Here is a 72,089-nt window from a genome sequence, read left to right on the forward strand (position 1 = left end):
AGCCTATAAACATTCGCCTATCAAACATTAAATATGCACAGTATAATGTGAACTGACGAAGTAAAATTTACCAAAAACGTGCAGTACTGCAGAGAACAACACAACCCCAAAGAGCCCAACCATTCTACATCAAGGAAAATTAGAACTGGCTCACCTTTAGCTCTCATTATAGTAAGCATGCAGGAAAAAGCAATGAAATGTTATTTTACTGAAAGTAATCAGTATAATACTAATTTTCGTTTGTTTGCTGAACTATATACAACTGAAATCTCACTAAAGGATACTACCGTTTAGCGCGTAATTATGCCCTGTTCCCACAAGATACGCATTAACCAGATTTCACCAGGTAAATTGGTGCACCATCGCACACTTCATGAGCTGGCTGTGTGCACGTTCCGTCCGGCAGGATGTCTCTTACGGTTTTTGCTTACCTCACCTTTATTAACTTTCAAATGCAGTAAATCACATTTAAATTAAATTGTGAAATATAATTTAACAATTTCATCTAATTTCATTAATTTGTTCCTTCTCTACATTCTGTGCCTTCATGTGTTAATTATCGTGCAGTCTAGTTAAACGGAAGAAGTGAATAAAAAATAGCACCAAAATACTACCATACCTCAATTTAAGCGCATATAAAGTACGAGCAATGCCTCCATCCTTAGTATTATTTCAGGGGAAGAAAATCTAAGGCGACAACATTAAATCGTGTAGTGATGCTCCGCTCGACTCGCACCACTGACCAATACAAATGATAATGCTACAATATAAGTACTGAACAGGGACACAGATGTGAGTACAAGTAATCACAAAGTGAATGCAGAGAGCTTTCTGGACGATATGTGAAAAGTTTACAAATGAATGTAATATTTAGCATCGTTACATTTGAGATGTTTTCCTTATGAACTAGTAAATTATCTTTCACATCACATACCTTGGCCGCATTCAGTATCGCGGATCTCTTTCTCCATGGCAACCACTGGGCTGTCAAGTGGGGGCTCTTCCACATGGGGCCACGGTGCGGAGTCTGAAACAAGCAAGTGATAACAAAGCACCCAATGAAACCAATTCTTTCCTGTATGCGCTATGCATTTACCTTTAGAGCAGCCAGGCTGTGATTCTTGCACAGACATGCAGGCCGATTCATTTTCTATGGAGGCACCTACTGGGAAAGTCTTCTCTAAAGCAAAAAAAGAAAAAGAATATATATAGCTCCCACGCACTGTGGGAATCGATGTAAGCAAAGCTTTCCGTGCTGTTTGCGTTCAGTGGCAATATTTGGCGGTGATGTTGACGGCCTACGACAGTCGTGATGCGATGTTAAATGTTACCTTACGTGCACCACTTGTGTTTGCCACCACTTGTTTGTGTTTGAACATGTTCAAACAGCGAGGCGTGTTTGCTCGAGGCATTGTTGTGCGCCATTGTTCGTATGCTGCAAGGAATTTAGCACTGCCATTCTTTACACGGGCGCATGGCATCGTGGCTGAAATGTTTATTTGCTCGACAGCCGCTTGCGTCTTGACGCTGCGGTACTGAGTGCAGCTTTGCGTCTGCACGCCTGCATCAGTTGTCATCATGTACAAACTTGCAGGGTGTTTATTTTTCAGAAATAGCAGAAACGTGCCGTTTCATTCTTAAACTAACATTTTTACAGTTTCTCCGCAACTGTTGCCATGTCTAATAGCGACGTCTCTTTTATTTAAGCGACCCCAAATGAAGCATGCTTTCTGGTGGCGGCTTTCCCTTCTTCCGCGATCATACTATGTATACAAGGCGCCACGAGCGAATATCAGCTATTATTCATCCGTTTGGTCAGGGCGTTGGCTTTACGAATTCTCTGTATTATCTTTCCATTGACTATCTCCCCTCTGGAAATTTGCACGAGAGTACAAAAGCGCTGCAACTTCTACAATGCTTATACCGCAGGCTAACGCGTAATTACAGCGCTTCAGAGGCAATTGTGTCGATGACCGAGGAGTTCCAGAGGACATTGTGACGACTAAAGAGCTCCAGAAGGCATTGTGGCGACGCCCGCGCCGCTCTTGCTGGAAAGGGCTCACAGACGCCACTCCCGCGTCCCTGCTATGTACACGTACAATGTAATTTCTCGTACATTGCGTACATTATACACATTACGTACTCAACCACTCCCCGACGCCGCGTGCAGGTCAGCGACAGCAGCAGCAGTGGAAAAGCCGAGGGAAGTGGCAAAAAAAGCTTCGCTTTAAAATATTCGATACACTAGGCAATCAAAAAAGCTTTGGCTAACATTCCACTTTATACTAACCATATTGCACTGAGGAGAGACTAGATGTGCAAGCTTCCACGGTTTCATCTGACACTGAGGCCTCGGACACAGTGCCTGGCACATTGCATTGCGCCTTTGCCTCGGCTGCATTTTTTCATTTCTGAAATTATAGACGCAACGAAAGAACATCATTAGTGTTCACAAAGCAATGCAGAGCGCATTGCAGAGCTCTAGGCGAAAAAAAAAAAAAAAAAAACGCGTACGTAAGCAAAATTCGTGCGAAAGCTATACAACATGTATTCTCCGGAACAACGCTGTATATTATTATATTATACATCATTGTGCGAAATTTGAATGCAAGTTGTAAGAGAAGGGGTGACGTTGCGGTAAAAAGAGAATTGTGTATTCTTCGCAGTTAGTCAACGCTAACCACCAATTCGCATGTTAAATTATTGGCTCGTTTGACTAAAGGAAAATAGAAAAAACACGTATTTTCACCCAAAACGCGAAGCACTAATAGCGATAGCAAAGCATTAGACCACAACTCCAACTAAGGTACGTAGTTTTACCTGCCGTAACAGTAATCATTAGCTTACTAATAACCATGGTGTCACGCGAGCACAGGCATAAATGAACATATCTCATTTGACGACCGCGAACAATCGCTATCAAGTTGGCTTGAAGAACGCAGAGGGGAGCGAACGTTTGTTTTGTTGCTCCCTTCAACGGTTCTCCGAACTTTTGAGATTACGCGACCTCCAGCACTACGCGCACCGAAAGAAAGCGGAAATGCAACCACGAGCCGCCTCGGCTTGCCCGACTTCTGCACCCACCGGAGATTACCTCCAGGCCAGGGCACGGGCAGTGACGCACCACCACAGCATGGCTAACGGAGGGTGCGCGAGGCGAGTTGTACAATACTGAACGATTTCTGTCAACTACATCAGCCCAAAGCACGGTGCCAGTACAAGAAACGTATTGTTGAGGTCATTTAGTTGCCCTGACAGAACTCATCCCGCCGACAATCTCAATATTTTAGAAATGTCTAATCTAATATTTGCACAAAATGACAACATGACAACATCGAATTTAGCTCACTGTAAATCGAAGAGCTTAAAGAAGCAAATATATCAACAATAACTTTTTTCAGAAACACTTACGAGCAGCGAGAGCATGCACTATGTCAAATGTTGAATTGCGAACTATAAAGAATTCACGTACTATCCACCTAAAAATAATTAAAAGCAAAAGTTCTGCTTACCGAGATCACATATTTTTCCGTGTGCATTTGGGACGTGGTCACAATAGTCACACCTCACCAGGTTGTCACTTTCCGACAGGCGCAGAATAGTGTATCGCTTGCACTCACAACCCGGCTCGTTGCAGCGACCGCGCAACACACCGAAAAGGTCTCTGCTGCACAAAGCCATGAGGGTGCAGCGGATGGCGCAAGTTCCCAGTAGAAGCGGTAATAACTACTGCAGGCTACAAGTGGTGGCAGCACACAATGGTGATCGGATGGTATCCAAACAAGTCAAATATAATGGCCGTCTCAGGACGACAACTACAACAACGACAGGACGACAGCGCGCTAACCACTCCCGCCGGCTCCGAGCCTCCCGCTCCCGCTTAAAATCTTCCCAGCATGCAACTCGAGCTATCTCGATTGGACCGAGGAGGAGAGATGATAGCACCGTGGATGGCCGCACTCCTGTGTGGCTGATGCCTGCTCGCTTCCGCCATGTTAGAAAGAGGCACTTAGAGGCACAAGAAAAATGAAAAAAAAAATGAAAACAAGTAATGAATTACAGAAATAAATGTCAGAGGTGCCAGTGATGTTATTGGTGTGATGGTGGAAGCATTTCGTGTTTGGACAGTGATAAAGATTTCATTTCTCAGTTGGCGGCTTCACACATTTAACGCTCTTTTCATCTGTCTATGTTTCCCAAAAAGACAACGGAGCGGACGGCGCTCGCTTTTATGTGAGTGTAGCGGCATCCTGTTGATTTCACTGAACGTTTGGCGCGTCTTGTGTCTGCTGTAACTTAAATTTGCGATCGTTGTAGTGTCAATCTTCGGCACAGCTTAATATGCCCAAAGAACGCTGGCAGTGGAATCAGTTGCTACAAGTTTTATTAGAAAACATCCTAAGTGCAATGCAGAATGGTTCGCCGACATGTAGGTTGTTGTCTATTTCAAAGCAGTTACGCCGGTCGCCTAGCGCGTACCGCATACCCAGCTCCCTCGCCGCGCGTTTATACTTATGTTCGCACGCTGCCTAGCTGGTACCGCGTGTCGGCATGGTTTTCTTAGGCACGCGCTTCTTGCACACTAACTATTAACCTCATCTTAAGCGCTTATGGTTGAGACATGGAAAATTTTTGGTTGACAGCATCAAGGCAGTGCAGGGAATGAAACGAACCCGGTTAAAGGCAGAAAATGTATGCAGACAACTGAAAGGTTCTGTACAGGGACATTTTAGCAGACAAGTTGAATTATATTGATATGTGATAGAACCATCCAATGTTTTCAACAACCTTTTACTGAAAGACCCAACGCGTTCGTGTGCTTTTCTTCTACTGTTCTTTCTCGCCTCGTACATGAAATTTGTTTAAAAAATATTCATTTTTCTAAAGAAACTCGCCCGCTTTTGTTTCTCATGTTGAAATACCGATGTTCCATGCCTGTCTCATGGTGGCCAGAATGCGTGCGAGAGCAGGGGGCTTCCGTCACGTTCGACCGCTGGGTTTCGGCAGCCAGTGCACGCCACATCATTCGATGACACAGTCTTCGTTGCTGATATTTCAAATATGGCTGTGCGCCAAGTATGGAGGGTCGTCAAAGAACAGCACGCAGATGAACTTGCAAGTGCGATCGTGCTAGATTTAGTTTTTGGTTTTAAATTGTGAAAAATGTAACTGCTTGGCTGACAGAAATTAAGACCGAATACAGCCCGAACTGCCGAAGTCCTACGTGTGTAATAACCAGATCATAAATGCAGAACACAAACACATTAGGATACATTTATCAGCAAACGTCCAATCCATGATGTAGGTCTCCTCACTGATGCGCTGCAGTGTTCTTTAGAGGTTAAAATCTGAAGGTTACAAGGCGCTTTGAGCTGAATTAACCTTTAAATCCGTCAATTTTTACTCTTGTAACCTATAGATATATATATACGTAACAACATTTAATTAAAACATCAACATATTTCGCATGTAACCTTTATTTTATAAGTTACTCGTGATTACAAGTTACCATAAAAGGTACCGTGCTAAGAGTGTATATTTAAATATGGCTGACACCCTGAATATTATTACATTAAACGCACAGTGGTTTCGAAGCCCTATAAAGCAAGCCGAAAGTCTTCATTGAACGAGCAGAACCATCGCAGCTGCTTCTCCGCCTTTATCGTAGCCTTCCCTCGTGTTGGGCGCGGGGTGTCGGCGTTTGAAGTTTTGCGGGCAGTGCGTCACAAAGGCTAGAGGGGCTTCTTGCAACTGCGATCTCCTGTGAGGGGATCTTTCCCGCAGGTTGCGCACTTGGGGTCGCAGTCGTGACTGGGAACGGGGTCCCGCATGCCACAGGTTCGGCACACTGGAGTATCCGGTTGGGGCAAACGTCGGGTCTGTGGCCGATGTGGTAACAGATTTTGCACACGTGCGTGGTGTTTTTGTAGTTGGTATCAAGCGAGCTCGCCGCCCCGGTAGTAGACACAGCGCGGTACGAGTCCGCCGTAACAGGTGCTTACCGCTGTGTTGATGTCACCATGCATATGTGCATCTGTAGGACTTCAACTACTTCGGTACGCACCCTGAGATTTGCCTTGATCACTTCGCATGAGGTGTATGGTATGAGCCTTCGCTGTAGGAGCTACACTTTTTCAAAGACATGGTGAAGACTGGCGTTCACTAGGCTATGCGTCCAAAACGTTAACAGACACGTAACGCCGGTACGCGCAGATAGAGAAGGAGGCTCTGAGTATTGTGTTCGGGTGCGAAAAGTTCAACGAATTTGTCTTTGGCAGGCAGATAATAATCAAAACCGGTCACAGCTCCTTGATAGCCATTTCTAAAAAAGTGCTCGGCCATATACCACCAAGAATCCAAAGAGTTTTATTGCGCATACTAAAGTATTACTATCAATTGCAGCACATTTCAGGGAAGAAACTAATAGTAGCAGACATGCTTCTCGCATTCAGGGGCAAAAATCGCCAGAAGATTTTTCTGCAGACATTGAAATTCATGCTGTAAACACTTTGTTTGATCGAGTAAGTGCGAAAGCGATGGGAGAATCAACTGATGCCACCACTACGGACCGTGAATTGCAGATAGTGATAAGAAGCCTAGAAGATTTTCAGCCCATCGACGGTGAGCTTGAAAGATGCGCAAATGAGCTATCTGTTATCAGGGGCATACTGCTTAAAGGAACAAAAGTGGTGATTCTGACTTCAATGCGTAAAGAAATGTTGGAGCGCCTGCACCGCGGTCACTTGGGAATTGGAAAGTGCAAAGCACGAGCGCGACAGCTCATGTACTGGCCTAGAATGAATGACGATATAACTGCTATGATTGAGCGGTGCCCTTGCTGTCAAGTACTATCGGCCGAAAAAGTAAACGGACCACGGCTTAGGTGGCCGGAGCGGCTGCGGGGCCACACCGGGGCGCTGCTATCTCGCTGCGCGCGCTGACGGCGAGAGTGCCCCGGGTGACGCCAGACTTCGGCCTCACTCTCACGCGGAGCCTTGTCACGCTTGATAAATTTCTAGTGCACCGTTCGGTTGCTCTACTGCTGGTGGTCGCGACGAAGGAAACCGTGCATCGCCGGTAGTCCAACACATGGCGCTGTCGCACAGAGCCGGACGGCAGCCGGACAACAAACCGCGGCACTAAGAAGGAACGGAGACCCGTTCTGATTGTTGTTTTGTTTATATTCACCTTATCCTTTCTATTAGTGCATGTCGCCGGCGTCCACCGCTGCTCGATTTTAGGCGACATCGCACAAGTAGCCGCAATGGCTTGTACGGTGACGCGCGCTCTTTCACGCCGGCGCGATAGTCGCAGGCGGCAAGGTTTACTGCGGGCACGGCTTATATGTCGAGATCACTTTTCCGTCATTGTCTCCAGTACTACGTTTAATATTAACATCAGCGAGGCCTCTGAAAACTGCTTTAATTAGATATTAAAATGCGTATGCCATAATGAACCTTTACAAAAGTATGGCCAGGAAGAGATAATTGGGAAGACGAATAGGAATAACTATAGTTAGTCATGAAAATTTATTCATGGAAACATTCCGTGGCTTGAAGGGGTCCTCAGTGCGATGAAAAGTTGCCGTCGACCGCGATGACTTGGCTTACTCGCCTTGTTTCCTTCTTCGCGACCGCCAGTAGTAGAGCAACCGAACGGTGCACTAGAAATTTATCAAGCGTGACAAGGAACCGCGTGAGAGTGAGAGCGAAGTCTGGCGTCACCCGGGGCACTCTCGCCGTCAGCGCGCGGAGCGAGATAGCAGCGCCCCGGTGTGGCCCCGCAGCCGCTCCGGCCACGTAAGCGGTGGTCCGTTTACTTTTTTGGCCGATAGTACATGCGTACAAACAAGCCAACGAACCGTCGCTCCTACGGGATACACCCAGTCATTTTAGGACCGATTAGGAGCAGACCTGTTTAAATATGCCGGAAGACATTATATCGCTGTATATTATTCGTTACAAAAATAATGGGGCTTAACGTGCCAAAACCACTTTCTGATTATGAGGCACGCTGTCGGGGAGGACTCCGGAAATTTCGACCACCTGAAGTTCTTTCACGTGCACCTAAACCCGCCGTGGTTGCTCAGTGGCTATGGTGTTAGGCTGCTGAGCACGAGGTCGCGGGATCGAATCAAGGCCACGGCGGCCGCATTTCGATGGGAGCGAAATGCGAAAACACCCGTGTACTTAGATTTAGGTGCACGTTAAAGAACCCCAGGTGGTCGAAATTTCCGGAGTCCTCCGCTACGCCGTGCCTCATAATGAGAAAGTGGTTTTGGCACGTAAAACCCCATAATTTTTTTAAATCCAAGTACGCGGGTGTTTTCGCATTTCGCCCCCATCGAAATGCGGCCGCCGCGGCCGGGATTCGATCTCGCGACCTCGTACTCAGCAGCCGAACACCATAGTTACTGAGCAACAGCGGCGGGTTATGCGATTCGTACACAAATTTTCCGGACTTTGAGGGGCTTCAGGAAACAACAGCAAGAGCAGTGTTTAGTAAGTTATTCTGCATTTTTGCTCGATATGGCATACCCAAACAGCTCTGTACGGATGGAGGACCGCAGTTCACCGCGAGGGAATTCAAAGATTTTTCACCGATATTTTACTTTGTACATGTTATTTCCAGCACCCACTTTCCTAGATAAAATGGTCTCGCTGAGAAAGGAATCCAGGTCACCAAACGATTACTCAAGAAAGCGAGATGAACGAGCGACGTCTGGCTGGGACTACTAAACTACAGAACTTCACCACTCGAAGACAGCAGGTCACCAGCCTTTGCACACCACTCCCTGAATTTCGACTCTCTACCGAGTAGCTGCACGTCAAACGTAAACAGAACATGCAAAGAGGCCAGTGGTTACCACCACTTCTAGAAGGCGATATTGTTCGAATTAGGATTGATAGAAGCTGGCGCGTCGAAGCCAAGGTGCTTAAGCCAGCGCGCCTGCGCTCGTACTTCGTTCTCACAGAAGAGGGAAGATCGCTTCGAATAAACCGTTGAGACCTTAGGCGAACAGCGGAACCTTTCAACGAACAATGCAAGTGCCCCGTAGGTTCGCCATCGGAAAGCAGTGCAACGTTGTAGGATCGACATCAGAGAGCAATGCAACCTCTGTGACATCGCCATCGGAAAGTAGTGCAACGTCTGTGGGCACCCCGCCGGAAATAAGTGAAACTGCTCGGGGCTCGCCTCCCGAATCCAACAGCCCAGCGTGCACAAGGGAGGAAGCGATGCCAGCAACTCTACGGGTGCAGCCACAGTCTCCGGACGAGCAGGATGCCCCCCCCCCCCCCTTCCCTAACAGTCAGAGTCCCGTGGTGCGCAGTTCGAGCAGGGAGAGACGACCACCCTGCCGGCTGAACTACAACGAACAATTTCACCAAACCAATGGACTTTCTAAGTGGTTAATTTGTCAAATTGTCAATAACAATGTTTTGTGTTCTTGAAGAAAGAAAGCGCGTAACGTGTAGCAAGCTGGCAACGCTGTGCATGCCCCAACTGTATAAAAGCATGCCACTGATGAAAACAGCACTGGCTGCCGAGACACGGACGCATGTATGTAATCAGTACGATACAGATACCCTGAATATTATTACATTAGGCGCACAGGGATTTCAAAATCCTACAAGACAAACTGAAAGTCTTCACAAAGGTTGAACCCCAAGGATGACGTGTGGCGTAGTTACTTTGTTCACCATTGTCCGAGCTGAACCATCGCAGGCGCTTCTCCGCCTTTATCGTAATCTTCCCTCGGGTTGAGCGCTTGAAGTATTGCGGGGAATGCGCCGCAAAGGCTTGAACTGCTTCTTCCAACTGCGATCTCCTGTGAGGGGATCTTTCCCGCAGGTTGCGCACCGGGGGTCGCAGTCGTGAATGGGAGCGGGTCCCGCATGCCACAGGTTCGGCACACTGGAGTGTCCTGTTGGGGGAACTCGTCGGATCGGTGGCCGATGTGCTAACAGATTTTGCACACATGCGTGGTGTTTTTGTAATTGGTAGCAAGCGAGCTCGCAGCCCCGGTAGCAGGCGCAGCGTGGTACGAGTACGCCGTAACAGGTGATTAACGCTGTTTTGATGTCACCAAGCATGCGTGTCTGTAGGACTTCAACTCATTCAGTAAGCACCCTGAGATTTGCCTTGATCACTTCGGATGAGGTGTATGGTATGAGTACGTGTATCACGCCTCGAATGGCCCCCTCGCCAGTGGCTGCATAGGCGTTGGCCGCGTGTGGCCTGCCGTTGACCGTGAGACATGCAATGCGACTGATTTCCTCTGCAACCTCCTGGTGTAGTGTGGACTAAATATGTTCGAGCCAGGCTAGATGCGGAGCAGACACTGCTCGCCTTTGATCGAGTATCCACATGCTGCTGTAATCTATGGCATGCGGGAGTGGGAAAAAAACAAATAATGATATTGCGCCATTAGGTGGCGAAGAGAAAACCGATTTGTGAGCAGCGACAGTGGTACCTCGGGAAGCGTGGCTCGAAGCATCGCGAGCCGTGTCGTGTGCAATGCGCGACATTCGGCGTTCGAGGGCAGAGCTTCCTCCCCGGGCGTCCGGCCCATAGGAGCAATCGCCGCCCTCGTCGCTACGCCTGCACCCGAACCGCGACGCTCTCACCAGCTGAGAAACCACGTCGGCCGGTTCTCCCGCAGTACAGCTAGTCCAGGACGGCAGACTTTCCTGAGCCGTGCTGAGTGAACGTTCTGGAGTGCAGAACCATGGCTACCTCACCGACTGTGAAGGAGACATGGTGAGCTGCTGCTGTGTACTCCCGAGCACAACCTCGCCGTCGAAAACCGGGCACGCAGAGGCTCCATTCGTCGACCCTGGCACAGGGCCACCTGAGCTCTACGTGGTCAGAAGACAACGCCTGCCGCGCGACCGTGCTCTCCGACACCATTTCGACAACGTCTCCGACATTGTGACACCTGCTTCTGCATGAACTGTAGGCTGCATGCTTCCCTTTGACTAATTCGCATGTTTCCGCGCGGCCTCTGGAATGTACTTTGGAACCATCGCGTATGTGTACATCTTCTATGTGTTAAGTGTCCGTAATTAAAGTCTGACGTGCCTTTGCACTTATACGTATTGCATATATCTCTTTCTAGAGTGATCCCGAACCCAATACCATCACTGCCAATATCACAGCGTCGGCGAGCGTCGGGCTCGTGCGAGTTTTGATAAGAAGATCCCGGTGTGATCTCACTATGACCCTGAAGTTGTCTCTGTGTATAAGCGGAAGTCTGCAATACCTAGGCTTCCTGCGAGGGCGCTTCTGTGCCCTCCTATTAGAGAATGGTGTCTAGTTAAGGCCTCCGTGGTTATCCGCCGTCTTCGTCTTGCGTTCTCGAGCCTGGGCCTATGGCTAGCATACCGTCAGCACTATCTGCCAGTCCCCAGCCGGCTCCTGTTGCCCGGTGGTGTCGGCGTCCAGCGAAATCGAGAGATCATGCACGTCTGTCTCTCGGCAATCGATGCCATCGGCGTCGTATTGGGATTCTTCAGCGGAATAGCGCGAGCTCCCCGCTCCTCGAGCCGCAGCTGTAGCAGCGGTCATCAACCACTCGTGCACCAACCACGCGCCGGCTCCGCCGCTGCTGCCTATTCGGCGTTAGGCTTAGGGCGTGGTAGCTAGGGCACGTCGAGGTCCGTAAAATAGAGAATTTTGGGTTCTCACCCGCAAGATTGGTATCCAAAGGTTGCCGGAGATTTTTGCCTATCAGGTCAAGATCAAAAACGTCCGACGCACACGGAACAAACTGGCCAAAAGAAAAAGCGGGAACTTGTGGAGCTCCCTGTGAGTGCGCCTGCACTCGTCTGCGCACATAGCGGAGTCCTAGAAAGATGAGCAGCATTGATTCGTGGCTACCTTCGGTTTATTTGCCCAACACAGGGGCGCGATCAGAGATCGTTGTTCGAAACGCACGTTCAATTTGCGTTCAGTTTCCCCGCACGCGATTGTCCTAGGCCGTGCCGAGTCGACAGCCGCGCCCGGCTGCTGACGACTCGGCGAACTTTTTCCAGGGCTACAGCCCTCGTAAAACGTCGGTTCTCGGCGCACCAAAACATTGCGCACATAAGCCGAAGATAACCGCGAAGTTCTGCTTCTCACCTTTGTTTGTAGTCATATATATATATATATGTGTGTGTGTGTGTGTGGGTGTGTGTGTGTGTGTGTGTGTGTGTGTGTAACATATTTTTTATTATTAAAAGCGGTTGCGTGCGTTCCACAGTCACCTCACTCTACGACTGTCCACTCTATGACTGTCCTAGTATAGGTTACGGAGACTTCTTTTCTTTTCCTTTTTTTTTTTTGTCCATTTGACGTTATCATAAAGGCCATTCACGCTGCTACAGTGTTGTGAACACGCGCTCCGCCCTGTGAAACAACTCTCGGCCTTTATGGCGAGGCTCTTCTGTGGCCGAGGCGGTGGGGAGCTTTGAACAGTAAGGAGGGTCTACGTTAGAGGCGCGATGAAGGGGTCTAGTTGCTAATTTTCCATTGCACTAGTGCAACGGCGCCGAAGTAGAAACAAGCGATCAAAGCATAACTTTCATGGTCTAAGGTTTACTTCGCTTGTTCAGCGGAAGGCTGGGGATGAATAATCTTAAATGAGGTTACACTTTAAGGCCATGGCTGTGAGAGCAGCTCAGCAGCGGGCTTGCGCGAGCGCTTTGAACCTTTACGACAGCCTTTGAAAAGGTTCGTTTCCGTTTTTCTAGAATTGATTATTGCATGAAACTCTCTGTTAAAAGTGTGTCCTGGAGCGTTTCATGATATGCGATTCCACTGGTGGAATCCATTTGCCTGGAAAGCGAGCAGCGTGAAATATTTTCGCGGCCACAAGTACGTTATTTCGAACGTTGCAGTTTTCTTCGCATATGAATAAGCTATTGTACTGCGATCATCCATTCATATCAAGCGGCATTTTGCTTCGTAGAATTCCTTGTTCCTCTTATAAAGCCAAAGGAAAGCTGGTCGACGGAAAGCCGTGTTTGACCGAGCATGTGCTCCCTAGCCGACTGCCCTAGATAAAACTACACATCGCGCTTTTTTTTTTCTCTATTATGAGGAGTACTGCTTCTTCCCGGAATGTCGGCGTCGGTGGTTCAGTGGTAGAATACTCGCCTGCCACGCGGGTGGCCCGGGTTCGATTCCCGGCCGACGCAACATGCGTTTCTTTTTTTTCTGTCAGCATTTACTTTCAGACGCACGGAATAACAGAGTTAATCAGCACTTTTTTTCAGTTGTTATAATATATTTCGGCCAAGCACGCCACTCGATGTGGCATGCCATAATCACGTGGGGAACAAAGCTGTCGAATTGGGGTGCTCGCATTGGTGTAGAGAAGCGCGTGGTTGAATCGCAGCCCGGTATCATAAACGTCCAGGAGAGCGGTTGCGCGGTGCCTCAACCGGACGCCGGCAGCTAAATGCGGTGCGCACCGTGTTATCCCTCATACCACGTCAACGGCGTGCTTCTGGTAGATGGCGCCACCGTATGTCCTCTCCGCCAATGACCGTGTTGCCAATGAACGGCTTCAGGCTTCTCGTGGCCGATGGCGCACGACGGGTTGAATGAAAGCACAAAAGAACGGCTTTCTTGCTTTCTGGGTGAATTATTATTCGCCAGGGATTCTCCAGCCGATAGCGCCAGCACAACATCAGTGCCGGTGACAATTTACACACGGCCTTATTTTAGGCTGACGGTGCTCAGTGAGCACCATCATGTCGACGCCCGTGGGTGCTCCGATGAAGCGATACCCAATTGCACGTACTCCTTTTTTCGTTTATTTTCCCGTATAAGCAAATATGCGCTTACTACCTCAGTAGTATGTAATCCGTTTCGATAACCGTGCGACCTATAGGTCCATAATATTGTTTTCACCATCATTAAAAACATTTCTGTTGTTTTCACTATTTCTCATAACCATCGGTTTTTCTGCGTATGCAACAGACTGACAGCGCCCGGTGATGCAAAAGCAGCGAGAACAGTCAGAAATGTATACGCATGAAAGCCTGCCCACATAGATACGCTTATTATGTTAGCTTGGAAAGCATATTTAGCGCCAGCGAACAAGGACAGAAGGGAGACGGCACCACAATGCGCTACTGTAGTGTCGTCTCCCTTCTTTCCTTGTTCGCTGGCGCTCAATATGCTTTCCAAGTCAGTTTACCAACACGCCCCACAAATGGTTATGCTAGCTTATCGGTCACCGAGTTAGTCGTTCGGATAAAGATAAAATAGCAAAAACATTTAAAAATTTAGTTCGCTAATTGCCTTGGTTCCCTCAGCGCTTCAACAGAACTGCAGTGGGTCACAGATATTTCATTATTCTTTACATGCTCAGTGAAAAAAATGTAAGCTGAAACAAAACCTTTTTTATTCCTGCACTTGCAACAGCATAGGAAAATATGTTGACGCGGTGGACGTTCTTGCTTTCTTATAATGAATGCATGCATCATGCATGCATGAATGTCCACTGCGTTTACGCGTACGTATATGAGCCTGGACAAGTCTTCTGTTCCTGTTAATAACATGCGCATTACCGGATGCGAAATATTATTCAAGAAGTACGGCACTGCGGCAACATCCAAAGTTTACGAAGACACACTCAATCATTGCTAGCTCACTCACGCTCGTAACTGTTCGCATTGCATTCAAATCGGAGAATCTCTTTTTCAAAGCTGAGTGGCTTAATCTGTAAAATTACTCATTCACCTCTGACAGATAACCATTTGTTTGCTGAAAGGTACTGTCCGCACAACACGCCAAATAGCGTTACCACTTTTTGCAGGGGAACTGGACATTGCACGGTGTCGGCGCACTATTTCTTCAGGTTTACCACGCCCCACTTTGCTTCATATGACCAACGGGTTTTCCTATAAAATCAATAGAGTTAGCACAAACTCATTTCTTTCTTTCTTTTTTTTTGCAGTTCAGTGATTTCCTTGCCCTCAGAAAGCACTGGGCAGCACTAAGCAGGTATCGTCATAGTAGCCGGTAGTACGATCTCTTTAGGGCTCGGGAGACTAACCGCTGTGCATGATCTATAGTTTATCACAGAAGAATGAATGACGTCGGTATTTGTCATGTAATTCGGTGGATCTCATGCTTTAATGCCCCCCCTATTTCATACAAATATTGCGTGGAAGGCATCGAATAGCTGAACGTATTTACCACAGAATGGGTAGAGTGACACTCATCTGCGTCCAGTGACCACAGTAAACTAGCGCTTTCACCCAAAACATAGTACGTCGTATACTGGAAAAGCAAAGGTGCACAAATAATATGTCTTTGAGGTAACGTTATGATCCCAAGTTCTAGTTGTAATACATGAAGTAATCAATGTTCAAAAACAACAGCAATGCGACACGTGCAGAGTGAGAGTTCTTTTACCGCAATACTTGCGCAGTTTGCGCTGCGTTGCTAGTTATATGTATGCATGAAACAGAAAAACTAGGTAAGAAGCGCACAGTGTTTCCCTAGCCTGGCGCCGAGGGTGACGTGGAAGCCTGCAGGCCTTACACCGAAAACCGTGGTTCAGGAAGTCCTCCAAGTGCCCCCGCAAACGGACAGTCCTACGGTCAGCACACTGAGAAACCGTGTTAACACAGGACACGGCTGGTAATTCCCGAAACCTTTGCGGCGCACTTCTCAACGAAACCAGGACGCCGCAGAATTTTTTTACAATGTAGGCCAAATGTCAGCTTTTGTCACTATGATCAGCAATGCTTAGAAAGTAACCGCTCTCGTTGTACTGGCTCAACAACGCAGTACAGTTGCCAGGTTCTTTGAAGTCAACATATATGAAGATTTCGTATGTATGTCTCGTTCGTAGATCACACAGCCACAGAAATTTTTTTACTCTTCGAAGGCGTACGTTTTACCACTTTTTCTTCGCTTAAACAGCTGGTCTTCCTGAAAAAAAAAGAAAGTTCATTCCATCGACGTGAAGCTACTTCCTTCCTGTCCAATTTACGCGGCAGTCTTAAGTGATATACAAAATGAGATTGGTTAGCCACTACCAACTATGCCAGACACAGTGGCTCAGTGGCTACGACGCCGAACCAGCACGAGGTCGCAGGTTCGATACCTGGCCTTGGCGACCACATTCCGATGGGGGCGTAACACAAAAAAAAAAACATGGCAGTCACTTAGGCATCCTTGCATGATTTGAATGCGAAAGCATTGGGACTTGTCTAATTAGCTGGTTACGTCCATGATACGTGACGTCATACATTGTCAGACGTCCTTCACAACTCTACCTTAATCTACCTGGCTCTAATTTGTGCGAACCTTAATCCACCTTGCTCTAAATTGAACCAAGCTTAATGCGCTTTATTTCACCTTCATTCACTTCACCTTTTTTCACTTTACTCCACTTTAAGTCACCCTACTCTAACTTGTTCTAACGTTAATTCTGTATTTCTACTGACGTCACACAAGACGCTGATGACGTCACCGATGATGATGATCCTTGGTATCCCTCGTTGCCTACAACGCCGCCCTTTCTGTCTCAGGGGACATATATAGTGCTTTGAATTAAAACGCTCGTATTTCGTAATTTAGGCGCACGTCGAGGGAACCCAAGTGATAAAAATTAACGTGAAGTCCTTCTTTACGGCAGCCCAATGTTAACCCACTGTGCAAGCATCCACGTGGCGCAAGCCCACACCAGGCGCGGCGCGAATGCGCCATGCCGAGAGTCGGCGGTGCCTAAGTTATGCCAACGAGGAGCACTGCACTGCACGTGTGCCAGTGACGTCATGCTGAGGCGCTGACGGCGCTGAGTGACGTACATCGGGAGAGCCATGTCCTTCTTGGCATTACGAATTCGCTGTTATGCGCCAATGGTCCTTTTTAATATCAAGCGGCAATTTGCGTTGCAAAATCGCTTGTTACGCTACGCAAGCGCCCGGTTGGCGGGCAGCTGTACTCGAGCGAGCGCGGTGACCTACATACGGCTAGACATTGCGCAATTCTCCGCGCTATGTAAGGAAAAATGAACATACAGCGTATCGGCGTCGGTGGTTCAGTGGTAGAATACTCGCCTGCCACGCGGGTGGCCCGGGTTCGATTCCCGGCCGACGCAGTTTTTTTTTATAATTAGTTGATATTTACGGCTTGAAGTAAGCACTCGGCTTTCTTTCTGGCTGTCACGCGGCGGTTTGGCGAAGCTTGGAGCCTCAGTGCGCTCGTCCACGCCGGGAGAGGGAGCGTACCGAGATATCCTAACGTACACCGCTTGACAGCGCACCTAGCAAAAGCGTGAAACACGTATTTTTGGTGAACAGTTGTGACTACATTTAAGGTATTAACACGCACGGTCTGATCTCCGCACCCAACCAACCAAGAGGAACAGCCCAAAGAGATATTTGACGTCCCACTGCCCCACATCCACTACCGAAAATCATTAGTTGTGAGCTGGGCGCGGAAACTGATTTCCAGAGTAAATTAAAAAGACTAAATACTTTGATATCTGTGCTTTCAGAACTGCTGAAATATCATCAGGTCCTATATTAAGCGAACGAGGAATAAAAATGACATGCATAATTTAGTTGGAAGAGCGAATAGCCTTCTCGAAGGCCCGTTCGGCTGTTCTCTCGCATTTACAATCGTCGTCGATGGTTTATGTTCAACTTGTAGGCCACACGGAGGCTGCTGACTTAGCGGTGCTTCGCGACAACACTCCGCGCAGGCGTCGTGAGAAAGCGCTGCTTCAACGGTAAAAGAGAGGGACAAGAACAAATGAAATGCAGAGACATAAACCAGGACGGAGCCCGCTTGGCAATCCTGCACTGCTGCAATGGGGAGGTGATGATTGAGAGAAGAATAGAAGGTCCAGTGTTGAACCAGCCGACGTAGTGAATATTCTCAGTGCTGCATCATAGACGCCCGCGTGTGGCCGGTTCCCGTCTGAAATCACAACAGCGTATCTCATTTCTGGCACTCTGCAGCTGTGATATGCGAGACCATGGTTCCAAGATCTTGTCCAACGAGAAAAGTATACCGTCTAGCTGGTTTAGAGCGATGCGGAGGGCAAGCCTTCCCTTTACAAAGGACAGACAGTATATAGAACCGAAGGTGTTCAACAGTGTCTATGCGACCATATTTATTGCATTCAGTGCTATCAGTCATTTCACTCAATAATGAATTGGTTAATGCAATGCCTAGGCGTTATGCTACACTGCACGGCTTCTTTACTTCGTGGAAGACAGGGAAACAGGCGCAGTCGCATAGAAGGATCGAGTGAATGAAACCGATGGCGAGTTTATGATGTGAGGTGTGTGCCACTTCTGCAATACGGAGTCATGCGCGAGATTGTTTAGGTGCCTGGCAGCGTCACTTTTCAATAAAGGTATAGAAGCAAGGCTTGTTCCTTGATGTTTTCTATTAGATTCATCGGCGAGGCCGTTACCCTAGATACGGCAATGACCAGGCAACAACTTAAATACGATATTGTGTCATTTCGCGATCACGTGGTAGTGCGTTTCTCCTATTGGTGACAGGAGTTCACAGAACCCGCGACAAATAGCAGAGAGAAGACACTGTAAGTCGGCCTTCGAGTCACAGAATATTGCGCAACAATTGGCCTGTTGCTTAACATATTCAACGGCACCTCGCAGAGCAGTGAGCTCCCAACTCATCGATGTTGTGACATGATAAAACTTATATTTGATACTGATTCATCGTGAAGGGATAACCACTGCGCCGGTGCAACTGATATGAGTGCAATAACCATCCAGGTTTATGCGCCCTCTGTCAAAGTTGATAACCTCGCAACAATCCTGAGTTGCTTGCTACCAGGCAGAGACTGGCCGATCAGCCTTCTTTCTTATCCTTGGGACAGAAAAGTGCGCTTCAGGTTGTCGGAAGTGGCTATATAGCCACTAAGCCACTAAGTGGCTTAGTGGCTATATGGCGTTGTGGTATTAATTGCGAGGTCGCGGGTTCGACTACGGTGCATCTCATTATGTGATCGTCGCTTTGGGTATTTCAGCGGGTAAAACACGAGAATTTAACGTAATGGGAGGCACAATGACCGTTGACATCAACAGAGAATACCGCCAGTGGTCGTCGTTCTCGCAGACAAGCAAGATATGTCGAGGGCATTCTTGAAATTGTCTTGCGCTATTCTAACTGTTCCCGCTGTAGAAGGCCGAGCCAGACACGGAGTGCCTGTGCCTGCACGCCCGAGACTTGTGTAGACCAGTGTACACCAGTGTAGACCAGCATGAGAGGGCTATGGCGCACAATGTCGGCGAAGGCCTCTCGATACAGCTGTAACCTGAAGTTCACTGATGACGCTCATGTTTTATCGGTGATGAAGCTGAAGACGAAGACAATGCACGTGAGCTTCTTCATCAACGCACCAGTTATAACACCGCGAGATGAAGCGTCAGGCGGTGGGCCTTCGAAGTGAGCAAGAAACGCTGCGATCACACTGACGCAGGCTGAGACTCTCACCAACCACGGGGTACTAGAATGCCTTTTTGTGACTTGTTTCCTTGTTCATCCAATGCTCACCACCCTCAACTACTGCGGTCACACGGTTTTAGTTCAGGAATCAAATGGGTCTATTTTTATTTAGAAAGGAAAGCGTTTCTGGCTTCACAGAGAACAAAAATCCGCTATCCATTCAGCACTACTTGGAGGATGCGCATACGATGCGCTGCAGTTCCACAAGAACTACGGCATATTTATTAAATTACATAAAAGAGAAAAATTTGATAAAAATTGTATAAATATCCGTCGGATCGTTCTGAAAAAATATGTGGAATGAATACGCACGTGCTACATTTCTATATATTTTTATTTTTCTATCATACTTTCAATGATTTCAGCCGCACAAAAATGAGGGGTAGCAACATGGTCAAGCCTTTGCGGCTGCCACATTTTCGCCCGGTTATTGCTCTATAGAGATGATATACTAACTTTATGAAAAATAACAGGAGGAAACTGTTAACTCTGTCAGGAATATTTATTTTCTTACTGCAACAATAAACGCCAGTCTGACGGCAGGACAAGAACACTGCAGCTTTCAACCCGAATGTTTCCAAAGTGCTGAATCAAAACTAACAACAATCCATGGAAAATGCGCAAACGCGACCATCGCGTAGTAGTAAAGAGAGTATATTGTTGCGGTATGTCATTCGACAGGGATGCAACAATGAAAACGCGATTTTCGGTAGTTAGCTTAATTGATAGGGCCGTTTATTGTCGGGATTGCGGAATCCTAGCTGGTCTTAGGGGCGTCACATGCGCTTGGCGCCTGATTGCGTAAAATTTTCGAGCTCTTATAGACCTTATCGCTTAGCAACCTTGACTCCTTCGAGTCAACAGAGTTTCAGAATTTCAAAGGCTGTATACTTGATAGGCTTTCAAAAGTGCCCGCGTGTCCCAAGTATTAGTTTTTTTAGATCACTTCTGATAAAACGAGCACATCTTCACTGACCCTGCGATCGAAGGATCACTTTGATGGTGTACGGTTTAGTTTGCTTTCCTCCAGGATGGCTAGTTAAAAATAATCCTGAATGAGGCGCTACATTAAGTACGTGGCTGGGAGAGCAACGCTAGCTGTAACGGAATTACCCGAGTGTTGCGAGTCTCTAGTGTTTTATATTATTTTATAGAAAATGATAACCTTGTTTTCGCTTTCTATAGAACCAATTTTTCTTCAAAATTGGTTTTTCAAGCCGCATCAGCAAACGTATTATGAATTTCGAAGTAGCTGAAGCAATCTCTTTTTATGAGAAAGCAAGCCACGCGAGAAATTTTCGCGACCGCGTACGTTCTTTCGAACGTAGCAATCTTGCCTTGCGTTAAAGATACGCTATTGTGCTCCGACGACCTATTTTCATATCAAACTGCATTTTGCGCCGCAGGCGCCTTTGTCTCGCTTCCGAAACACGCATTCGACGGACAGTTGTGCCTGAACGAGCAAGCGCTCGGAGTGAAGTGACCTACATACACATCGCTCGGTTTTCTGCGCTAGGTAGGGTCGCGCTATTCTAATAGCAGCTCCCACTGGCGTCGGTGGTTCAGTGGTAGAATACTCGCCTGCCACGCGGGTGGCCCGGGTTCGATTCCCGGCCGACGCACATTTTTATTTTTTCAACATACCAGCCTTTCACTTACGGCCTAAAGTAGTCGAGTCAGCTTTCTTTCCAAGGCGCTTAGGCCAACCTTTCTAGGCGCATCAAATGGGCAACGCATCGGGCGAATGGCGTGCTCGCACTTGCGGAGAGAACCACGCGGTTGAAGCGCTGCTCGGCACCACGTCTGTTTCTTCTCAGGTGTTGCTCCGTGCTAATCTTTAGTACAGTAAACTGCCGCCAACACGAACCTGCTTAAGTCGAATTTCTGATTGAGAAACGCCATATGAACAATTGGTTGGTCTCCCAAACGCTAAACGCAAAATAAATCCGCTTAACACGAATTGGTTGTTCCGCTAAGCCGAAGTTCCGCGACCACCGCTGAGCCCTGGCACGTGACTCAGCAAAAGGCCCACATCGACTGACTTGGAGGAGGCTGCTCAGCTATATACTCCGCTTCATACGTAGCAGGCAACAATGCGAAGGCTAGAGAGTCATCTCTCACTACATTTATCTTGGTAGACCAGCGCATTCCTTCTACACGCGTAAATATTATAGAGGATAGGAGTGAAGCTGTTCGGTGTCAGCTGAAATCTCGAACGGCAAATCACTGTCAGTCTGCTCCTTTTACCGGCCACCAATTGGTTCAGCCAGAGAATTGTGTCATTTCACTGCCACAGCTACAAAAATCACATCCGATTACGTCATTGTAGGTGGGGATTTTAATCTACCTAATCTCAACTGGAATGAACAGCCGATAGCCTCTGGAAGCTCCCCTAGCTTCAAATCTGAAATAGCCGATTTCATGAACCTCCTTTCATTAAGACAAACTGTGCTGAAACTTACGCGAGGAAGTCATATCCTGGATCTTTTTTTCACAAATATGCCGGAAATTGTCCAGAACACTGAAATATTGGCAGGGATAAGTGATCATGACGTCGTGCTAAGCGAAATAAATATGAAACATGTAAGCGTTTACATTGAGAAGAGTCGGTGCATGTACAATTACGCCAAGGCTGATATCCAAGCAATCAATACTTCACTGGAAGCATATTTCGTTGTGTTCGAAGCACTTGCGGATGAGTATTCTGTGGAAAACCCATGGGTTCCATTTAAAGAAAAGATCTTTGAACTGTACAACCGGTCTTTTCCGTCGTGGGTATTGACTAGAAGGCGAAATCGAAGTAAGCCATGGTACACTAAAGAACTCGATGTTTTAGTGAAGCGTAGGCAAAGAATTTACCATTCATTCAAACGATACCCTTCTAAAGAGAACTTACGTAAACTAAAACTGGCAACGCGGGAAGTGAACAACGCTACAATCCAAACAAAATCAGCCTACTTTAAAACAATAGAAAGTAAGATAAAGCAAAGTCCGTAGGAACTTTGGAAGCATATAAAACGAAATAAAAAAGAACATTTCTATTCCCGCTTTGACCGATGGCGGTGTTACAATTTGCGACGCCACAGAAAAGGCCAAGTTGTTCAATCTTTATTTTCCATCAGTGTTCTCTGCCCCAACAGAATCTCGGAAAGATCTGAAATTGTTGAAACACGAATCCACACTCATGCCTAAAATAGTGATCGAAGCTTGGGCATTAAATTACTGCTTCGTGATTTAAATTGTGCAAAAGCTGTGGCCCCTGACTGTTTACCCAATTTTATGTTGGAGTCTTGCTCCCATATAGTGTCAATGTACTTGAAAATTATTTTTGAGAAGTCCTTGAGACACAGTTCACTTCCGGCTGATTGGAAAATGGCATCGGTTGCTCCTATACATAAAACTGGCCCGGGCAACGTTATTAATAGCTACCGTCCCATTTCACTAACTTCTGTGTGCAGTAAAGTTCTAGAGCATATTTTATATACTGCAGTAGTCCAACATATTACTATCGGGCCGCGACCGATAGTAATTCTTTATTTAACTCAAATCAGCATGGATTTAGACGAGGATTATCATGCGTCACACAACTAGTAGAGTTCACACATGTCTTAGCGGCAGCCCTGGACGACAAATCATCGGTCGACTGTATTTTTCTTGACTTTCAAAAAGCGTTTGACACCGTTTCACATTACCTGTTACTGCAAAAACTAACCAGTTTTAATAATAATCCCCAACTTATTGCGTGGATCGCCGAATATTTACGCGAGAGACGACAATATGTAGTCGTAAACGATGTGGGAGATATGGGGTTCTCCTCCGTACTCTCGGGACAAAGGAACGACAACACAGTAGTGCAAACAATCACAAGGGCATTTATTGCACTTTTCATAGATCAATGCCTGCTAGCCGAGTTGCTATCCGCAAAACATGCCGATGGGCGCGCGACAAATCTAGAACTCCGACTCACCGCGACCGGAAAAACGAGCGAATATGTTCGCCCCATGCTGGATCCCAACGCCTGGTCGTTCGCGTGTACGGTCACGCGAACGGTGTCCAAGGCGACCACGCGAGACGGTCTCGCAGAAGCATGGGTCGGCGCGGCACGGCACGTCCGTCCCGCTTGCTTCCCGAACCCCAAAGAGCCTGTCTCTCGGCGCCCGAGTAACCCCGCCGCGGCGCGACACTCGCGCCATCTCTCGCACCGCGCTTGTACCACTCCGACCACCGCGGGCGCCAGGCCACGCGAGCCGTGCGGGAAAACAGCATATCAGGGGATGCGTGAGAGTCGCGCATCCCCACAACGGCGAACAATCTGCAATAACTAATGTTACGTCAGGGGTACCTCAGGGATCAGTTCTGGGGCCCCTTCTCTTCCTACTTTATATCGATGACATTAATGAAAATGTACAGTTCCATATCAGGTCATTTGCAGATGACTGTATATTATACCCTAAAGTTACATCTGAAAGTGACTGCTTCGTAATTCAAAACGACTTATATGCCATACACGAGTGGTGTGAACGATGGGAAATGAAATTGAATCTCGAGAAAACGGTGTATGAGGTTCTCCAGAAAAAAAAAATCCTGGAAAATTTGAATACACGATAAACTGCTCTCCAGTAAAAATGGTGTGTGAATATAAATACCTAGGCGTTTACTTTTGCCCCTCTTTATCATGGAATCGGCATGTGGATATACCTAGGCAAAGCTTGTCGGAGCTTGGGATTTTTACGAGGAAATACACGTGCGTTTCCACAACAAACCCGGGAGTTGCTATGTAAATCATATGTAAGATCTGCACTCGAATACGCATGCTCTGTGTGGGACCCTTCATCAGTAACTAACAAAGAAAGACTAGAAAAAGTTCAGTCCATGGCGGCAAGATATGTACTAGATATAGCAATGTATGACAGGCAGTTTAGTGCAACTAAATCTAAGGCAATGCTAAACTGGCAATCTCTCCAGCACCGAAGAGCGTCGCTTCGACTGAAGCTTTTACACAGCATATATCACTCTCACACTCGAATTCCGCGTGACGTGTACATAAACCAGCCTTACTAACCATCAGCACGCAAAGATCATGAACAGAAGATAAGAGAATACAAATTTAATACATCGGCCTTTAGCAGCTCTTTTTTCCCAAGAACCATCAATCAGTGGAACCGACTTCCTTCCTCAGTTGTAAGAATTTCTTGTCCTAACAAGTTCTTTTCTGTATTAAAATCAATAGAATCTTTTGATCCCTAAGGCTTGATAAATATTCCGTGTACGTCTAGCAATCATCATGACCTATAATCAATCCCAGTAGAAAGTGACATTTTCTTTTAGTGCCTCTTTTTTCACCTTGTCGCACTGTATCTTAATCAACCGCATTGCTCTTTTTTTGCAACTTATTATTCGCGTTGTTTTTTTTTTCTTTTTGCTTTTTCATTATGAGTCTTTGTAACCATTGTGCTTTATGTACTTTATTTTTCTGATGTGTCACGTGACATATGCAACGTGCCTGTGTCCGACGTGGCTGCGTGCAACTTGGCTGTGTGCTTTTTTTGTCGGCGTTTAATAATGTGTTGTCGACTTACACAAATTTATGCAAACCTGCAATTTTTATGCTTGTTTTTTCATCTGTAACTCCCCCCCCCGCTGTAATGCCTGAATGGGCGCTGTGGGTACTAAATAAATAAATACTGGCATTCGCGACCAAAAAATAGTTCATCACATAAGAAAGAAATTGTGTAGGTATTCGCCATTTATTTTATAGTGAAATTGAGCCTCATACTAAGGTATATGTGAACTGGTGGCGAAGCTTCCGTAGAAGACCACATGTCAAGAAAATGGCGGCTCGTTGCAACCGTCGCCATCTACGTATCTGGGGGACAACTAACAGTAAGCAAAAAAATAAAAAGTGATGCCACAACCGGAAATGGCAATGACGTCAAGACCTTATGCTGCTTGGCGCGAATTTTCTTTTTTAATTTCTTTCGCGTCCGGCATTTTGACCGCTACGCCAACAGTTATTTTTCGTTTGAGGCTAAGGCGAGCTTGGGACTCACCTCATCTGTAGCTCCAGCGTGTCATTAAACTGTAGGAGGGGCGTATGTCTAAATGTGAACATAATTAGGCTGTTATTGACGGCAACAGCTCCAGTAGGTTCCTTAGGAAAGTGAGCCAATGCGATGGAAATAAATAACATTTCCACAGAGGTTTAAAACGCAATTTCACTTTTATTCATCTAGAATAATGCAACCGATATAATGGATCAAACAAAACATGTTTCAATGGATGAAAAGCACTATGGCCAGCACACAGCCGTAATGTTTAAAGGAACTTCTTGCTGGGCTATATGGTGCATTGTTTTGAAGAACCAAGTTGCGCATTCAAAAAAGAGAACAATAGGAAAAGGCGACGGAGACGGAAAGAGCGCAGTTCGTCTCCATCGCCTTTTCCTGCGGTTGTCTTTTTTGAATGCGCAACCTCGTTTATCAAAGTCGTAATGTGTAGCAACATATGAGAAACCTCTCCACAGAATCATTCGCAATTCCGCGCGACACCATCTATTCATATCCATGTATTCATTTATCAGACAAGACAACATTGCGCCACATTATCATGTAGAAAACATTCGAGTTACTAATTTTGCTCCTCGTCCGGCACTCAGGGCATGTGTTACGGAGAGTGAACGAACATAGCGCGACATTTGTTCGCGAAGCGTCCCGCAATTATCGTTACGACGAGACAAGCGTATCGGATGCCGCAACGTGAACTTACACGATAACAAAAAGCCTCCACTCACACCTTTCGCCAATTAATGCCGTGCGCTAGGTCACGCAATATTTGAAGTGAAGCGCACGCCACACTTTGAACAAACACACAAGGAAATAAAATAAACTGGTATGAAACCGCCGCGTTCAAATCAGCAATGCCATACCGCACGACATATTAGCTGGTTTGCAGTCTTGCCAAGTCTTTTGCCAGAATCACGGGTTCATAGAAGTCAGCAAGAGTGAATTAATGAATTGTGAAATAGAAAAGAAATTTACATTTGTTGTTTTAGTACAACAAAAACACTTGAAACGGAATATTTACTCGTATGACAGTATACTGATAAAAAATTTTTCGAACATTTTTTTTCACACAGGTTTTTCTAGTTTCAGTGCTTGTTCCGCCCCTGACCTAGTCGCGTTTCAATCGTGTACCACTAACTGATATCTCTGGCCGTAGGTTTTGGCACGCTTTTCGTTTCAAGCTTCGCGACCTATTAGATGGACCTTGCTGATACTTTTATGTGCGACGTAATTATTTCATGAAGATATCCAATAGCTGAACCATCGAACGGACCGAGTGACACGTATCAGCAACACGCGCTACCAGCGCTAAAAATTTTTACGACCGCATGCAGTACATTGTTTCGAATGCTGCAGTCTCGCATTGCAGCACGAATTTGTTATTGTACTCCAGTGGTTCATATTCTGATCAAGTCCTCGGTGCGCTTCTGAGCGCCCGGTCGACGGACAGAGTGCTTGAGCGACCGAGCGCTCGCGAGCAGACTGACCCAGATAAAGCTACGCATTGCGCAATTCTCCTTGCTCTATTTTAAGCAGTGCTGCGTCGGTGTGCAACGTCGGCGTCGGTGGTTCAGTGGTAGAATACTCGCCTGCCACGCGGGTGGCCCGGGTTCGATTCCCGGCCGACGCATATGTCTCTTTTTCCAGCTCTGCGGCGTTTCCAAGACGACAAGCTCCTATTCCAGGACGACAAGCTCCTATGTACACGGCATTATCACGAATAGAATGCGCCCGATTTTCATACCTTTTGCCAGTCCTGCGGGGCTCCCGACAGTCTTCGCCCCATAGTGATTTCTTATTAAAGAACTCTTTTTTTTTTATTTTGTAATTTTCTTTTGCGCTGCTTGATGGAGTCAACGGCTGCTAAAAGTGTAAACTTTTTGAGAAGAAGCTTTGTGATCACATCTGCTCCTAAAGCATCTGCCCTTTTCTAAAGAGGATCTTTTGCGCTCTTGAGCTCAATCTTATAAGCGGTGCAATACTGGTGAGTATAGCTGAAGGTTGTCTTCGGATATGACAGCCAAGCCTTTTGTTGGATTTTACTGGGACGTCTTCCGAGATCTGAATGCGCTTTTAGGAAAATAAAAAAAACTGCATTGCCTCCATAAACTTACCTATATTCAGATCCTCAAAAGGCAGGGCCCGTAATGGACGAAGCAGTGAAGAAAGTTGGCAACCAAGTACGGAGTAATTGCAAGTACAATTGCTCAGCGCAGATTCATCGAAGACAACCGATGACAAGCGCAGGAGATCAGACAACTCGGGCGCAATTCTGGTTTTATCTTCCAAAACATCAAACCCTAAGTGCGTCAAAACCACCAAGTTTGTCTCAGGGCTGATCGTGCCTACGAGACATCCAACAAAGTTGTGGGAATTTCGCTTACTTGGCAGGGCTTATTTCCTGCTGACTGCTGCAAGCTTTCCTCGCGCCCTAGCTCATTCAGTAGTTTTCCAGCGCCCCTTGTGGATTTGTTGACATCTTCATCGCTTCTCTCGTTCCTCATCCTATAATTTGTTATTTCTCTGCATTTCTTTACCACGTCCCTCCTATCTCCTTCAGCAAGCGGGCGTTGTGCCATTTCCCTATGCAGGGGCCAGCCAGTCTCAGACTCCTTTATTTACGGTTCGCGCTTGCAATCACAATAGTAGCAGCACACACAAATTATGGCAACGCCGACTACTACAGGAACCTAATGGAACCTTCAGGATACTTGTTGGCGACCATTAGTACGGAAGTTTCTACTATCCGATGGGGCGCAAAATTGTGCCTTCCGTCTTCATCTTAACGCGTGCAGCATCCCAGGACAGTGACGGTGTGGCCAACGACCGCTATTAGTAACTATCAGACGAGCCACTGCTCCGGGTCGACTCGTTCACGCGTCTGTTGTGGATGAGGCCACGTGACCACAGCTTCCGATTTTCGGGGCGTAACGGGTAGTCCCGTTTTAAAACTGAAGCCGTGTGTTAAAGATTACATTTCTTTGCCTCGATCTGTCGCCCGCTTTGGTGGTCGGTGCATTTCCTCGGTGGTGGTTTTGCGTCCACTGCCGATACAAAGGCCCTCGCGCAACCACGTGGCGGGGTCCGTTCATAGCCGAACTCCGGCTCATTGAGGCGCGCGTGTGGTCGCGCGAAGGCTTTGCGGCGGGCACGTCTTCATTCCGGTTGAGCGCTGCGTTGGAGCGTTCGTCAGTGCTCTTCCTCATCCGCCACCCTTTCCACCGCGTAGCGACTGCAGGAGACGAGGAACGCAGCCGAATTCCGCGCCGGCGCCGCTGGAAACAACACACACATGACGAATCGGCTTTTACGAATAGCCAACTACGCTACCGCCAGAGATGGGCTGGTTAACATCTCCGTTCTGGAAAGAATTACGCAATGAAAAGACACAAGCGCTACCTATATATCCTCACTAGGACAGATATACGCCTTTAAGTTCTTTATTGCATTGTTAGCTCGAACAGATTTCTAGAAGCGTCCGGCTACCTACTGAGATGGACAATCTTCGGCGATGGTTTCTACACAACTTTTTCTTGTTTTCTTGGCACGTCTTTAGCATTGGTCGCGATAAAGTATAATGTAATCACTTAGTTTCTTTCCGCCCTGCCCCCCCCCCCCCCCCCCCCAGCGCCAAATAATAATAACGCCCTATATACGCCAAGCTGTTGGGCTGCAGAGCACGAGGTCGCGGGATCGAATCCCGGCCACAGCGGCCGCATTTCGATGGGGGCGAAATGCGAAAACACCCGTTTACTAGGATTTAGGTGCACGTTAAAAGACCCCCGGGGGTCGAAATTTCCGGAGTCCTCCACTACGGCGTGCCTCATAATCGAAAAGTGGTTTTGGAACGTAAAACCCCGTAGTGTTATTTTTTTTATACACGCCATGAATACACGGATTCTGGAGCTGCTGAAAGAAAGAGAAAGACACGAAATTTTGTCTGCGTACTCATTTATTATGGGCTTTGTATTGGAACGTACACCCAGATGAATGTCGAATATCCTTTGTTCGAAACTTTCAGATCCATGAGGTGCGCAGCCTTGTCGTTATCCACAGTCACCAATGCCTTTCCAATGTGCGCAGTCGAATTCTGCAAAATGACAGACATGTGAATTTCCGCATTTGATATATAATTCCATTCTATAAACCTAAATTGCGCTCCAAATAAAAGAAGTATAACTCCACGGAATTCTACTGGTGATTTACACTGTGCCCCCTTCAATCTCAAGAAGTGTTAACAAGGTATTTCAAAACCTGAAAACGAATATTTTCATTACAGATTTCGTCTCGCTCTTTTTGATGATACCTTTATGTTTCACAGATATCGTAGTACAAGTGGCTGTTGTCGACCAATAAGACGACACACATGTGCACGTGCATTGGGCTAAGCGTAGTAAAAACGATTGTGAGAGTTCGTAAGTAGTCCCATCTGTATCAAACCTCACTGAACAGTCCAAAACGTAAAGACCAACGTCTCCAATAGTTGCTAAAATCACCCACTCACACTTTCACACCGCTGCATTTCGGAGCTGCCATGAAGATAGCGGTAGATGCCGTCGATGACTCTTTAAGAGTGCTTTATAAATTTTAGCACATTCCGAGATTATAAAAGCCACTCTGTCGCTAAGACTAGCTTCGCGATCCCATCACGTTTTTCACAAGATGGGATAAGCCCGGACCTGAGATGGCAGAGGCGTTTTCTTTCAGATAAGCTGCGATAGCTTACCCTGGCTGTTTGCACACTCCGCAATGAAACACAAGGAGGCTTCTCCTACACAATCAGTAAGGTTGTTTTCACTACAATAGTGAATGTTTATGGTTGTTTCGTTTCTTCACTATACTAACATTCTGTGATTATCTGGCATCCTTAATGCACTTGACGTGACATTATTTTTTTTCTCTTTAATTTAGAAAGCTGGACAGAAATTCATGGTTTCAATTTCTCTACACTGACCGGTGGTCACCCGTGGAATCAGCGTCCCTATCCACGTCCATAGCCGCCTCCGTAACCACGGCCGAATCCTCCTCCGTAGCCGCGCCCTCCTCCGTAGCCGCGTCCTCCTCCGTAGCCGCGCCCTCCTCCGTAGCCGCGTCCTCCTCCGTAGCCGCGCCCATACTGCGCCTGGACGCACAGCAGGCCCACAACTAGGATGGCGATGAGCAGGAAGAATTTCATGGCGGCCTGGAACGTTGTCTCTGGTCCTTCTGGTCAGCGACTGCAGTTAAGCGCCAAACAACCGCTGGTCGCGTCCTTTTATAGGCGGCCGCGCCTTGGCCACGTGCCCTGCCCGCGTCGTCTTCCCCGCCCAAGGTCTGGCGAGGGGACCTCTGTGACATGCGGGCCTTTCCGCGTTGAAGTTAAACTGGTCTTCCTTAATATGTCACTGCGTTTCGCTCGATGTGCCCCATAAATGAGTTGACATTTGGTACCGCAGCGACGTCAATAAGACATTCATGAGTGCCACTTTGTCTTGTCAGAACGTGTAGTGTGCCGACGCAAGCGCACGTGGCAGCGCTACCACTTGGCAGCTGCCTCGTCCAAGGACGCGTTCGCCTTGTGTGCTGTCTCTCCTCCTTCACGCCTAGCTGTGCGGCCTCAATAGCTTCCCGGTGAAGAGCGAAGGGGCTGTTGTTCTCAATAGTTCTTTCTTTCTATTTGCGCTATTCTGGTAGATATTGCTGCTTTAATTAAAATGCGAAAATAATGATATTGCGTGCAACCTTGCCTCAACTGGTTCTGCAGATGGAGGGCGAGGCCTTGATGTGTTTTCAATCTATTTGCTTTATGTTATCGTCATTCTTATTTTTTCTTTCTTTGTCCTCTTCTGAAACGGAAACTCAAGAAAACATTTTTTTTTTCCGCATCACTAAACTACCCTGCTGCAACGCCATCAAAGTCACGCTTAGCGTATTAACAGCAGTGCTAAGCAGGGAACGAAAGACGCATGGCGACGCCGCCTTGAACTTCGCGCATCGCCTCACCGTCACGTCATGAGCATTCACCTAGCTAACTTAATTTTTTCATAACGATGGACCACATAGCACCGTAAATAAGCCCCAAATTGAACTTAGCGAGTTCCGAGAACATTTATGAGTGACACAGGCGCAAACATGAAAAAAATATAAACACTTTGCAATCTGTAACGTCACTCTCACGTGCTGGCGCTGTGGTTAAAATTAAAAAAAAAAAATTGAAGGCTAACTTTCACTTTGTCTTCCAAAAACCTAATATTGTGAAATTAGCCAGCATATATTTTAAAAGAATATCAGTGTACACTGATAGTGTTTCTATTCAGTGTCCCTAAGAGAAGGATTTAAGAGAGGGACTTCACAGACGAAAAGTGATTCATGAACGCGAATTTAACTTGGCGACCTGCTATGCGTGTACTCAAAAGTGCAAGGAATAATTTCAGATCGTTGTGCTATGCTCAGGCTTAGAGCTTGGAGAGAAGCGGAATGCGGGCAGTGTTGTTTTCACGGGCGACCCATGTCTTTGGAAGCAGGGATGCAAAGGGTGAGTGGAATGCCCGTGTATCTGCTCTGCGTCGAACCTTATCAAGATCCCTACGTATCTTGTAGAGACGTAATGATTATCTGCCCTGTTATAGTATTCTCGCGGCATGAGTGCTGCGATCAGTTACACGGTCGGATAAATAATCAAAGGTTATGGAGCATTGTGCAATCAGTGGATGGTCGGAGCAAAACTCGAACAGCCGCTGAAAATTGGCATCCAAATCTACAGCGCGTGTCACTGCCGATACTTGCACCAACTCATTTTTTCTGCAACCGGCCGACGATCCGGAGTGTCGAAAATGGCCTGAGGAAGAACGCAGCAGTGAAGCAATGGATGCTTCTTTCACCATCCAAGAACTTATGACAGCACTGAATGAGTCAAACAGTAAAACAGCACCGGGTCCAGATATGATTACGTACAAACAATTGCAGCAGCTCACAGAAGACCAACTAACACCAATTCTTCCCATCGTTAACCATGCTTGGGAAGATGGGACACTTCCTGCACACTGGAAACATTCCTCTGTAATACCACTCGCAAAACCGAACAAACCTCCAACAAGTGCCGGTAACCTCCGCCCCATATTATTACCCTCAGTTATCGGCAAGGTGATGGAACGAATGGTTAACCAACGCGTCACAGGGATCTTGGAAGATGGGGAATATTATCACTGGACCCAAATTGGCTTTAGGCCCCACCTTTCTACGCAGGACACACTTCGGCGCTTGCACTCCGATGTACTAAAGGACCCCTCACCATAATGGCCGAGCATTGCAGGCATAGACGTAAAGAAGGCCTTTGACTCAGTGCCCCATGACACTATACTGCAAGAACTGGCTGGACTACCGGTAGGCAGAAGGTTGTACAATTATTTATTTTTATTTATGCAATACTCTCAATCCCGTAAGGGATCTTAACAGAGAGGGCATTCAAAAAGTACATTGACATACAAACATGACAATGTAAAACGGTTTAGAAATACACATTAATACATAGAATAAACTTATACATCAGCAGGAGTAAAAATATATATAATGAGGTTCATGCTGCCGGATTTGGGTTGGACAGAATAATTGTGCCACAAAATGCAAAACAAAGGTAGTAACAAAGTGATACTGACAATAAGTAAAAATAATTACTGAGATGTAAGCAGATCGTTTTCAACAAGTGTGATAAAGGCAGTTAGTGATGAACTATTAACAGAGCTCACGCTCAAAGCGTTCCAATCGCGTATAGTCTGTGGAAAGAAAGAATACCTGAAAGTGTCAGTAGGGAAGGAATACTCGTTTAGTGTGTGTGGGGGATTATGAAGTGTTTTCCTCGTTTGAGATTTCGTTATGTATCGTCAGGTATCCATATTTAATTGATTGTTTATGAGTTGGTAAATGGTTTTAAGGCGTGCTAGTTTTGCTCTGTTTTGAAGAGTTAGCTTCGCGGCTTGTTTGAGTAGTTCTCTCGGTGAGTTTGTTAGCCTATGTTTGTTAAAAATGTATCTGAGCGCCTTTCTCTGAACACCTCCAAGTTTTTTAATCAGCTTGTTACTGAAAGGAAACGAAACGACATTTGCATACTCTAGTACCGGTCTGACAAATGTTTTGTATGCTAGTAGCTTTATATCAGATGGTGCTAGTCTAAGGCGTCTATTAATGAAAAATAACTGTTTTAGTGCGGTTGCCGTGACTTTATTAACGTGAGCATCCCATCTGAGGTCAGAGGTTAGTAATATTCCTAAGTATTTATATTCACAAACTGAAGCAAGAGGAATGCTGTTTAGTGTGTACTGAAAGAGTGACCTGTGTTTCTTCCTTGTTATAGATAATAGAGCAGATTTATCAACGTTAATTGTCATCTGCCAATCTTCACACCACTTCGTTAGTGCTTCTATGGCGTTATTTAAAGCTATATGGTCGATGACAGAGTTAATTTCCTGATATGGCGCGCAGTCATCGGCAAAAAGACTAATGTTAGAAATGTTAGCAGGAAGGTCGTTTATAAAAATTAGGAATAACACTGGGGCTAACACGATGTTATGTTCAAAGCTTTTGTTATGTTATATTATGCTGGAAGCTTTTGCAGAACAGAACGTTTTCTATAAAATAGGTTCATTTACAAGTGAGCCATATTCTAATAAATTCCTTAATTTCCATCCAATTTCCAATTTAAAGTCCTTAATTATTTTTAAACGTGCCAACGTGCGAATTTTTTTATCTAAGAGCATTCAGCGCTCCAAGTCAAGGTTCTTCTTCTATAGTAATTATAAGGGAAGTTTCTCTCCCAATTCCAACGAATGTTCAATAAAATCAGTCCAGTAGTTGTCTCATAAAAGCATTTCTGCGTTTTACAGGCGATTGAATAGGCGAAATCAGATATGGCCCCGAGCTATGACGCCCTCTCAATGCTATCGAGTAAATATTGTCAACCTCGAGGAAGTGCCGTATTTCGAACATAAGCGTCCTTCTTTATAATCGAAAATCCAGGAAGACTTACCAAGCGGCTGTGAGCGCCTTACAGGTCCTTTAAGAATTATTGCATCACAATTAGTCTTGCTTGAACTTAAAGCCGTTTGCTGCGGCCTAATGATAGCAGCTGGGGTAGCCATGCAAGACCACTCCTGAAAGCTTCGCATGACTTCGACCGGAATATTGCTGTCGTAAATTAGGTCGCGGCAGCTTTCGCACACTTTCGAGCCATTCAAAGGGACTAAAAATGAAGAAAATCTGCAAAATACTTCTGTTAATCGGAAGACCTGGCATGTACACGCGATTTTGAGTGGGAAGTTTGTGTCTCATTGAGCCCCCGTGAAACCGCGTAGACATTCTGTATATGCGTTGTTTCAGTAAGAATTGTTTATTTTACCATCCTGTGATCGAAGGACAAGAATGAGCCCGTGTTGCTTTAAATTGGTCTTACAACGTTTACTTACTTGTCATGAGTGGATACTCCTCTTGGGTAAGATTCCATCGCGGTTTCCTGAGCCAGAACTCTTAATTAGCCTAAATGCGTGTAGAAGATACCAATTCAGCAAGCGCGCAATAGCACGTAGATTTCTTTTTTGGTGATAGGCCTCCACCCATCAGCGACCTCGTTCCCAAATACAGTGCCGTCTACAATGCATGTCTCCAAGAGCTGTCTCGAATAGTTGCATATCAAACTAGGGCAAGAAAATTGATAAAAGGCATGAGAGGTCACATCATCCCTTTTCCTTGTACCCCGGCCATTCCCTCTTCCTTTTTAGTCACGCTATCTTTTTGATGTCTACTTGCTAATGGAATAACAAAATTATACCCGCAAGCCTGCGTGCCTGTGTTTTGTGAGAAAATATAGTCGTAATTCAAAAAGCGACATTTGAATTTTGCAATATGCTAGCATAACTTTGGTGCCAGAGTGCAAAAGGGCACATTAATTTGACTTTGCCTGGCGCGTTAAAATATCTTGAAGCACCCCTGTCACGAGAGCGCAGTGTGGCCTCAATGCATCGACGGGTGCCCTCCTCCACGTCCAGTTTCGACGAAGGATGTCGACGCGCTTTCGTCAAACAAAAGTGGTATAACCAAGGACGCTGTAAATGTGTTATCACGCTGCGTTATCGAAGTCAGACGTTGGACTTGTAACTGCTATGACCTCCCCATAGATCGTTTCATGGTCCGTCAGCTCAACAATGGAACATGGACGAAAAAAGAGAGAGACAGAGCGAGAGAGAGAGAGACTCGCAGGCTCGTCTTTAGGGGCGTAGCCAGGGGGGGGGGGGGTTATGGGGCTTCAGCCCCCCCCCCCCCCCCGAAATTTTTTTCGTGCGGTCATGCGCCGCCGACCAAAACAACTCCCAGCGCCGGAAATCATGCTCGAGGGGGAGGGGGTGAGCGGACGATGGTGGCTCAGTCTTGTGTGCGCAAGGGAGAAAAGTGGGGAGGAAGCGCGCCGCCTTCCGTCGCGCGCGATACATATTGGGAGTAGATGGAGGGGGGGTGCTGTGATCTGTGAATCTGTGGTTGCGCAACCTGTTTATTTGCCTTCTTTGACGCTTTATATATAGTGACTTTTTCTTAGGTACGTAGATTTATTGGAGACTTATACGTATATTTAAATATCTTGTTGCGAGGTTTTCTGTGTATGCGCAGTGAACTTTGTTTCCAGTGACAATTTTTTGCCCTTTATCAAGCTGTATCTTCCCATTTGTGCATTCCATTGTATCTTCGCATTTCTAACGTACGAAGGCGAGTCAAATGAAATTGAGACAACCCGCCCCGCGAAATATGGTTCGTTTCATTATTTTCGAGGCATGCGCGTAGCACATACGCATCTCATTTACAAGTGACATGCAGAGGTGAGGTTAAATGTTCTTTAATGCTCTCATACACTGGGTTGAACATGGTTGCGTGACATAATGGACACTCCAAAAGTTGAATAGCTTGGTGTCATGAGGTTTTTGACAAATGAAGATGTTTCCCAAAAAGAAATTATTCGCCGTATGGCTGCCGTATGCGTTGAACATTGCGTTTCATTGGCCACTGTGAAGCGTTGTAGCCAACTGTTCAAAGAAGGACATGAAAGTTACAAAGACGATCCATGGCCGGGCCAAAGCCACCGTGCAATCACCCCCAACACAATTGAAAAGGCCGTTGTTGCTCAGTGGCTATGGTGTTGGGCTGCTGAGCACGAGGTCGCGGGATCGAATCCTGGTTACGGCGGCTGCATTTCGATGGAGACGAAATGCGAAAACACCCGTGTACTGAGATTTAAGTGCACGTTAAAAAACCCCAGGTGGTAGAAATTTCCGGAGTCTCCACTACAGCATGCCTCATCAACAGAAAGTGGTTTTGGCACGTAAAACCCCATAATTTATATTTTTTTAAACAAATGCAAAGGCTGATTAGACAAGAACAGAGGATAAGCATCGATGAAGTGGCAGGGCGTGTGAACATCACTCACGGCTCGGGTCACACCATAATTCATGAACATCTCGCTTATCGACTCTTGGGTGCGCAATGGATGCCCAAGATATTGAACCATCGCCAGAAGACGGAGAAGCTCGGCGCTGCCTTGACTCCTCTAATCCGTTATCACGATGAGGGCGACGACTTTTTGTCTGCAATTGAGACCGGGGATGACTCATGGTGCCGCTTCTACTAGACTGAAACACTACGGGAAAGCTTACCGTGGAAACATTTGAATTCACCACTCCCAAGGAAAACAAAAGCTGCCATTTCTGCCGGAGAAGTGTTGACTTCTTTTTAGATCGTCAGGGGCCATTATTGATCGAATTTTCGAAACCTGGAAAGATTCTAAATCGTTTCAGATATTGTGAAAGGTCGGATCGGCTGCGTGTCGCAATCGAGAACAAACGACGTGGAAAATTAAGCATTGGGAACATCTTGCTTCACGACATTGCCCGTCCCCACGTCGCTGATGTGGTTAATACAAAACTGGCAAAGTTCAAGTGGGAAACGCTGCAACATCCCTCATGCATCCCAGACCTGTTGCCTTGCCTCTTCCACATTTTGTAAAATTTGAAAAAACTGCTCAAGGGAACCAGATTCGTGTCGGAAGATGACGTGTAGTCATTTACAGATTTTTGAGGCATCAACCCAAGGAGACGGGAATTACGCGACTCCTTAGTAGGACAAGTGCCTAAATACTCATGGTGGCTACGTTTAAATAAAGTACCCCGTTGGTCATATATTCGCATTGGCTCACTTTCATTTGAGTCGCCTTCGTATATATTGCGGAACTCCTGCTTTTTATATCTGCTCTCTGTTGCGACTATAATTTCGGAGAAATTCCTCGCAATACACAACCGGTGACAGCTGCTCCTGCGTAATACATTCTAACAAAGGACAGCGTCATTGAGATTTTCCCCTGGTCGTTGCATATGCACGAAAATCTAAACAAGGTTGGTCAATGACAGATATATATATATATATATATATATATATATATATATATATATATATATATATATATACATATATTTGATCCCTCGACTAATTCTATAAGGACGAGGCCGAGCTGCAAAGTGAGCCCCCCACGAACGAAATTTCTGGCTACGCCACTGCTCGTCTTATATTATATCTAGCACGGCACCTAGTTGACCGTGAACCATTCGAGCCACTCACGCCAGCAAATGTAGCCTGCAAACCGGTTCGTGCAAGTTTGTGGAAGAGCCCCTCAACATGGTTGCACGTGTGCTTTCTTCTCGTAATGAAGTGAAAAGAGCAAAGGTGTTTATCTCCACTTTGGCATGTGACCCTTTTCCGGCCTTGAACGCGGTCTGTTTGGACCTAGAAGGGTCAGTCTCCTCCTACGTGAGTGAGTGTAATTACCAGCTCGTCCTTCGAGCCTGTACGAGGTGCTGTAAAGGCTGCGCGGTGTTCAAGATGTCTTAGATCATGGCACGCTATAGTATAAGCAAAGCGCACTTTCTTTTAGCAAAGTGTGTAAATATAGTGTAACTATGGGGTTAACTCCAGAAAGCCCAAAGTATCATGTTCGATACGCTGACGAAGTGTAGAAAATTGCGGTTTAACCGCGTCAAACTTAACGCGAAGTCCGCAGCAGCGTTTCTTTTGTTTTTTTTTTATATATATAGCCTGGAGCAAGATTTCAGCTGTGGGCAGTTCTCTAAGCCAATGACTCGTAAATTACTGGCTTTACTAATTAGGAGTTTGTTAAAACCGTGTGTCACATTGAGGTTTATTTTTTGTGTACGTGTGTAAGAATTTATTCCATTGTACGGACCTGAAATAAAACAACAAATTTTAATTTTTCTATATGTATATGGGCGTTCCTGTTTTCTTGAGTTTAAATAATCAGATCATGGACCGTGCGGAATTCAGGAATGCTAGGAAGTCATCAATTTGTTCTGATTTATTGTTTTCTGCTATACTTCCTTTCAATTATCAGGAAAACAATAGAGGCTACACAGTGTCGCTTACACAATAAATAACTGCAATGAATGCATAGATAAAATAGGCAAACCAGTAGATGCATAAATACGCAAACACAAATTATGCACCAATGCATAAAAAATGTCCAAGCCAAATAAAAGTTGTCATGGCAGGAAGTGCTCTCTTTTCGTTTTCAAAAATAGGTCATGGTTTCAGTATAGCGCGAAAGAATAATCGATGGTTGACAAGTACTCTCTAGCTTCTTTCTTTGCTTGCCACAAAACGAACAATCAAAGAACACATCTATTTATATATTCTTATCGGTCTCTACGTGGGAATATTGTGAGCTTAATTAATCGGTGTAGTTAAAAAATTATCTGTGGCTTAGCTCAGCTAACCCTGGACATGCAAAGCGAAAGCTTGGTTTGGCGAAAGCTTGGTCTTGAAAAAACAGCCGCTTGCGTTTGTTTCCGCCCTTTTTGAACCAGATATTCGTGTTCAGGGGACTCAAAACTGTAGAATGCCGCAGAGAACTCATTTTTTTTCGAAAAGTGTTTCAGCTTCCCTTTAAGTCCTTGTTTCACTTCGTGAACCTTGGAGTTAGCTGTAATTGTTAGACTTAGGTATACAATCATCGTTAAACCAGGTACGACGGCTGTGCCTAGGACGTTGGCAATACATGACTGTGATTAGACTTGGGTAGACACGCATCGTACGACGGTGCGACGCCTGTTGTGCCACAGGGAACGCGCAAGTGCTAGACATGCAAAGAGTCGCCGCGAACATGCGCAGCGGCTAAGCACAAACGGGCAGGGCGCGTATGCGGCCGCTACATTGATATCGATGGTGCGACGCCTGTTGCATTCCGGAACCTCTCCAGTGAAGCAGCTCGCCGGGAGATATCCGCGGGGTGGTCAGACGCCGCTTGGCGATGACGGCTCAAAACCTCCCGTTCCCGCGCAACGCTCAGAGAAGACGGCCCGGCCTCGCTCTCATCCACGGCCAAGCTCGCACTGACTAGACGAGCGCGGCGCTTTTCTTAGCCAGGCGCGCGGTGAGTCACTAGGTCAGGCAATGAACCAGCTGCGGAGAGCGCATGCGCCAAGCTGGCGGCGGCGACGAAGCTCGGCGCAGCGAGTCACGTGATGCGTTTTCAAGGTTACGGCGCAGCTGCGGTCAAATGAAGGCCAAATTGCTGGCGACGGTGAAACTCGGCTTGCCGCGGTTAGTAAAGTTTTCGCTTTAAAAGATGGTTTCTGTAAGCAACACCGGAGTGATAACGAGTTGTTAATCTTTTAGTGTTAACCAACATGTCTGACGTAGAGGCAGCGTGAAAATCGAGCCACAAGCGCACGAACACTCGTCCCAAATCAAAGTTCCCCTGCTCTACCAAATTACACGAATGCGCGAGGTTGTTGGTTGAAAAAGATTATGTTTCTTTAGCCTTCCTTATCACGTGTGCTTTGTACATCGGAGCCTGTATTTACCCACAGATTTTTTTTTTTTTTCGTTATTGATGTGCAACCCTGTGGCAAGGTATAGCCTGCCGACACCAATCAGACTGACCACTTAGCAGGTACGGCTACGGGAACCACGACGCCCGCTCCACTGTCGGTTTTTACCGTCATCCACCTGCCATGTTTCTGGGATCGCAACCCTCCCGCTTAGAGCTCTCGCGATGAGATTCGTGAAGTGAGCGGTAGATACGAACTCGGGAAATATTCTTTGTGACAAAACATATTGTTGCAGAAAGAAAGCAGGCCAACGAATGTAAAATAATCTATATCTACAACTGGTGTATATGGCGTTCAGGCAACGGCCAGTCTTCATCTTCCTCTAGTTCATGTCACCTTCTTCTTTCCCTTCACTGTAACATCACCCTCCCGGCAGGGTTAACTCCGTCCTGGTGCAAGTTATAGAGCCGCACCTAATGGGGGGACATTGGGCTTAAGCCTGGCGACGTGAACAACATCGCTGGTGACGTTGGCAGGCACTGAAGGCTGACCGACTGGGGCGATCTCGTATATCACGTTAGACAGTTGACGTAAGATCTGGTACGGAGCAGAAGTAGTTTTTCCGACAAGCCGACGTGCGGACTTTTTGTTCCCTCTACAGGGCAACAATCTCGTTTCGTCTTCAGTGAGCGACATCATCTACTTCAGCAGAGCTATATGGCATTATGGAGGCCCTTGTGTATGTACTTCGACAGCAGCCGCCAAAGACATGGGGGATTTTCACGGATTCAAAAGTGGCCCTACAAAGTATGTGGAACAGGCACGAGCGTTGTAATCACCAACCTGCAGCATCTGGCATTGCTTATTTTCACCACAAGGCTAAGATTGCTGGGAATTGCATTAAGTTCCACTGGATACATGGCCTTGCCGGTATTTCGGGAAATGAAGAAGCGTATGAAGCTGCCCGAAATGGACTCCAATACCGCGATTTCAAAAGAAAATGTTTTACAAAAGGCGACGCTTCAAACATGGCAAAAAAAATATGCCTATCAAGAAAAAGGCCGCATCTTGAATCTGCCGCTTCACCAAGATAACTTCCTGCGTTATATTGACTCAGAAATAAGACCGAAAGTTCCACGACCACTTCCTCGACACTTAGAGACATTCTACCATCGTCTTCAACGGAACGTGGCATACACGAACAATTATCTGTACCGCATAGGGCTTACCACTAACCCATACTGTGATAACTGTGGCGACTTAGAGACAATGGAGCACAGTGCCCCGCGTACTGCAGCAACGCGAGACAATATTTTGAGCAACAAATGCCAATTTGCCACAATCCGTTAACATTACCCATCATCTTAGGTCCAATGCCCGGCCATTCAGAACAGCGGCGGGTCTTGGATTTATTTTTCAAATGCCTGTCAGAAATTGGTCTAATAGCAAAGCTTTAAAGAATGAACATTTCACATACAAAAGCCTAAATTTACCCGCCATGTCACCTGTAAATATTAGTATCAGGTCCACTTGCGCAGTTCATATTTATTTTTATTCTCTTTTTCCCCACTCCCCTTTGGAATCTTTTAATCCCATTCCTCATCCCTATAGAGCGTAGCATGCCAGCGGTTTATACGCGCCGGCAAAAATCTCTTTTTCTAATAAAGAGTATATATATCTCTCTCTTCGTGATAGTGTTGTGACGGTGATTAAATTGCAACGGCCATTGTGACGGCTTGTCACCCGTTCGCCGTCGGCGCGAAGTCGTCGACGGGGTATAGAAGCCGGTTGGTCGTTCTGTATTCAAGGGTACACAGCGAAGGAGTCAGAGTCGGGAGAAAAATAGAAAAAAAAAAACATTTATCGACTGACAATGACACAAAGCTTAAAAGAAACACAAGAAACACACACTAACACACATGCACTTAATCTAGATCAATGATGAATACAAAATAAGTACGAGGAACAGTTAACAGTAAACACAGAAATTAGCACTACACAAAACACACTTAACGGGGGTCAACTAAACAGAGTTCAAAACAAAACAAATGATGACATACGCATGGCCGGGCAACAGTAGCAAGTCCATAAAGCATGGAGTCGATGGCAGAGCTTTACCGATGAACGCTGGCAAGACGATCTCGTTGCGGTGGATGAGATTGCTGGGCTGGGTTTCCCGGGAGTCTAGGTCTGACTTCTTCCGCCGAGCAGGTTGAGCTGACTTGAGGAGAACTACCGTGAGCTTCGTTGCAGACGTTGGTTTGTCGTCTCTTACATCAACTAGTAGCTCCCAGTTCAGACGCGGCTAGGCGACCTAGGCGATACTGGACGGCACTAGCTCCTTGACGCTTTTCAGCAGATTGTGGGCTCAGCTTCTAGACTCTAGACTGCCTAACTCGGCCTAAAACCTGCGCTTAAATAACTTCTTTCCCTAGCGCACTGGGTTGGAGGACGGCAGATATTGGTGATAATCCAATCAAGTTCACCCAATTGTATACTGGCTCCTCCTAAGGTCTTGGCCGCGCCCCTTTTAATTAGGGGCGAGGGAACGGGTGCTTCCCCCCTGCTGATAGAGTTCGCGCACTCGTATTGCGCCACATACGCACACCCTTGACTACGTGCCGGGCCTCCATTGTTCGTTCATAAACGTGGCAGAAACGACGGCAGCTGGCCATACGGCGATGTCGGCACACATACACTGTCAGCACTTCATGGACACGGGCTCGCACAGACACACCACATATTTCGGAGCATTCGCACCTCCGCCTTTTTAGTAAGGCTCTCAATGCACGTGCGGAGCAGAGAATAGACCGGGGTTCCTACGAAAAGCCGTCGGGGCGTACGGTCGCGTCGACGACAAAAAGCCAATAATCTCTAAACCTGCTTTCTCGGTCGCTTGCCCGAGTGGCCGGCAATAACCGCCTTGCTCGTCGGTTCCTATTACTACGACCCTTTGACGCCCGTTGATCGATGCTTCGCTGAATCGAATAATGCCGCACCGTGACAACCACCTTTAGAGTCCATTAGATTACTCCTTCTGTTTTGATTAGGAAGCTCAGTTCCTTCGTGTTTTAAAATACGATAAAATAATATATTGGGCTAAAAGTACGCGTGCACGAGAATGCTGCATACTGACCTTTGTGCTATGTGGGGAAAGGCAAGAGTCGATGTCAGACAATTAATACTCACGCTCCCACCAATGATCGGAGACCGCAACTTACCGTTAGTGCCTACTGGCGTTGCTTGGAAACAGAGCCATGCTTGTACCGGTATACAAGCGCACAGAGACATTTCCAAGTCCCAGCGCATGCAGTCACATTTTTCCACCAGTTCGTTCCCGATTCATCCATTGCGCGCCTATTGCTCGTCAGCATCTCCACTAGAACAAGAACAAGAGCTACCCAGCCATCATAGTTTGTTTTGCAAATACAACTGTTGCACATGTCTTCGGCATAACGGTGGAGTGTCTGAGTGCTGACGGCACCTTCTGGACGCCAGACCAAAATGCATCCTCGATAGTCTAGTTCAAAGATTCCACCATCGCAAAAGGTAGCGCTAGTGTCGAGGCACCCTAATCACTTCGTACACGGAATTGCTCAGGGCCGACGGCCAGGCCACGTGCAATTGCACAGAGGGGCGTCTCCGGTGGTTCTGGAGCTTGCCTTCAAGGACAGGATTTTGTATGTTTAATCCTCATCGCAATGGATAAGTGGGCTGGAACTCGTAGCACGTGAGCGCGCGCCGCGTGTTGCTACTTCCTTCTGAAATAACGTCCTCCTTATGAAGACCTTCAGAACAGCTGCATCGTGTATTAACCGAGGCATAAGAGACAATCTCTAAACGGCATGCCATATTTTCTTTTCTCGCTTTCCAGTGATCAATATCATTGCTTCTTCTTGAGCGAATTTCGAGCACGACAGGGCAGGTCAGCGAAGTCTAATACTAGTTCTTTTTTTTTTTTCTCGTCCAAACGGATCCCGTCTCTTGAAAACAGAGTTGATTCCGATTCCTATATACAGTAATTTTTATTCATAAAATGTTGCTATTTCTGTCGCCTTCTTTTCTGCGTTTCCGCTTTTTACTGCTACTTATTGCGATAGAAAACATATGGGCATCTCAGGCGAATTTTTCCGTCGCCGTGAGGTTTCGCGTTTAAGTCCAAGAGCGATAACACCGACTCCGCGCGTCGTATGCGGCTTGTGCGAGAGGAAGCACGTGATGGGAATCCGACGATCGCGGCTCAATCTGGCGCACACGAAGGAGGAAGCGGAAAGCAAACGCGCTGTCTTCCGTCGCGCCAAAGGCCGTGGTTGATGGGAGGCAGGGAGGGGGGGGGGGGGGGGCGGCATCGGGTTTCGGTAGCAACTGCGCATTTCGCGACCGGGCGTTAGGGGGACTGACGATCGCAGCTCAATCCCTATAGGCAGAAAGCAGGTAGGCAGCGTGGATGGGAGCGGAGACGGTTTCGATTTCGCCAAGTGCGTACTTTTCACGGCCGCACGCGGTCGCGCGCGCCGTATCTTGAAAAGGTTCTACAGACCGTTCATACCTTCGTGCGCGCTGTGTTCTCGCCGCGCTTGCGTTGAAGCGACAAACAGCACGAAGGTCACTTTGCTAGCTACTGCGGCCGCGCTCGCTCGCACCAATGTTTTGACAGCGAGTGTCAGCGCTCATCGAGTGGGATGTGTTCATGATTGCTTGTGCGCGCTGACGTCATGTTTGTTAATTCAGTTAGTAAGCGAATGTTTCCAAGTTTGCGAAACTGTCGAATTCCCTCTCTCGATGCAACGTGGGACCGAAGAGGAACCGACAAGTGACCGACCAATTCCCGACATCTCACCTGACACCAAAGCTGCCGCTGACATTACCGTTTCTGTTAATGGCCACCAAGTAACAGCTCTCGTCGACACCAGTGCCGATTACTCTGTTTTCAGTGGTACATTCGCAGCTGCACTGCGGGAGGTTACGACGCCTTGGAAAGGTCCCCAGCTGCGCACAGCCGCTGTTCACATTGTAACGCCAACAGGGCTATTTACGGCCAGAATTTAAATCCTCAGTTCTACCTTCATTGGCTCTTTCGTCGTACTGCCGCATTGTTCGCGGAAATAATCTTGGGAATGGATTTCCGTCGGGAATATCAAGCCGTCATCAATCTTCGGGACGTACTCGTTGCATTCTCTAGCCAACGTACCATGCAAACGGGTGAATACCTCTCAGAGCGAACAGCATTGCCTGTCGTTGATTGCACAGTTACAGTACCACCACAGCGTAGCATGTTCGTTGTCGAGTGCCAGTCCGATCGAAATGTCCCCAGAATCGCTGAAGGGAACGTTTCCGCCCTACCAAGTCGACAACTCGGCGTCGCAACAGGAGTTGTTGAACACCACGGCGACCAAATGGCGATCCTGGTCACGGATTTCAAGGGATAGTTTCTGCATTTGATTCAGTGCAGTGCTATAGCGAGCGCACTTCCAACACTTAGATGCATCAGAAGACTGTGCATCTTGGACAGAACTGTCGGTGAGCAGTAACCATGACGCAAAGGCCGTCAGTGCCATTGATGTGAGCCCGAACATAGCGCCAGCACAGAAGAAAGTCTCCTCAGCCTTCTTCACTCGTTCAAAGACTGTTTTGCATCCACTTCCCGAGTAAAACAGGCTCCGCTCACGAAACCTCTCATCATCACTGAGCCGACCGTGAGGCCTGTGCACCAACATGCCTACCGGGTTTCCCAGAAGGAGCATGACGCCATTCGTGGCCAAGTGAATCCGATGCTCGAAGACAACATTATACAACCTTCCACTAGTCCGCGGGCATTACCGGTTGTGCTGGTGCAAAAGAAAGACGGCCGCCTACGGTTCTGCGTCGACTACCGGAAACTCAACCACGTTACAATATAAGCGTTTGTCCGATGATTCCTGAGATCGCCTCCGGCATGTCTGCTATTTTTCGTCCATGGACCTACGCAGTGGCTACTTGCAGATTGAAGTGGATGAGCGAGACCGTGAAAAGACGGCCGTTATTACACCGGAGGGCCTATATGAGAAGAACGCACCTCGCAACCTCCTCGAAAATTGGCACCTCACGTGTCATCATTCCGCTTCCGTGACGACGTGCTTTAAAAAGTAAAATTTCCACTCAAATTACACCAGCTAGCTCTTGTTGTCCCCCCAGAGCTCCGCGCATGCTACGTGCCTGTCATGACGAATCTTCTTCTGGCCACTTGGGCTTTGCACGAACATTGACCAGAATGCGCGAGAAGTATTACTGGACTAAATTATCGAAGACTGTGCAGCACTGTGGGATGAATTGCCGGGATTGTCAACGCCGCAAGGTTCTGCCGATGCGACCAGCCGGTTTTCTCCGGTCTGTTAATCCTGCAAAGGCTCCCTTTCAGCACGTTGGTATAGACTTACTCTGTTCATTTCGAACGCCTTCTGCTGCCGACCAATGGATTGTGATTGCCAGACTATCTTACTCGGAAATGCAAACCAAGGCAGTTCAGCGAGCCACTGCCTAAGACATTGGGTGATTCTATGCCATTCGTATTCATCACGGATCGCGGCACAGCCTTTACAGCGAAGCTTGTGCATGAAGCCATACAACGAAATAGTACTGCGCACCAAAAAGCTACTGCATACCATCCGCAAACGAATGACCTAACCGAGTGCTTAAATAAAACAGTTGCTCACGTGCTACCCAGGTACGTCGCCGGTGACCACAAGAACTGGAACAATGTCTCCCACGCACCACATTCGTTTACAATACGGAACTTCAGGAAATCACAAGATTCGGCACTTTTCGCCTACTGTACATACGCGATGTTACCACTGCCTTGGACGCAATACTAGCACAACTGCTTTCCCGGATGCGGACTCCTTCGCCGAATGGGCAGAAGAAGCTCGTCAGCTTGCGCGACTGTGTATCCAGTGTAAGGAAAGTTATGATGTCCACCACTACAACCTTAGGAACAGGGAAGTGCTGAACATCCCTGGTGATCGCGTCTGGTTGTGGAGCCCTATACGTCAACGAGGACGCTCCGAAAAAATACTGCGCCGTTACTTTGGTCCATACGTAGTTTTACAGCGCCTCAACGATGTCAACTTCCGAGTGATCCCAGCAGACTCTTCACCGCGCTCTCGCCGTAAGCCTGTGCCCGAAATCGTGCACGTGGTTAGGATGAAGCACTATTACTCGCGATGATTTAACTATTGTGTACTATCATGTTGACGCTTCTTACACGCTTATTTCCATGGTTAATTCTTTTGTTCTCGACTTGTCCTTTTTGTGACCTGACTCACTAGTGTTCTAGCATCGGGCCGGTGTATATTCACGGGAGGGAACATTGCCATCCGTGTTTTATATGCTCATTACATAATCATCATCAGATCGGGCTCCTATTTTTTGGACTGGTAGTCTGTAGAAGACGACGTGAACGATGTTGGTTGTTGTGGCTGCATCAGTAAAGGTGCCATTCGCTGCCGGTGTACTTCTCTCGTCTTTCCTCTGGCGACAATAATCTCGCCAAGGGAAGCCTGGACGGCGTTTCCAAGCAGGAAGGGTCCAAGACGGAGGGACCGAAGCGCCGTCTCAATGTACGGTGCAACAGCGCTGACGGACGCGAAGGCGTTCGTCATAACCTCGAGCTGTTGTGTCAGCTTGGTGATGGCTCGGACGAGATCACCGGTAGGGTCCTGCCCTAGAGCCACCGAGGAGGCTTGGATGACGCCCCCGGATGGTGCGGTGGGTGCTTGCGGCGGTGGTAGCGTGGCCGGCTCCAAACCGAGGAAGCGTGTAAAACGGCCTTCCTGGGCAGGAGCGAACCGCCACGCCTAAGAACCGCGAGGACACACTTAAAGCTGGAACGCCTTAAGAGGAAGCTTTAGCTCGTGCCCAACTCTGACGCGGCCTATTCCAATGCACGTAAAACGCAAAAAGCGCTTTTCTAAGATAACCCCTGGACCAATTTTAATGAAATTTCTTGCATTTGAGAGAGAACGTGAAATTCTAGTGACTGCTGGAAGTGTAATTTCTATTTGAGACTTCAATTTTATTGAAAGAATTTTTAAAAATTCGAAAGTTAGAAGAAAGATAGGAGCACAAAGTGTACAGTTTAACAGCCTTCCGTCAAGAACAGATATCGCTGTTCTAAAACGGCATCCATTAGAGAAATCAAAGCGGACAAATTCAATATGTCAATTTATATATTACGTGAATTTGTTACGTTGTGTACAAGTGCTTTGCAAAAGCTGTATTTACACATTATTACATTTTTTTGGGACTCATGTGTAAGATATCAATTTTATCCGCTTTAGATGTACTATGGGATGCAATTCACAGAATGTGATACCATTTTTTATCGCTGACTTACGGAGTTGTAAACTCGGAAACAACGTTTTCCGGAAATTTGCGATTTTTGCCTATTTTTCGTAAAAAATTGACAAATAAATAAAAAATTTGAAACCAACAGTCCCTACATTTTAAGTTGTTCTTTCAATAGCAATAAACCTCGTCATGTTTGGGGCAGTGATTGCCGACAAAAACGAATTCTCCTTTTACATGTACTTAGGAGCATCTGAGCTAAAGCTTCCTCTTAAGGCAGGTTCGTTGAAGACTGAGCCACCGTAAAGGAGAGAGCAGAGATAACACCCGTACACTGGGCCGGCGTGTGCTTGTTCCATAGCGAAGTGGCGCAATCCCCTCTGGGGGATCGGTCATGATTCGGGCTGTGAAATAACTTATATGAATTATTTTTGAATAACTTAAGGTGAAATGAAATAAGTTTCTTTCAAATGGGATCTAAAATGTCTACTGTTGCAAATATGAATAATCAATTATATAAGTGTTGCATAAAAATGATGTAAGCATAACAAGTATTAAGAAGAATTCCAGCTTTCTATTCTTTTTGTCTCACACGAAAGGATGCAGAGGGCTTCACAAACATTCCTGTGGCTGTAACCTAGTCCGGTAGCCCCGAAGGAAGGAATTACAGGAACAGTCAAATTCGAGCCGAGCTTTTCGAATGGTTGGTCTAAAGATATTTTCCTTTGTATAATGAAAGGGCGGCATGTAAAAAACAAGGGTTGCAGAGATTCACTCTCATCGCATAAAGGGCACAAAGGCGATATAGCCAGACCAGACCTGTGGAGGTAAAAGCTCAATGTGGGGACTTGGCACCGTAGTCTCGTAATCGTTACTTCAATTTTTCTGGTAGAGCACCGAAACCTCTTTTCTTTCATTCTTTCAATGGTCAGTGTCCTTCTTTTTAGCCTTCTTCATGATGCCCCCCGACCAGACGGGCTTGCGTCAAAACTTCGACTTCAGCACCATTTGTTGTTCCAAAGTAAATCGAGATGCGGGAAATCATATGTTGACAACGATGATTCCGCCAAGTTATTTGCACTAGTATATTTTCAGCATCTTGCCGCATTGATGAAAGCTGACGTAGGTAAACGGAATTATAGGACCATCGTGGGATGCTACTACGAGTACATGGGCATATTCGTTTAAGGCTGCACCTTTGTGGCCTGGCACCCACACTAAACGAATGAGACGTAAGTGTCATGGGAGAAGAGAATAGACAGTTTCTAATGAATCTGACAATTTGGATGTGGTTAATGAAGAACAGACAGACAGGCACTCAGTTAAGATTAAGGCTGATGATAGAGATCATGGTAATTTGCGCAAACCTAAGAAAATTGCCAATAATTCCGCCTGAAACATAGGCGTGAAGTCAGGTAGCCAGATGGAAAAAGACCAATTTAGATGCGATGGTACAATGCCCACACCTGCCTTCTATTTACAGACGGAATAATCAGTTGCTATAACAGCCTTTATATCGAGTTTTGCGAAGATTTCTTCCAAAATACTATTTAGATATTTATAGGGTAGATATTTAGCGTTGTTTGAAAAAATATCATATTTAATTTAGCTACTGGAATAGACCAATTTAGCAAGACCACCCCACCTAGGACAACATTTATTGGGTCCGATAGTTCTTTTTTTTTTTGCAAAATTAACTTCAGGGCGACGTGAACAATACTACTGATAGTTAAAAAGTGAGGCAGATTCATTAATGAAAACATATCGAGACATCCTCTGTGGTTATGGGAAAAGCTTCTACGGTTAGGATATGAAATCGCATGAGCAGAGACGCCAAGCGGGCGTCTTGATATAAGATATCATTGGCGACAAATTTAGGAAGCCCGTGACATAAACCTAATGACTGTCGTTCTAATGAAACCAGATACCGAATTTTGTACGCAGGTCCACCAGAAAACAAAACGCAGCCCAACTTTATTATTGGCCAAACACACGTGCAATATATCAATAATGAGGACATGCCGACGCGACCCTGACCGATTGTTGCTTAGTCTACGAAGCAGAAAGCGTGCACGAAAGCTTACTCGTATTGTATGACATTGACCGAGAGTCCGATATGCAACTCCTGTAGGCGTGAGGAAACCATCGAGCACCTAATGTGTACCGGCCCGCACTGCGACGTACAGGGCCTCTGACTCAGGACAACTTTAAACCGACTGGACTCATGTCTTGCTTGGGCTACTTGGTTCATGCTTGAATTAGCAAAGGCAAGGCGCAGAAGACCAGGGCTCAAGAAGAACACAAACGACAGGACCGGCGCCAAGACCGTTCCCTGAGTCGAAGATACTGGGACTGTAGCCACACCCATCTTTGGCAGAAAAAGTTATTGGTGTGCTAGTGCACTACTTAAAGTACACCGGCTTAAGAGACTGCTTGTAGTGTCCCTGTGCATCCTCCCACGTGCACTCAGTTCTCACTCTCTCCTTATTTTCCTCTTTCTGTTCCCCTTTTTCTTACCCCCAGTGTAGGGTAGCAGACCGGGGGGTCGTCTGGTTGACCTCCCTGCCTTTCCTCTGCTTGCTCCCTATATATCTCTCTCTCTACGTAGCATTCCTACTGCGCGTGCTCCCTTTGAGGTGATATGCTCTATATGTAGTGTCCAATTAAGCTTTTCGGTGTACATTACTCCGAAATATTTAAGCGAATTAGCCTGCGGGGTCAATAAAGAATCGAAATTTGCATAGAAACGCTTTGAGGGCTGTTCTACTGTCTGCCTCGTCGACCTCGCTTCGCGCTCGCTTGCGAGCGCCCTAGGTCAAGTGTACTTCGTCTTCATGTGTGTGCGTGTGTGTGTGTGTGTGCGTGTGTGTGTGTGTGTGTGTGTGTGTGTGTGTGTGTGTGTGTGTGTGTGTGTGTTTGTGTGTGTGTGTGTGTGTGTGTGTGCGCGTGCGCGCGTGCGTGCGTGCGTGCGTGCGTGCGTGCGTGCGTGCGTGCGTGCGTGCGTGCGTGCGTGCGTGCGTGTGTGCGTTTCAAGTTTACCCAAAACATCTTATAATAATGTCGCTTAGATCTTTCCAAGCATACTACCCACGTGGCTTACTTTGGTATCGTTTTGTAAAGGAAAATAGCCATTACTCGATCATGTATGTGTCGCGCGCATGCAGAGAGTGTGCTGGGAGATGAATTTAGGTTCTCGCTCGGTGTTTAGACAGGCATAGCTTGGCGGTACGTTCGTCAATCGCAGCGAGAGTAATCGCATTTGAGCCAACTCAGCCATAGTTAGTATAAGCCATTAAACTCCGACCTCTGCTCATCGGCAGTTATAATGCCTACAAGTACGCAGTTTGTTGCATACATTTCAAGCGCCCTCGGTGATGGTGGCCCTGCGTTCCACCCGTACGGTTCACAAATGGCTTGAACAGACTCGAGCAGCAAGGCAGAGGCATATCCCACCCCATGGACCACAGCGGAACGTGTCCGTCTCGGTTGGCAGCAAAGCACAGAAGATTGGGGCAAGTGCGGGAGCCCCAACCATCACACGAGGGCGGCGCACTTGAGCGGCGAAGGGCAGTCTTGGGCTCCGCCAGTAGGGCGGTCATTTATTTTTAGTGCCCAAACACCTTCTGCAGAACAAACGGGCCCACTACGAATGGAGAGCCAGCACGATTGCAAAATTAGACCGTATGACCCCCACAGTGCGTAACATAAATTAGGCTTGTGAGCGTTCTGATGTCTGAAGATATGTAACTTGTGTATTTTGTTAAGTCATTCCTAACCTAGTGTCGACGCACCCTCTGCAGCACGCACAAGACGTTTCGCGTACTCCCTGCGGCTTCCACCCTGATACAGCCTACGCAATCTTCTGAATTCCATAAAGTTACCAGTAACACTATTTAACTTCTTTGTTGTTGCTGGTATGATGCACCACCAATCTCGGGATTTACCTTAGCTTTTCCAAACATTTAGCTGCATGTCTGGTGTTTTCTAAACTTTGTTTTCGTTGAAATTTTACCATACATTGCAATCAACTATAGTCGGATACAACTTTAGAAAAAAGGGCGCGTTTACTCCTCCGAGACGGAGGCACACGAGCATCCACCAATGGGCGCGCACTCTGGACTAACGTCAAGAGCCGGACGGCCGGTCACTCCGCCGACAGAGAAGATGGCCGCCCGCGCTTCGAAGCGGGCGAGGTCGCGTCACCTGTGTGCTTCAGCCCCTCGTCAGAGTGAATTCCAGAACTGTTTGTGATGGTCTATCATGCCGGAAATATTACTGCGAGCTTACGATGCGGCATTTGTGCCGCGTGCGTTTATTCTGAGCCGTGATCCGGCGAAGGAACATTGCAGCGAGCGTCGCTGGCGCTGCGCTACGCTTTGCCTGAAAACAGGATCCCACGGCGACCGCTACGAACAAACATCTAGCGTGTTTGTTCCATGTTGTTTTATTTCGCTCCCGAGTGAAGTTACGACGAGAAAAGTTTTCCAAAGTGCCTACTGTTAGCGGCGGGCGTGTTCGTGTACTGTGTCGCTGCGTTTTTCGTCGGACGGTGCGAAGTGATGGAGCAAAACTACTCAAAGGAGAAATCGGAAAAGTGTGCGCGCATGAAACAAACCTACGAGTGTCTCAACAGAAAATATTTGCACAAGAAGCCTTCAACGCAAAGATTCGTCACCGTCAACTTAGCGTGAACGATCATTGCCAGCAGTGAAAGCCGAGCTATATAGCCGAGCGTCTATATAGCGACGGTGTTCGAGCGTTGTGTAGCACCGTCAATTGATTGCTGTCCACCAGGGCTCACTGCACGCACAAGCTGTAGAATGCGTGCTGCGAAATTGTGAAAACACAAAGCCCAAAAATATAAATTTTATGCTATCTAAAACCAAGAGTATTTATTTAAAACGATGAATAAAGCATTTTTTTTTTTTACCTTGCTGCCTCAACCGTATTCTCCCCCATGTTTGTAATGGTTGCGACAAATGCATTGTTTTATATAAGTGCTTTTTCAATAACAACTGATTCGTTTTAAGCTTGGAAAAGGGTAGTAGATACGCCGTTTACTTGTGAACAAGCGCAAAAGCCTTGCAGAGCTGCTCTTTCTACTTTTGTTACTTGCAATGAAGCTAAAGAGCAGACGACGGGCAGCGTTGTAGAAGGCACAGGGTTATTTTTCTGCCGCTATCCGGCATGTGCTGTAGCACATGAGAGCTCTACTAAAGCAGTCATCAAAATACAAAAGTCTTTATTTATACCGAGAATTACGCGTTTCAGGAGCACGATTTTTCAAGCCGGACTATTTTAGTCGCGGGGGCGATTGGCTGTCGCGCCTCGGTCATCTGGGCGGGGCCTCCCCTTTTTTCTAAAGTTGTATCCGACTATAGTTGCTTTAGCACTGACCGCAACACTCAATTCAGTTTCAATCTACATGTTTTACATTTGCGTAGTACAGGAGACAGCGCACACAATGTGTTCCAGAGTAAGATCACTCGTTTTATTATAAACTCGAAAAATAGTAAGCTTGAAATTGTGCTTCTATGGACATGGGCTTTGTGGTTTTCATCTGAAAAAAGAATAATACATGAAGATTAGACGCGCAGTAAAAATTGTCATATATCTTTAACACCAGCAGTTGAGCGACGGGTGATGAACAATTCCAGCACCAAAGCGAAACCCATGTTTTCTTGTTGTTGTCGTATTAAAAGAAAATTTTGAAACATGTTCCCGTGGCTATTATTTCTTCTTCTCACAATCTCCAACCTACGCTATCACTCGCATACGCAATCATTATTGTAAGTGATGACGTGCGTAAAACTCAACCACCATCGATGAGGAGACTTTACTCCTTAACGTCTTCGCTGCTCAGTGTTTAGTTTTATCATGATTTAAGGTGATATCGTCCTGCCTCTTGAAAATTGCATTCGACATTACTTGCGCGGCATGGCATTGACGACGTACATGTTTCTTTTGCATTGCCTGCCAACAAATGTGGGCCACTCCAATCCATGTTTTTCAAGGCTCATTTGCCGATGCTCTAAGGCCAATCATATGATGAGACCTTTCTTCTCTAATTGTCTTTCTTATTTGTGTCTAGCTTCCACTTCCACCTATTTCTAGAACAGGATACGGCTTGCCGCCTTCCGTAGTTCTATAAAATTTGCGCACAGGGAGTGTTAAATGGTGTCAAAAAGTATGTCCGCTCCATGTTTAGGAGAGAGCGAATGCCTCTCTACTTCAGCACCATTAATTTCAATATTCTCATTTCTATACAGAGCGCGCGAACCACGAAATGTATTTCAAGCCATGTGTAGTGAATAAAGTTGGTTAATACGCATAATACACTTACATATACTAGTTTCTGTTATAGTGAAATGGAAGTGTTTGTCGACAATAAACTGATTATTCTTCTTTCGCATCTCTTAAACGCTCCGAGGTAAACAAAAGGCAAGGGTTAAGAAGTTATAGCTTATAAAAATGTTCACTAAAGGTATTACTTGTCCTCGGTGTAGAAAAAACAATGAAACTCAACTAGTAAGTGTTTAATTTTCGACCGACTGCTAAAACAAACGGTATCTGAGACGTGTACTAGTCAGTGCTGTTTTTAATGCTGCTGGAGTATGCAGTTATACAATCTGCACACTAATCCACCAGGCGGCTAGCAATTGCCAACGAATGATCACGTGACGTTCTTGTAAACAAACACTTGAACCTTGCACTCTCGTCTACAACTTTGTGCTGAATAATTTTCGACATCTTAGAAATTGCCCACCAGTAACTTTTCGAAGAGTTGGGGGATCCCTTACAAGACCACATCAACGTAAATTAGGTATTGTTGGAATGCAAATTTTTATAGGCTCACAGAACATTCTTTTATACCGTAATAGTGGACGATGAGCTCTCAAGTTTGCGTGAGGCTTATCACTTGCGAATCTTCCATGGTGAACTCACTCTTGAAAGCGGTTGTGCAGTTCAGCCATAGAATCCTCTTCCGTAGCCGAAGCCACGTCCGAAACCTCCGTAGTAGCCGCGGCCGAACCCTCCATAGTAACCACGACCATAGCCAAAACCACGTCCGTAGCCGAAGCCACGGCCGTATCCGAAACCACGGCCATATCCGAACTGAGCCGAGGCAATGCAGAAGATAGCTGCCAGCAGCAGGGCGGCTATAAGAACGTTCCTCAGCATGTTTGCTTTTGATGGGTTCCTGAAATAAATTACGGCAGAACCCATTTCACTCGATTGTCTAAGTTACTGTGGAGCATCCACATTCACACACATTGTTGAACTCACACACGCAAGCATTTATTCAACTTCTATCGTTTCTCGTGCCCATGGCGGCAATGAGGTGACGGTGAATGCTAAATCATGATACATAATTCAATGTTTTACAATGTTGTATACCTCTACCAAAGATAAGATCTGGGACACTTCCTGTCCTTGCTGTGGGTATGAATCCTGTGACGGAGAGTTCTAATTCCAGCGCCTCTTTCAGAAATTCTTAATGTCATGATGAAGTCCCCTGTCACTGTTATGGGCATTGACTTCTCCTTGGTCTTTTCCTATAACCCCTTCTAGTTGCTATTCGAAGAAGACGAAGTCACTCGCTCGCACCTCTTCTACTTCTTTTTTTTTTTCCTTTGCTTCCTAGTAAGAAACACTTAGGGCCCAATTATGTACTTCGCCGTCGTAGTCGCACGTATTACGCGCCTCTTCCCCAACCGTTGCAGTGGTGTCATTGATGCCAACACTACCATTAGCGTTCAGGTAACGTGAGCGATTTCTTCATAAAATATTGTTGTGCTTTACAGGCAACAAAGAGAGAAAGTTGGCGTGGTGCCGAGGAACGATAGTCGCTCAGCACGCTGAGGGCACGGGTTCGATTAATCGAAAGGAACTGAACTCTTTCCTTGTAAATGCGGCTCTTTCTTTGTTTTTGTTTTTAACCATGGCTACTGCCTAATCTTATCGAGGCCAGATGTATTGCTAGGCCTTGTTGTGTAAAATAAGCAAAGAAGTGGTCTCACATTTGAAAACGAATGTGTGAATTGATTATTATGGCGCGTGCCATGAGTATGACGATGAATACCTTATATGCAGTCATGGCGGCCCTGTTCCAGCGGAAGCGAAATGCAACCCTTTGCACAGGCCTGTTGGTGCACATGAAATAACCACCGGTGTTCAATCTCAATCCGAAGCCTTCGGCTACAGAGTCTCCTATAGCTACTGTGGTGCTTCGGGACGTCATCCCACATCAACCACTACAGGCTTTACGGGGGATATTGCGTTGTTGCAGTCGCTTCACGGTCGCTAAAACATTACATTAAAGCAGCGGAATTAGAGTAAAAAATACGAGAAGAACGTTTAAGTGGAACCATTACATAATGGTATGAAATGAGCGTAATTTCTTTGACTTTTAAGGAGGAAATAGGACTCAGTGAACACAGGGCGACAAGCAAAATGACTAACTCAACGTCTGACTAACTCAAAACTGAATGGCAGATAGCAAGGGAGCTCAGCATAAATATAACTATGAGCTTTTACTGTCAGGAAGACCGTACTGAGTACGACTCAGTCTATAGGTGTTGTTCATGTTTCGTAGATGATAGCACAAGAGTGTACTTTCTGTCAACATAGGAAAATTCTACATTCTTGATGTAGTCGCCAAATACCGGATTGACAGCTGGTGATCCTTTCCTAAGTCAATTTTTTTAGAAGTACCTCCGTTCTTACTGATAAAGAACGGAAAATTCAACTCCCTCACGAACAATTCTAACTTATTGTCACCGTGATTAACGTATATACTGCTCAATCATTCATCATGCAACAGCGAAAATGAGTCTTAACGCTCGCATACTTGTCTGCATCCCATTATCAAGGCCCCCAAACTGCAATTATTTTCTTATGGAAGTTGTGCGGAAAGCCATTGAAATGTCACCACACTTGTCTTTATAAGCTCGATCTCCATAAGAAATTTAGGATTCCGCGCGGCAGCCGACGTAGCCATCCTGGTTTGCTCCATAGGCTAAGACTACGTGTTATCATTGCGCGACCAATATTTGTTCATACGCAACGCACGAATTTGCCAGATTCTGACACGTGAGAACTGCCTGGGACAGTGGAGCACATACCTTTTGTCGAACACGGACATAGTCATATCCTATGATGTCTACCCTAATTCACACCCTCCCCTCTCTTTCTCCTCTTCCGCTTCTCTCTGAGCAGAGTAGCCGGCTAGGGGAAAGTTACCTCAGGTCGACCTCTGCACGTTTCTTGCAATGAATTCTCTCTGTACACGAACCAAAATGTAGCTCATGCACATGTAAAGTACTTACTTGGTCGTATGAACTGTTCTTCAAATGTTTCGGTGGCAAAAAGAAACAAAAGGAAAGAAGGGCTGCGCAAGAAATATTTTTCAACCCTTAACGGAACGATTAAAGAGGCCCTTTTTTTCTTATCGCTGACTGTTCATGTTAAACTACCACCTGCTTTTCTCGAACGAGAGCTATCAATGTAGACCTTGGTTAAGGCATGCAGCACAATTGACGAGATGCAGCCTTGAGCAGGCACTTAATGCTTGCTGACTTGTGCAGCCACAACCATGCGCACAACACTGTACACAAACGCGGCTGCGAAAATATAAAACGACATGTGCTCAAATTAAGTTGCCAACGTGCTCTACGGTAGCGCCTACTGCCTAACTGTGGTCAGCAATTCCCCGAACTCGCCGCCTCCCTCTGCCTTCATTTAATACCGAGGTACTCCACAGTGTTTAAACATTTCGGATGCCTTGCGAAGCATTTTCAACGCTGATTGAACTGCCCTGGTACAAATTGCCTCCAAAACAACGACGAATGGTTGGGCTAGACGTTAAAGCGTAGATGCCAAATTAACCGTCCTGACGTGACGCAAACATAAATACCACTTTTCTTACACAAAGTGTCACGTTGATCAATAATCGCAAGCTGCGTAAAAGCGTGACTTTGAACATGGGTTGTTTTCAGTCAGTATGGCTTGGTGTTTCTGCGCATTCCTTAAGGAAAAAAAGTTCTCATGAAGAGATCCCTCAGGGAATTAAAAGCTAGTCAAGGCACCTGTGGCCGCTAAATGCTGCGGTGGCTGGCAACTGTTTTGGCCACTTCGCTGTAGGAAACAGCTGGATAAATGCGCATTTCGAAGCTGTAGTGTGAGAACAAACGGTTGGTTGGAGTAAAGGCCACCAACGTTAACGATGGCGTTCTATTTTCCTACGACGTGTTGAAGTCAGAGATCAGATACTCTGAAGTCCCTCTGGGCACGATATTTGCAGACGCTTCTTGCGCACTCGTCATCGGTGAGGATAATTGTTCCGTTCCAAAGCTGGCACCGAACCAAGCGTGCGCGCCTATTCGTTATTATGTGACAACTCCTTCAATTAACCTCCATAACAACGCTCGCGAAAATTGCACGTGGCAAGTTCTTTAGGCTCTGCAAGAACACGGCTGCTAGCGTAGCCAAGGCGCGCTCTCGGGAGTTTTGCCAGAAGCGCTTACCTTCAAGTCAAAGGCGGACTTTTACGTAATCAAGCCGCGGCATCCTTACCTGCGAAGCGGAAAGAAATCTTGTTCCGGCGACGAATGAGCTCGAATGTGCCACCTCTGTCCTTATATAAGTCACGCGCTCACCCCACTCATGTCACCAGCGCAGCCAAGTGGCTGTGGCACCTACGGTACCACGATGTGGTGAGGGGCTACGGCTGTGTCAGTGCAGGGAAGGTCAGGCGACCCACCAAATTGTGGTCCGGGCCTGCCCCGGGTCTACGGCGTCCATGCTGGATGCGCCGCGTCTGACACGCGTCGGTGCCTCCTCACCTAGAGTTGCCCTCGACAGTGGCCAGGAACTCTTCCCGTTCTCAAGGTCGCCGCAATCGCCGCCGCTTACTCAATGATTTGTTGTCGCTGCTCAGGTTTCACCTCCCTTCACCCTCGCCACTATCCTGCGGTCAAGGTCTCGCTACAGCCAACGTCCTCCCGCTTCTCAGCAAGGTTCAGTTCGCCGGATCGAATACGGCATCGGCCCTGGCCGTATGGCATCGCATGTGTACGCTACGCCCGTCACTCTCTTCACAGGCTATAAAAAAGGCTCACGCGTGTGACCATGTTTTCTTTCTTCGAGTGCCGCTACGTCTGTACAAGATTGTCGCGACCTGCTGTCCTCCTCTCACTCTGCGCCCTCGTGTTTGCTCCTCTCTCAACAACCACCCTCGACCTTCTATCTGCTCTGAACGCAATGCTTGCGGAACGAACGGGCGCTCACGGTCAGACCGCTTTTAATAGCGCGCGGTATTTCAAGAGGCGGCGTACAAAGAACGGCCCCACGAGGCTGGCTGTCGAGCGTGGCTGTCACAACGAGCAACGGTGCGGATTGACGTGTGCTTCACGTCCTCTCGGACGCTCAACGTCTCCCTCGGCGTGTTTATTTTCCTCTTCTTTTTTCCGCGCCAGTGTGTTTCCCGTTGCGCGTGTAAAGTGAAATGCGCGCGTTTGTTCCCACTAAAGAACCCATCGGCTAGGTCAAACCGTTCTACACGGTGGTCTGCCTGACGCTGTCAATAGTAGAAGCGCTACTTGAACCGCAGGTTTTATTTTTCTAGTACATGCTCCAGGCCACGCGCTGGAGGCGGATGTTGAGATGACAGATGGCTTACCTCGATATAAGCTTGCTTCAAACCTAGAGGTTGCCGAGGGCAACCTAGGTCGGCTTGTACAGCGGCCGAAGTTGAGCCAGATAAATAAGTGCCGAATCAGTCTGGAACTACCACCCACCCCTTGTCAGCCGTGTCGCTAGACCGGAAAGAAAAGCTCGTGTGTATGTACATTCGCAATTGCGGAAACTTCGGAGCATAGCTTGTTCGCAGCATTTGCAATCCGTCCATGAAGTCACAAGGGCGTCACTATCAGTCATATGCGAAGTGAACGCACACGAAGAAACGCCAGCTAATTTGTCGCGCCAGTATCGTGTTCTAGCTGCCCTCTCTGCAAAACATCGTTTCTGAATGCATGCCACTCAAATAAGGGCGCAGCTTACCCAGTCGGTAAACTCTCCTGTACGTATCATGCGTGCCCCTTATCGCCGTTTCACAAATGAACGCTCGAATTTTACCGGCATAGTACTGCGCGAACGTCTGGCGAGGTGGAGCATTCATTAAAGGATGCCGGTTTTTTAGCCATCGAATGGCGCGCCTTTACTTTCCCGCTGTTTCTACATCGTGGAACTTCTGAACGGTAGGGAATTGATATGTGATTTTCTGCCACTCTGACCTGCAGCTTTCCCTTCTCTATCTGCTCCACACCTGCCTTCGCGTGAGTCAGCAGTTCAGCCTATCCGGCTTTGAGGAACGCGGAATTCTGCAGAGTCACTAGAGCAATGGTCCCCGATTCTGCCACTCTTGAAGGAACGTTCCTGAGCTGTACAGCCCTAGGATTTAGATTTCGAAGCGTCGCATGAAAAAATGTGGACAAAGCAGTCGTGTTGACAGAAACATCTCTGTACATTTGTATACGGCAGAATGCTCAAGCAAGGCGCAGGTCAGCTGTCAAGTTGACATTGTCAAGATAAGTTTCTCAGTGCCCATGGCGAGTTCAACTGATACTTCCTCTTTGCAGTTAAAAATCCAATTTGTTTCAGTGAGCTCGATACGTTGCAACAGCGGCTGATGCGAAACGTCAGGCGCAGAGTTTATGACCGCGACTCCGCAGGGACTTTATCGAAAAAGGTTTCGTTTAAAGGCAGCTCAAAATCTGCTACAAGCCCCTTTTGTGAACCAGTTCAGTATGGAATTGTGAACCAGTTCAGTATTTATGATTTCTTTTATGTCACCTAAGTTATGTAGTACACCTCTGCAGTTCCACTGTATAATAAAAGTCATTATGGAAGACAACCGAGAATATATAAATAGAGATTTATCCTTAGATACAGATTGTAGGTGACATATGTTTAAAAATCGACTGTAGATAAGAACGGTAACCATTAGGGTACCGGTCCTTTTTTAGAGCGGTTAGTGGGAGTTTATCCCTCTCTGCGCGCTCGAGAGAGCGCCGGTCCTTCGGTGTCAATGACACCGGTGTTTTGGTGTCGACCTCCATTGCTCTCTCAGAAGCGCTGGAGGACCGAGTGATTGACGCTGCGGCAGGAGCCTCAGGCCTTGATGTTCGCATTGTCTTAAGGCCCTGCAAGGCCTTAAGACAAGGTCTCCGGAGCCTCTGAAAGTGATGTGGCAGCATCGGGTGCCACCACCAAGGGGGCTGGAAGAGCCACCACAGGGCTACTGCTAATAGACCCTGTAGGCTCTCGGGGCCTATGTGGCGCGGCCCCCTGATGCGCCACATTCGTATACAGCTGAGTTTAGGTAAGTGTACCAGGCGTTTCCTAGCTTCATAGAATGATGTCTTTTGTTTTAGAGTGATCGCCATGATTTCTTTTTCTTTTTTTCAAACTGGACACGACCGTGAGTAGGCAGGGTGATCACCTTTGCAGTTTACGCAATGTGGAGAATTGCACTTTTCGGAGTCGTGATCGTTGCTGCTTCATTTTGCACATGCTGGATTACCTCTGCAAGAAGGAGAAGCATGGCCGAACTTTTGACACTTAAAACAACTTCAGGGATTGGGAACGCACGTCCTGACATTGACTGTGACATACCCAGCCTCATGCGAACTGGGCAATGCGCTGGTGACAAATGTGAGAATGGCATGCTTTGTGGAAATTTCTTGATCGTTGCGTCGAAGGACAATTCTTTGGACCTTTATAACGCCTTGCTCCTGGAAACCCTCAAGGATTTCCTCATCCCTTAGATTTATTAAATCTTCCTAGGAAATAACGCCCCTACTCTTATTTAACGAGCGTCGAGGTGAAATCGTGACTGCTATATTACCTATACTGGTGACAACTGAAAGCTTCTCAACTTGATCTTTATCTTTCAATTCTAGGAGCAAATCTGCACTAGACATCCTTGAAGCCTTGTAGGCTGGTTCGAGTTTTTGCGTGAGGCTCTATGCCACCAAGAATGGGGAAAGCGTCCTCGAAGAACTGTTTCCTACACTATGTGTGAAGTGGAACATCCATATGTTGGGGCACTGCTTCGGAAAGTAAATTTAAGTGCTGCATTGGTGGGGCCTCTTTCCTGAAGGCGATCTGGTTAGGAGGGAAATGCTTCTGCCATAGAGTTTCCTGGATATTCTGCGGCTATGCCAGCCACCCGCCACCGAGTCCAACAAGGGGACGCTACGAAACCCGAAGAAAACGCAAACGCCAGCTGTACATAGCTACTTTATCCTAATATAATGGACCCAAGGTTGGTTACACTACACCAGGTTAACCCTTGCTGCCTGGAAAATTGGAAGTAAAACGAAGTGAAGAGAAGACAGGATAGAAGGAAAGCGAGAGAGAAAGACGAAAGTTGGAGGGAGAGCGAGACAGGAAAACGCAACTACCGATTTCCGCCGGGTGGGTCAGTCCAGGGGTGCCGTCTACGTGAAGCGGAGGCCAAAGGGGGGTGTTGCCGCCGCCGAGGCACCGTAAAGGTCCAAAGACCGGGCATTGGCTCAACCCCCACGATTCCCTTTTCCCCGGACACAGCCAAGTCGCACACGGTTGGACACGGGAGGGGCCAACCCTTGTGTGCGCGGGTACGTGGTGTCGCAACACACCAAACGCCTGCTCACGCAGACGACCCAGCGCGGACAGATTAATCTTCACCCGCCGTGGTTGCTCAGTGGCTATGGTGTTAGGCTGCTGTGCACGAGGTCGCGGGATCGAATCCCGGCCACGGCGGCCGCATTTCGATGGGGGCGAAATGCGAAAACACCCGTGTACTTAGATTTAGGTGCACGTTAAAGATCCCCAGGTGGTCAAAATTTCCGGAGTCCCCCACTACGGCGTGCCTCATAATCAGAAAGTGGTTTTGGCACGTAAAACCCCATAATTTATTTTTTTTTTTCAGATTAATCTTGATGAGCAAAGTAGACGACAGAGACGAGGGCTTCAAGTTTATTAATAATCGTGGAATACCACGTGTAGGCTTCTTTCAAATCTGGTCACGAAAGCTTGCCTCAGCCGGCGGTATAGAAAACGCTCATGAATTTCCTGCGTGCAAAAGAGGTTTCGTAGCTGGCTTGCCGCTCTTCCTTCTACCCAACAGGAGTAGCCTTTCATGCAATGTCATGCCAATATGTCACACTCGTGCATAGCTTGAACCCCGTTCTAGGGGTCGTTGTTGGTGGCCATTCAACCTGTGACTCATACCCACAGTTAGAATTGACACAGTTAGTTAAGAAATGAGTGTACCATTTTCACTTATAACCGCAAACAAACGTTCAGGACTGCTAAAGAGTAAGTGCTGTCGAAACGGTAAATTACATGTCGAAATGAAAGCAATAATACTAGGGAGAATCAAAATAATTAATCAAGAAGCGCACACAAACGAAAAAAAAAGGATTTCAATTTAACATGCCCTTCAGTTGGACCGCCATTTTTTTTGAGTACTCAGCGTGTTTTCAGAAAGTGCAGTTACGGCCGATGCAGTTACGGCCGGTGTGTGTGTGTGTGTGTGTGTGTGTGTGTGTGTGTGTGTGTGTGTGTGTGTGTGTGTGTGCGTGTGTGCGTGCGTGCGTGCGTGCGTGCGTGCGTGTGTGTGTGTGTGTGTGTGTGTGTGTGTGTGTGTGTGTGTGTGTGTGTGTGTGTGTGTGTGTGTGTGTGTGTGTGTGTGTGTGTGTGTGTGTGTGTGTGTGTGTGTGTGTGTGTGTGTGTGTGTGTGTGTGTGTGTGTGCAACATGAAACTTCTTGAAAACCGTCAAAAACGTCGAGAAGGCTCTCCGCCTGGTTGTCACACGCCTTGCCTGGTGGCGTTGCATATACGTTATGTTACCCAACTTTAGCTTACTGGGCCGTCTTGAAGCGAATGATTTTATTTCTCCACTTCCTTTCTTTCCATTGTGAATGGCGTCCCTCGGGAGATCTAGACAGTTCAGAACAAGAACAGAAACGAGCCGATACACCGGGCACGTCATGAGCTCTGAAGAAGTAGACCTGCACATGTACATACCACGTGTTGTGTTTCAATGCACCGTTATACAAAAACGAGAACAATTTGGTAACATGGACAGGCATCATGGATGTGTTCTACCTAATATCTTATTATGCAGCAGGTTCCACTCGGCGTCGATGTACACATGCGGAGTGTGCTCGTAACAAGTTGATAGCAGTTCCAAAAGGACACTAAAGTAGGTAGAATGGGTTAAGAAAGAATCGCAATAGTGGAGGAAAATGGAAATGAATGTGGACGAAAATATGGCGTTCCGCCGCATCACAGGCTAGCTCACATCTGGCGCATTACAATAGCTGGTCTTCACCGTTAATCTACCGCAGTGGCCGCCCCCCTGTCAAGTTCCTAGGGTGTTTGTGCATGCGTGCAAGATTGGTCTCGGAAGTGTTAGGCAGCGCCACTCACGGCCATAGCGGCTGATGGGGAGTGCCCATTCAGCTGCAGCCGTCGGGTAGCTCGTCAATTTAGGAATGTGGTGTGGGTCAATAAACCCTCGTATGAAGCGGGTCAATGAACCATAGACGCCTTAGCTCAGGGCGTCAAGCCTACCGAAGCCTAAACTCTCATTGTGCAATGAGTAAAAAGTGCGAGAAGCTGTGCGAGTTTGCGAGATGAGCCGACACAAGAAGGCAATGAAGGAGGAGGCATAAATGTTTTACGAAAGTAAGACCGACGACAAAGTTAGTGCGGCTATATTATTGAGAACATTGCTCTTAATGAGTGGACAAGTGTAAGATGACAGACAAAATCGAGCGCAGTTGATTTAATTAAAACGAAATTTCACGAAACATTCGAGCCTCCAGCTAAACCAGCCTATAGGGCCTGATCAACCTAAAACAGAAGAACCATGGAAAGTAAAGCGACAAACATGATACGTCATCATTCGTGTCACAGGGTTTGAAACAGGGCGCCGCAGTAGCTAAATGGGTAAGAGTACCCCGCCCCGGGGACTCTTACTCTACACGTGGTATCCACATGTGGCTTCGCATCAAGTTGGTTCGTGTCCCGCTTGCGGCCCCTTGTTCATTCGTCCACTTTCATTTGCCTTTATTTATAATTGTTACATTTAAAATAGCAAACAATTAATTTTGCCTAGGCTTTCCTTCTTTTCGTTGTTCATTGGCTTTGTCGGTAGATGGCTAGATGTCGCACTTATCTACAAGCTTTTTAATATAAAACGCCTCGTTGTTTTCGCGATGTGTTTTTGTCTTTCACTCGAAATAATTTCCTATAAGACTGCCAACAAAGAATGAATTCGAATGATTTTGTAGGAGCTTCCACGCGAATGATTAACTATCATGTTTTTCCCCGCTTTATTCTGTATTCTTTTCCTGTTCGTAATTCATCACGGGGTCTAAGTTTATATTTCGCGAAGTTTCATTTTCATCAAATCAATTGCGCTCGGTATTGACTGTCATCTTACCCTCATCCTGTCTTTAAATATGGAAAGTTCACAGCAAAGCAGAGGTACCAAATTGACCTCTGTTTTATTTCATAACGCCATTTATGCCTCCTCCTATCCGCTTCCCCGATAAATCGGTTAGTGCTCTCTACAGCAACTTTTTTTTTTTTGTATTCGAGTCATTGGCAAATCACTGAAGATCCAGTAAACTTGCCAGAACTCAGTAAAAAGAAAAGCAGGTGTTTGCAGACACTGAGGTGGCGCTCGTTCGCAAGACGTTTGCTGGTTATTTTTCCCAAAAATGGTTCCTGCCCGTCATTAACACAGGGACTGACGAACCGGTAGGTTAACTTTCAGTCCACGTGTCAGTACTGACATGGTGCTGTGAGCTTACTGTTGTCACTTGTCGTTTACAGTTATGAGCGTAGCGATTATGAGATTTCCCTATATTGTCAGGCTATTTACGACAACCCTCGTTAGCTGACTGGTGCAAAATGTGTCGCTTTTTTGTCCCCTTTGACAGCGTAAGCTGTTATGGGCTCATTCTAACAGCCTTTTCGGTTGGCGTGTGCTGCCGCCGCCTCAAAGATCCCCAGTCCTTGCCGGGATAGAACCCAGGCCCGCTACGCGGGAGTCAGCTGCTCTACCACTGAGCCACGCCAGCGTTTTTTTTTTTCTTTGTTTCCAGCTTGGTTACAAGCCTCAAAAGAGTTTGCGATCATAGATCACACCCGTTTTATATACCCCCATTTAAGCAGACTACACGCAATACACCCCCACTGTACTCATATAAATGTCCCCTTTGGAACAACTACGCCTCCCTCTGTCACACCACATCGGCGTGCCCCAACGTGAAGGTGGCCCCGCAAATACTCAACCCTACACCCGAGCAGTGGGAGGCCGTGCTGACTAGTTCGAAGCAGAAAGACACCTGCTTGTGCTTTCTTCTCTTTTTTAATAAATGTTTTCCCCACTCCTCCTCCTCCTCCTCCTCGTTTTATATGTGTCAAAGTGTCAAGCATTGACACCACAGCTTCATCACACTCATTCCTCTTGTACACGTCACGTACTTTCACAACCATTTCCATAAAATATTCATACACAGATCGGCCTTTAATATCACAATATCTATATGCCGACAGACTACGCCAGACTGCGTGCAGCCTAAGTAAAAAGAAAACATCCATCTGTTCAAAATCGCATTCAGGTCGTAAAAAACGAATACCATGTGGATTGAGGGGTAGGTCTATCTTTAAAGTTCTCTGTAATATATCCCAAAAGAATAGGCCATTATTACAATCAATGAAAACATGTTCGATCGTTTCAGCTTTGTTGCACAGAAAGCATTTATGTGCCATGGGCAACTGAGCCACGCCGGCGCTTGCTTCCCTGCCGGGGAAAAAATTCCCTATACATGCGTAGCGTCGATACGCGCACGCTTTGCTTCTCAGTTGCATATTATTACATCAGGTAATACGCCATGTAGCAGTTCATAGGTATACCGGTACAAAGTAGATAGAAAAGGTTTGAGGAAGCAAAAGAAGATTAAGGAGATGTGTACAAAAATACTGAAATGAAAAACACGTATAGCATACCTGAATAAATCAAGCAGTGCAGGTTCCTATTTGTCACCGCCCCCTTCCAAAGGGGATGCCAATCAATAGTGGTCATTATAATCCATAGTATCATATCTTGCAACTTGTCACAACTTGACCTGCGCGCCGCGTAGCGTCAATACGTGCAAATTTTGAATTGCAGCGGGGTTGTACTCCACCAAGTCTCCCGACATGTAGCAATGTCACGTAACTGGACCTGGTCAACTCAACCAGGCTAGGTGACTATTTGTGGCCGCCTCATTTCAAAGGGGATTCAAATAAATGTTCATCGCCAACAGAAACAGCAGCAGCCGCATCGTATCGTGCCACGGGCGAAGGGATGTGACATGTGCTCGCCGTGGTCTCGATGCCTGTGCTTACTCTTCGGTACACGTCATGGCGCCTCATCGCAAGGTACGAACTCTCCAGCGCGTGCCCCGAAAATGGAGCTCCTATGAAGGCGCTCCTCCATCTTACGCCGTGAATATGGTGCGTGTGCCGCGCAGGCAGGTGACCTTATTTTTTCTTCCCCGCTTTGCGTAACCGTGTCACTCCTAGCGCGAGCGCTTACAATGTCAAGAGGTTAGCGTAAGGATGTAAAAACAGAAACAAAAACTCGAACAAAACAGGCAGTGCACCGTTTACTATAGCTTCCGCAACTAGTAATTGCAATATTTGTCTTCTTATCGCCAACGCCGGTTCGCGTTTTCATGATTATGGCACTCATTTTTGTACGGTGCAAACTCGTGCTTTTCGGACTCAATCGTGCATCGCAGGCGCCCGTCTGAATACAGCATGTGCGAACAATCGCGAAGTCATAATGGCTATTTCTTGAAGGCGACTGATAGTGTGCGACCCGCAATAGAACGTACTGCTTTTGTTTGTTTTTCTTTTAACCATTCTTCTTCCGCGTGTCCAGACATGCTTCACTTTTCAACACCAGTGTCGAGTTCCTAGATCCCACAAACGCATCACGGTGCCGTAAAGTACCTTGATTTTACAATTTTGCGCAGAAACTGAAAAGCGTTACGTGTGAAGGCTGCGCGGAAATGCGCCCCTCTGTCAAAGCCTGCGTTGACGAAGATGTTGGCCCGCAAAGCGCCACTTAATTACGCCAAGTGCCTCTCGCGTGCTTTCGGTTCCTTTCATTCCTTTTTGCCTTCTTTCACTTATTGTTATTTCCCTGCATAAAAGCTGACGGCTTCCAAGCTAGCGGCAATGTCCCCCAGCGGGCAGGCGACCATGCGTCCAGCGCGCAGGGAGCTGCTGCGAGAGGAGATTTCGGATAAGAACCGACGGCACTTCCAGGTCGCGCAGTGGGCGTTCACCGCTTTCGGTCGCCGTTGCTTTCAAACGAGCACAATTTATGCTTAGTTCGCAGGCTGAAAAGAGCGGCGCTCACTGTCCACAACACCCGTGAAGCCGAATCCTGCGCTACGCTCGCCCGAAGATATCTGTTCGCAGCTCGGGTGACACATATTCTAGCCCCAACCAATCTTGCAGTCCGTAGAGATTCGAGTGCGATTCCCGACAGCCTATTTGGGTCGCTGCTGCTTTCACGTATATGCGAAATTGCTTCGAAAAGCTGTCTCGATATCGCGTGCCAATGAAAGTCGATACTTAAGACCGCTCGTTTAGTAGTAATCGGGTAAATACGAACTATCACGGACAAAAAAACGTAACCGTAGACTGGACCGGCGATTAATCTTTCTATGTTCCAGTTCCGTTTAGCATTGCGTGAAAATTTTACGTCCCCTCTCTGCGAGAAGTCTCGTGAAAATCAAATTCTTAATCCCCTTGTCTCGGCGAACTGATAAGCGTAGTCAGCTTACCCAATGTAACTTGTGTCACGAAAAAAAAGAATTTTGAGTGTGTCTGTCCATTGAAACAGGAATGGCAACTTGGCGCCCGTGGACTAGGAAAGTATGTAGTATGCGGTAGAGGGGTTAAATACGCCGCACCCCACACGTGCGTAAGCTCCAGAGTGGGAGAATGCTGTCAGCCCGTTATCGCTAAGGCCAATCTTCGTATGAGCATTTTCTTGCACGACAGTGCTCCTCTCTGGCAACATCAAAAATACACTCTCTCGCATTAGGCTCCCGCACTGCATACAACGCATGCTTAGAGACAGAGCGAAAGCGAGAGGTAGCAAGGACGTTATTTCTTGGCAAATGTATTTGAGAGATAAACCTGCATTGAGCTGCTTTTTTTTTATCTCTATGCACTGCGCACTGGGTGTTCCTTGAAGCAATCAACAGATCAAATATATTAAAAAAAATAATACATGTGAGAAAGCCAGTCCAGCTGTCAACCTATTTCTTTCTCAGTTGCTTTTAACGCAGAATAATTACCCTTTTCGATTTTTACTTTATACCCCCTAATGTTTCTCACACTTTCAAGGCTTGAGTGATTCAGAATGAGTGTGCTGGTCTGAGCTGGTTGGTGCATCATTAGGACGGGAACAAAGCGCGGACGACAGACATCAGCGCCTTTTCTATCGTCCTCACTTCGTCCCCTGTTTGTTCCCGTCTTATGGAATAATTCAAAAGTAATGTGCACTGAACTTGTATTAGTATAGAAAATATTACTATTATTTGAAGGCATAAAGTTAATTTAGGGCATTATTGTGTGGACTTTATTAAAATTCCTTTTCTGGGAACGAATTACTGGTCTTATAAATAGATTATTATGGTATTCTTGGAAACGATTTCCCTCTTGTCTGCCTTTTGACATGAGAACAAAATTGTTTCATTCCCGGGGAAAAACTTGAGAGTAAAGTGTATTGCAACTGTTTTTGTTCAATACGGGTATGTACATAACGATATCGCAAACATAAACATGCAAGACAACAATGTTTGTGCAGGTGACACGAGCCTTTTCATATTATGGTGATGTTGATGAGCTCTAATGCATAGCAAATGCTCTTGCTTGTAAAGTGAATAGATCACTAATTAGTCATTAGTCGGAAATTAGCATAATAAAAAGAATTGCTTAGATAGTCACGATAGAGTGGAATGTAGCTTAACTGGAGTCTCTACTTAACTTGCATGGAAAATATGAATTTGGTGTAAACATTAATAAATCAAATAAGAAAGCGTTCTATTCTTTCGTTTGCGCATTCCGAGAGGCACAATGATCTTCCTTTCCATCATAGCATCGGCTGTGACACCATGGAAGTGGCCAATCACAAATCGACACACTCGAAATAACTCGTAATCGGCATCTAATAACAGTCCTCGGGTTAAACTTGTAGTAAATTATTTGTTAAAAATATTGGGAATACCGTGCAGGCTTGGGTACACCACAGAGAAATACCATTGCGCTTATTAACTACATGTTTGCTTGCCCACGCAAATTATTGCGATTCATCGCGGGCCACAGCGCCTATTGAGGTCTTGTCATTGCACAAGAAGGCACTTTCCAAACCGACGCGGGACCTTAGTGCTCGCTAACGTGCCTTGCGGTTGCTGTACACCCTTTCATGCTAATTCGAGAACTCACTGAAGCGTAAGAAATTGCTCACTTTTGCCCTTCCACCAAAGCGCACTTAGTATTCGCGGTAGATTCTGCGGAAGTAAATGAAAATCGCAAATGAATGTGTCTGCGCACAAGCGAACAAGATCGACACCAATTAGTAGCTCGGGGCTGGTGATTTCACCCTACCTGGGAGACCTTCATTCACCGGTGATGACTAAACGTTGTTTTCTGTACCGCTATCTTAACCCGGACCTGACGCCTTGGTCACCGTCGTGCAGAGCTTATTTTTATCTTGCATTGACGTAGAGGTCATATGTTGATGGAGTAGTGCCAAATACTCTTTGTAACTATCCGAGCTGCGGGAAAGCCGGCTGCAGCGGCGACTCCTTTGTCAACACACGAATATGCTTTCGTCACCACAGGTCCCGCCTACATGACAATATCAGCGTACGTAGCCGATATAGCACGAAACTTCTTGATTACGCGTCACAGCGGCTTCAAAAGCTAGGATAGCGGTTAGATGGCTAACTCCTTAACTATCTAGTCTGACTGTAAATAAAAGGGCATTAAGTTACCGCACTCAGCGTATATGCTACCATCTGAACAGAAGAATTTGACTGGTGCTTCTTTTTTTTAAGTGAGAGCTTTCTTTGCCTCAATAAATCAACAAGTAAAGAAAACTACAATGAAATCACACCATCAATAAATCACTTCTGGAATCTCAATTGTCATAGCGACAATTAAAGCGACAATTTCTTTGCCGAGCAGATTCGCGTTCGCATTCAAAAAATATATATGGGGGTGAACCAC

The 72,089-nt window shown here is 46.6% G+C and overlaps 2 long non-coding RNA genes and 4 other non-coding genes across 6 annotated transcripts; 4 read left to right on the forward strand and 2 right to left on the reverse strand.

The window, feature by feature from the left end:
- The first annotated feature begins 13,110 nt into the window (after positions 1-13,110).
- TRNAG-GCC (transfer RNA glycine (anticodon GCC)) lies at positions 13,111-13,181 on the forward strand. The gene has a single exon. It is a non-coding gene; the product is annotated as a tRNA-Gly (tRNA).
- Positions 13,182-17,036: 3,855 nt separating this feature from the next.
- Positions 17,037-17,107, forward strand: TRNAG-GCC (transfer RNA glycine (anticodon GCC)). The gene has a single exon. It is a non-coding gene; the product is annotated as a tRNA-Gly (tRNA).
- Positions 17,108-21,045: 3,938 nt separating this feature from the next.
- TRNAG-GCC (transfer RNA glycine (anticodon GCC)) lies at positions 21,046-21,116 on the forward strand. The gene has a single exon. It is a non-coding gene; the product is annotated as a tRNA-Gly (tRNA).
- A 5,999-nt stretch (positions 21,117-27,115) lies between these two features.
- On the forward strand, positions 27,116-27,186 carry TRNAG-GCC (transfer RNA glycine (anticodon GCC)). The gene has a single exon. It is a non-coding gene; the product is annotated as a tRNA-Gly (tRNA).
- Positions 27,187-29,490: 2,304 nt separating this feature from the next.
- Positions 29,491-31,123, reverse strand: LOC126530537 (uncharacterized). Its single transcript, XR_007599432.2, has 2 exons — positions 30,511-31,123; positions 29,491-29,646 (listed from the first exon to the last, which is right to left on the reverse strand). It is a non-coding gene; the product is annotated as an uncharacterized lncRNA (long non-coding RNA).
- Positions 31,124-54,199: 23,076 nt separating this feature from the next.
- LOC126530538 (uncharacterized) lies at positions 54,200-59,568 on the reverse strand. The gene is made up of 3 exons (XR_007599433.2): positions 59,306-59,568; positions 55,676-55,931; positions 54,200-54,290 (listed from the first exon to the last, which is right to left on the reverse strand). It is a non-coding gene; the product is annotated as an uncharacterized lncRNA (long non-coding RNA).
- Between the last annotated feature and the right edge of the window lie 12,521 nt (positions 59,569-72,089).

This window comes from Dermacentor andersoni, chromosome 4, assembly GCF_023375885.2.
Source record: "Dermacentor andersoni chromosome 4, qqDerAnde1_hic_scaffold, whole genome shotgun sequence".
Lineage (NCBI taxonomy): Eukaryota > Metazoa > Arthropoda > Arachnida > Ixodida > Ixodidae > Dermacentor > Dermacentor andersoni.